The following is a 72,089-nucleotide window of genomic DNA, read 5'->3' as shown; positions in this document are numbered from 1 at the left end:
CAATAACTTCATATATACTTTTTTCTACTATTAGTTAGATATAAAATATTGCGAGCAGATGCAGAAGAACAATATTATTCTAAATTCACTATGTTCATGCTTCGTAGATGTCATTTGTATAATCATTTCATGAAAATGGAGATGGAGTCTTCGTAAACATATCCAGACGAAAATTCTTCTTTCTTCTTTTTTTTTCATATTATACGTATTGTGTATCTTGCAAGAACGGTGATAGAAGAGTGAGGCCATCATAGGGAGTCTGTATATCATTAAGAATTAAAATAAAACAAATCAATGGAGTGTACTAATTGTAAACCAATATTAACGAACAAATGAAAGTAGACTTAAGAAATGATGGATTCACATGAACTTGTGAGCATCGAATAAGTTGGATAAACTTTTTGTACCTTAAATATTAATAACTCAATTGTTATAAACATGATTAAATATAGTTCCTATTCTTTTTTTTGCAAAAATGAAAACCTTGTTTAAATAAATTAGCGACTATCCCATCAATTAGCGACACAGAAATATAGTTCCTAGGCAAATGACGACTATCCCATCAGAGTCGGCACAAGGTACATGGCAGTCTCTCGCTGTTTGAATAAATTAGTATTAAAAACTAATGTTCTCACGTATACGTAAATATGGATGATAATTATAAAATTTAAAAAACAATTAACTTACGTTTCATCTCTCATTTCGAAATCAAGCTTATTAGTTGTCTTGTTGTTAAGCTCAAATCAATCTCTCCAATGTTGAGGATTGCCCAATCACATCTACAACTTTTTAATGAGATTTAGACATTAGTGTTGAATGAGAATTCAACAAAATTTAAACACATATTAGAAATAAACTTACCAATCAAAGTGTTAACATTTAGATCACCACTCATTTTTTTCTGAAACTTAACCAAGGATAAGTAGTTTGAATCAGAGATAGGATCGTTGTGTGTATTGTCGCCATGAATAGAAAACTTTGACATGAACTTGCCAAGCTGTATGGATGTATGTGTCTTAGATAGGCAAATGAAGCGGCCATTTTCAATATATGTATTTAGTTTGGTGGCTTAGGTGGTCGTCGTGAATGACACATATATAGTGTTTGAGATGATGATAGGGTTTTGGTATTGTGAGTTGGTTCAATTCTTGAGTCGCAAGTTTAGAAAATATTATAAGATCCAAAGTGTTTTGATTTAGGTAAGATTAACAAGGTATATACTTAAAAATTGCTCGGCTGTAGTTATGAAATCTATATATGTGTATACGTGAGAACATTAGTTTTTTAAATGAGAGGAGGAGGAAACAATAACCATATGAAAGTTGATGTCCACGAAACAGTGACCATATGGCCACTTTGTTTGTGGCATCAACAACCATATGGCCAGTTTCTTTGTGATAATGACCCCTAAATGTTTGTTTTTTTCTTTTTTCTAATTGCTCTTCAATCTGGATAATTTTTTCTGGGTTCTTTCCAAATTTCAAGACTTTGATTTGATTTCTTGTATGATTTGTCTAAATCAAAGATCTTTTGTTTTGTTTATTTGGATCTTCTTATTGTTAATTAGGATTTTTAACTAAAACTCTAATTAAGATTCCAATAATAAAAAGGGAGAAAAAGGATCTTAAATTTAGAAACCTCAGATCATTTAAACACAAACCCACCACTGAATTGACTTTCAAAATGAGAGGAGGAAACAATCCCTTCCATGAGGATGAGATATCAAGCCCATGCCCTATAAGAAGAATCTCTTCTCTGTGCCCAAAATCAAAGATGCTAGATTGGTTAATCCTTTTTAAAAAAAAAAATCATAATCTTCAATTCCCAAAAATAGTAAAAAAATTTTACAGAGAATCGAGGTAGAAGGAGCGATGAAAGAGAAAGAAAGAGATAAAGAAGAAGCATGTGAATTTGGTAATGAGAGAGATATCTAATTTTGATGGCATTGTTGTTAATAGAGTTGTTAATAAAGTTGTTTTTAGAGGATAAGATAGTTAATAGACATAGAAAAAGTGTCCAGATAGTAAAAAGTGTGTTAAATGACAAATACTTTTTTTTTTAAAGTGTGCAAGAGTGGAAATATTCCGTAATGTAATTCAACCGACAATAAACCAACAACGAGCCAACAACATGCACAGCGGAAGCATATACAACTTAACAATATCTAATATATTATCAACACAATAACATTCCTAACCATTCGATCTAGCAACCTAGTATACTTCTATACAAAGTTCCAATATTATAAAAAAACAAGACTAACAATACATAATCGAGACCTTAGATGATCTTTCTCCTCATTGCAATGATTCCACTTCAATTATTATCTACACTACAAAGAACAATTGAGATGCGTCAGTATTATCACAAATACTTAGTGAGACAATCCTCCCATCTACTAGGCTATAAACAAAAGCAATTAAGAACATACACAAGAAACATCACAAAACAGCCAAAATAAACAATCATCACAAAACTGCGTCCACAGACACCTGGTGTCGATCGACACCACCACTAGACTACACCACTTCTGCAACGCAATCTCCCTCCGCGACATGAGATGGTGTCGATCGACACGCCAACTGTGCAACACCTCTCTTGATGATCTCCTCCATTAATCAACCATAAATCTCCACCATATCATCTCCCATGACAACACATCCAAGAACACCCACACAAGGCCACTCAAACACGACAAAAGCACACATAACAACTAGGAATCAATCACACTATCACCAAATCAAATCACACAAAACCCTAATTGCTCAGATAAGCTATGGTCATGCATTCACCTTGATTTAGATTGATCTCTAGACAAGAACAAGCAATCCCACGAAAATAGTGGCTCTTTCTCACACCCAAAAGCTATTGATCTCCTTCTCCTCCCCTTGAAAGCAACAAAACTCCAATCTCTTGCACCTCAAGTCTCACAGAAGCCTCTCCTTGTGCTCTGGAATGATAAGGAACTAACTCTCTCTTTCTCTTTCACCAAGGAACAACAATCACACACTAAAGGCAAGGAAAGAGGCTGTGTCGAGCTTTTAAGAAGAGTTAGGGTTTTTCCCAAAACCAAACCGAACTAAACCAATAATCTAAATCAAACCAATAACCACCCAAACCAATGGTGTTATCAACATTACCATGTGTCAATCGACACCCACCTAAAAATTGGGTTTGCAACGTTACAAAACTAATCGAATGTATATATTTGACTATAAATAAGACCATTTATAAAATTATATAGCATAAAATTCATTGGTGTTTAGCACTTATTCTTATTATTTTTATTATAACAAAACTTGATTTTTAGAATTGCTAACTCATGTTTGACAGAAAAAGAAAAGAAAACAAGAATTGCTAACACATATGCGTGTTCGTAATGCATGTATATAGCCGGCCCAAAGTATTTGGAAATCGAAAGCCCAAAAGAAAAAATTGGTTGCCCAATTGTGTGTACATATCGTTAAAAATTCGGGTAACTAAGAGCATTTGCATCGACGTATATATGCTCCGTCCTTCAGAATTATTTGATTTTATTTAAATCGAAATGAAACAATTATGTAAGGAACGTTCCTTCATAGGGGACGTTTATTTCTCCGTCCTTCGTTACACGTGGCAGCTTCATCGTCGAAGAAAGGAGCAGATGAAGACGATGCAGAGTCGAAACAGAGGAAGAGATTAAAAATCCTAGCTCTCGATAACCAACTGCTCTCTGATTCTCCGGCGAAATCTAATTCCTCTCTCAAACCTTCAAAGCAAGTTCTGAAACACCATGGCACCGACATCATCCGCAAGTCTCAGCGCAAAAATCGTTTCCTCTTCTCCTTCCCTGGTCTTCTCGCTCCTATCTCCGGCGCTACCATCGACGATCTCGATCGATTGTCTACTAAAAACCCTGTCCTTTACCTCAATTTCCCCCAGGTTAGGTTAGATCCCTAAATTGGGTCACTTGTGTTACTCAATGTTGAGGCGTTACTGCAAATTTGTTAGGTAATGCTATGGATTTTGAACGAATCTCTAGTTTCGAACAAATTAAGGGTTTAGCTAATAGAAGATACGAGAATCTTGTTTATGGAGAAAGAGGAAGACTTATTATTGCTAATGTAGTTTGATCTTTTTAAGTTTTGGTTTGACATTGGTTATGTTCATGTTAAGTTGTGATTGAGAGATGCATTGTTTTTGCAGAATCAAATCTACAAATGGAAGAAACAAGAATGGAACTATGATATCAATCTGGTGACTTGGTCTACAGGAGTGTTCTACGGATATGTCACGATTGTTCCTCTAGCATTATACGTCGTTCTCAAATACTTCTCTGCACCATCAGGATTAGTCCAACTCTTCTGTCTCTATGAGGTGTTCTTGTTCCTCCAGCATTATACGTTGTGAACTTTGAGGTGTTCCTTTGAAGTCATCTCAAGTGTTTGTTTTGTTTGACCTTCCCTGTAAAAGCTATTTTTTTCCCTGTCATGAGAGCTGAGTTCTCTTTTGCTTCGGCACTGGAGTGCTTTTCATTCAATGTTTTTTACAGCTTCTTATAACCGGCTGTTCTGTTGTTGTAGACATGGAGAAGACTATCACAAGCTTGTCTAGAAGATGGTCTCTCTTGATATCTGATTTTGAAGCTCAGTTTCGAAAGAGAGGCTTGTGCGTAGCTTGTGAAGAAGAGTTAGAGGGACCAAAATCTGAGGGACACCAATGTTAATAACAAACTTAAAAAACTCTGAAAATATAAATAAAATAATTGAAGAACCAAAAAATGTCCTTGACCGATGCAGATGCTCTAAGATACAAACTCACCACCCTCTAGCTCATAAATGAACCATAACCGTAGTGCCATAAGACTTTTTAAAGGTTTGAGGCCCCTTAAACTTAAAATATATATATTGCCTAAAGCACCACGTTCGGTGCAATTTACGTCTGGATGTATGACAAAGTACTATTTCTTTATGTTCTTTAAAAAATTGATTTTGTCTGATATTTTGTTGTTTCATAAAGATTAATTCTAAACATTCTTAATTAATTAATGTTAATATTTGCAAATTAAATAATGGTTTTAGTAAGAAAATATATTTGAAATAGTAATTGTTGTTGTTTTCAATCAATACAATATAACTTTCATGTTTTTCACCATAGCATGTCACTTAGCTTTTGTATTGAAGGTCATATCAGTTAAAATAAATTCCCAATCAAATTTAAAAATTTAATACAGATTATCTTTAATTTCACTTACCTGTCACCGTTCCAATATTGGTGTGTTTTATCAAACCCTAGAATATTTGGGCCTTTTTTTGGATGACTTGTCAAACATCCGATAGTCTTCGATTGCTCTCAATTGAAGGAAGGGGTTCTGATGAGATTTCAGATGTGAAAATTGTGAAATCAGATGAAGAAACGGCTCGAATGTTGCAGGTTTTGATTACTCCATAGGAGTTTTATGAACTGATTTGATGGTAATGATTGATATGATGAAACCTGTTTTGAATATGTGTTTCTTGGTTTACAGGCAGAAAAAGATGTGATGATGTTTCAGTAGTTTGTTACATCACGAGATAACAGTGGATTCGAAGGGAGAGTTAGGCCTTATGTCAGCCAAGTTCTCATGGTGATAGACTTAAGATTCTTTGATATATGATTTGCAGTATGGTTGTAATTTTTTGTTTTGTGTCCAGTATGAAAATCCAGTCCACCAAGAAGCTGCTCAAAAGACTATTCCTAAAGACGAGCTTGAGGAAAAAACATTGGTTTTTTTGGCCTAAGTTTGAGTTTATTATATTTTCTGATGTTGAAATGCTTGATGAACTTTAGAATTAAATGTTTGAGGTTGAGTTTTATGATCTTTTGTGAGGGATTTTGACTGATCCAAGCTTCTAACAAACATGTAGGAGGAGAATTTTGAGCCATCGAAAAAGGAAAAGGGCAATGCTTTCCTGCTTCAGCTACTTTTCTGGTTCGAAAAATCCTTCAGGTTTTCCTAAGCCTTTGCCTTCAGGTTTTCTCACATTGAAATTCAAATATTTTAAGTCAAAATCGAAATTATAAGTTAATATTATTGAGATCCTTGATGGGATTTAGAATTAAAGATAAAAGGAGTTCATATCATCTTCTCACTGGATTGTACTGTTATATGTTCTCTCTATGTAGCATGTTTACTATAAGAATATATATTGGCACAATAATTTCAATTCAAATAATTTATTTTCTTTGTTGTTGACTGGGTGATAATGCAGATGGGTCAATGAACGTTCTTGTAACTTTCGTGGTAACAAAACCATAGGTCAGGGGATGGATGACCCACATACCTCTGAGCTTGATTATGGAGCAAATCGAGTTGAAATATATCGGTACGTAAATTACTATGTAGTCATGTATAGTTTCTTTTCTAGAGGAAATGTAACATACGTAACATGTTTATTCTGAACTCAAGCCCTTTACAGTAGAAAACTTTAGGATTTTATAAGCTTAATTACTTGCATTTTATCGAGTGTATTTTATTCTTATAGTATTTTTTTTTAATCTATTTTGCTGTTATTAAACTTTAATTTGACTAGGCTATGATTTGTAACAGATGTTACTTTTGGCTTGTAGAGGCTTTGACTTTAAAATTTTAGCTGTAGAGAATTTGGTTTTAGTTTCTTTGACTGTAGAAACTTTAATAGTTAAAATATGATTGTTTATTAGCAACTTTTAAAGTTGTTGATGTAATATTTTATTATTATTATATATTAATAATAAATATAAATTATGTCAGAAATTAATTCATATAATAATTTATTAACAAAAATAATATTCTTTTTTTCTTTTATTTTTGTTGATTGATTATTGATTGATTATTGTGGCAAATAATAATAGTGTTTTTAATTATTATGAATTTTTTTAAAACACTAATCAATGCATTTTTTGAATGCTACTCTCTTATTAATGATGAATTTCATAAACTCTCTTACACCATTATTAATGATGATGATGATGAAAAAATAAAAATTAATGGATCTAAAAAGAAAGAAAATAAATAAAAATAACTAATTTTCAAAAAAAAAATATGTAATATATATATATATATATATACTTTTGGAGAGCTTTTAAATATAATGGGAGAGAAAAACAAATGTTTTTATAATTTATAACATCCATGAACCAGAAATTGGATTTCTGGTAGGGGTGTCAATCGACACTCCTTGTGGTGTTGGTCGACACCATTCGCGGTTGGTCAAATCGGTTTGATTTTAATTCTTCGGTTCGCGTGACTGGTTTAGGAAAGCCCTAGACTCGAGTTTAAAAGGGAGAACTCGACTTCCTTCGTCCCTTTAGCCGTTTCTGAGAGTTTTAGAGAGAAAAAAGAAGAAGAGAGTGTCCTATAGACTGTTCTTAAGGTTTTGGGGAGATTCCTTTGATCTGTGAGAGAGTTTTCTTCCTGGAGAGTGTGGATCCAAGGCTAGGGACGTGGTGGGAAGGTTGTTGTGGTGGTAGCTTCGTCGTTTGGGCATAGATCTCATTGTTTGGCTGAGGTGAGTGCATGACCATTGAAACTGACTTTCTTTGTGGTGTGGTGAATGAATGATGTATGGAATGATGATGTATGGAATGAATAGAAGTCAGGGTGTTTCAATTCCCCTTATGCAATTGTAGTATAAGAGGTGTCAATCCAATCTGAGTGTTTGTGAACAATCAAGATGTGCATATGAGTCTAAGTCAAGCCAATTGTAAAGATTGTTTGTCACTAACAATCCTATAATGAGATATGAAATGCAGAAAGTAAAAACAACTAGAACAAGATACTAAATGCAAATAGAACAGACAAATTAAAGCTATAATGAAACTAGAACAGAAGTAGACACTATGCTAATGAACTAATGCAAGACAAGTAATGAACAGAAAACTAAATGAATGCAATGGAAATGAAACAGGAATGAAACAAGACAATCACAAATCATAAACACAAGTTCTGGGGATGAACTCGAGCAGCACTCGACCGAGTGTAGGTCGAGTACAGGGTCGAGCTAGACTAAACGTGAAAACAGAGCAACACAAGAAAAATAGAGCAATGCAAAAACTAATCAAACAACAAGCAAGCAATGATATTTAGACTAAGATATTAATAAACAAAGAAGGCCTTGAGGAGGGATTCATGGGCTGAGCTAATCATTGTGGTTATCTAACTTGGTCAACAAATCTCAAGCAAACTTTGAGCTGATCTCTAGACATACTATTCTAAGACATGTTTAATCCACTCTCATGGCATGAAACAATCAAACCTATGCATTTCTAGACTTGTTCTCACAAAGTAAAGAATCTACACAAGCAGGCATTAAGCAATACATCTCAAACCAAACAAGACTTCTAATCTCTTAGCAAGCCTAATGGTAAGCTCTAGATCTAGCCTTATCTATGCTCCTTAGACATTGGTGTGATGCTAAGATGCTTGAAATCAAACCCTACCTTCTCAGATATAGGATCAGCATTAAGAAGATCTAGCCTAGAAGAGATCTACAACAATCAAGCTTGACCAAATCAAATAAACCACAAGATCAACCCAGCCTAACCCATCCTCAAGGTCCTAAGCAAACTACTCACAAGAATACATGGTGAAATATGTCAAAAACCCAGAAAATATTGAAACTTGCATCATTAGAAAGACGAAACAGAGATCTACAATATTGATGAAGAAATAAAACTCGAAATCTTAATATTTTGAAAGTTATGAAACAAACAAAATACAAGAATCTAGTCTTTCTTTTTTAAACAAGTACAAAATCTAAAATAAAAGAAAGTGCAAAAGGAATAAAATCTAAAAAAGGTAAAAACTAGGTTTTAGACTCTCTAAAAAGCTGGACTCTTTGGTGGCTGCAGGTACAAGGGCCTTATATAGGAGGTGAGGTGGAAGCCCTAAAAATACAAAAAGTCAAAGCAGTCAACGGCTCGGTCAACTCGACCAGTGCTCGGTCGAGTGGCTGGTCGAGCTGGCTTCTCTCGTGCATTCTCCACTCGGTCGAGTCCTTCTCAGCACACGGTCGAGTGGTGGTCGAGTGTGCGGTCGAGTTGGACTCCGGACCTTGATTCTACAGCCTTAACTCTCTTGTTTTCTCCTCAGTATTGCTTCACTTCTCCTCAGCATTGCTTCCATGCTCCTTAAGCTCCAAAATCACCTGTTTATGCATGAAAAGATGCAAATGCAATGCAACTATACTCTAATGCATGATTAGTCCTAAAGCTACACAATAATGGCCTAAATGGATAGCAAAAAATGCAAAAGTTGTGAATAAACTAAGGGAAAACAAGGTAAAATATATGAACATCAACACCCCCAAACTTAGTCTTTGCTTGCCCTCAAGCAAATAATCAAGACAAAAGAAGGTAGGTGAGGTTTGAAAGTGGGATCTCAGCTCCCAAAGCTTGCAAATAGACTATCTAGAATCAATGTCCAAGTTACTAGTACTATGATGCAAGTTGAATGAGCTATACTTAAAGACTTTAGACAAGCATATCACAACCTTTACTGATTTGAGCCTTAGACATCCACATGCATTCAAATCAACCATTTCCTATCAAGAACATTAATCAATTCTATGCAATGCTTAAACTCATTTGGCTTGGAAATAAAGGCTTTGAGACAATGATGATCTCTTTTTAGAGTAGGGCTTATCAAAATCAAGGTTCTCTCATGAAAATGGATTGAGCTTTAGAAGAATGCTAAAGGTAAAAACACCTAGACACATACAAGAATAAAACCTTGTCTACCCAAAGGCTCCCAAAGTGTTTTATCCTAGCAATCTAAACCCAAATGATCCTAGTTCTACCCTTTAACTTTTTCTCTTCTTTTTCACCCTTTTCTCTTTTGGTTTTCAAGTCTTAGGAGATGTTTCTTATTTGATCTTTCTAGTGGGATGGAGGATTCTTACTTATTTGCTATGATTCTCTTTTCTTCTTATTCTCAAGACATATAAGCATTTTGCTAGACTTTCCTTTTCTTTCTTTTTTTTTCTTTAATTAGAACCCTTCTCAACATTTTTTTTACTTCCCATCCTTTCACTAGACTTTTACTTAAACACATTCTCCTCTTAAAGACTCTACCCTCTTTTCTTTCTTTTTATTTTTCTCTTTTCTTTTCATAATAGCCAAGTCCCAAACCCAACAAGTGAACCACCTAGTCCTATCTAGTTTGAAAAATGCAAACTAGAACTACACAAGGCTTTACTCTTGTCAGTTCAAACCTAACACTTTCTACCAAGCTCAATCCCAAAAAGGCCTCACACACACAAGAATAAACATGGCTTGAAAGAAGGTTTGGTTTAGGGGTAGGAGTACTGATTCTTAATGAGGAAATCAGCTACTTGGATCAACAAGAGTGGTAAAAAGGAAGAAGATGATCCAAATATGTATATGGTATCCATGAGTTTAAGGCAATGCACACATTGATAATTTAAAGTCAATATTAGGTTCTTATAAATAGGAAATGGTTTCAAATCTCAACATGCTTCAATTTAGACCAAATGAAATGTAGGAATTCAAGGCTTGGTTCAATCTTATGCTTCTAACCACTCAACTAGCATCAAAGTACTATTAACTTGGGCATTGATCCTAGTCTAGTGAATAAACAAGCTAACAAGGGAATAATCATCATAGATCCCTAATGCAAATACTATACAATCCTACATGAAACATGCTAAACAAGATCCTAATGTGCAGTGCAAACTACATGAACACTCTTTTTTTTTAATAAAGATTTTTTCAAAAATTTTCAAATTTTTAGGGTTTTTCTATGCCTTAGATGCTATGCAAGTATTAACATGATGATGCTAAAAATTTGAAATAAGAAAACAAAACACAACATCAAATGCTATTTCAAACCCTCCCCCAAACTTAAATCACACAGTCTCTGTGTGAAAGAAATTTGATTGAGGATTCAAGAGTAAAAACAAATCACAAAACACAACATCAAATGCAATGATATCTACAAGTGAAGGTGATAGTGGTACCTTAGGGATTGTGGAAGTAGTTGTCCACATCCATCTGCATGATGTCATAGGAGTAGTTGGGGTCTTGCTGTTGACTTGGAGGTGGAGATTGGGGCAGCTCGACGATGGGAATCGACCGGGACTCGGTCGAGTACGTGCTCGAGTGGTGGGGTCGAGCTGGAGCACGAATCTTCTTTTCCTCTTCTATCTGGTCTCCCTTGCTTCCCTGATCGTGAAAATACCAAAACAAAATCAAAATACCAAAAACCTTAAACAATATGTACCTTGCTTCCCTCCACTTGATCGTTCTAGCGATTTGAAGATCAAATGGGCCTTAATTCCTTTCTAGCTCGGTCGAGTACCTCTCGTGGGCAGGTCGAGTGGGCCTGCGAGTCTCCTTCTCCAAGTCTAAATCTCTCCTTACCCAACTACATTTTCACCTAAAGGTCTGTCCAACACAAACATAAAAGAAAACACATCAAAACTACAAGGAAAATAAACCATATATACAAAGGATACCTTAGGGACTTCCTCCTTAGTGAGCTTGTTTAAAGTCACTAAGCTTGACTTTGGTGTCCTTTTTAGACTTGGTTTAGATACCAAGGAGGTGATGAAATCCTCTCTGGAACCTCTTGATCATTGTGAAGTTGATCCTTGATCTCCTCACCCTTAACACACAAACCATATTTCTTCTTGATTTTGAGCCTTGGTCTTGCTTTCCTTAAGGACCTCTTGTTCAGCTTAACTTGGAGATCCTCAACCATACTAGTCAACTCTTGAACTGACCTCTTAAGCTTTTCCATAGAATCATCTTGAGAGGAGAGCTTAGCCTTTGGATTTGCTTCACCACTTAAACCTTCTTGACCTCCTTTGTCCTTGATAGTAAAAGGTTGATCATCAATGGTAGGAAGGTTTGTTGGGTTATAGATGTTAAACTTCATGGCTTTATCTTCAGAAATGTTCAAGGTCACAAGACCCTCTTTGACATCAATAACTGCTCCAACAGTGGCTAGGAATGGCCTTCCAAGAATGATTGGATCTTCAGGTTCCTTGTCCATCTCCAACACCACAAAATCAGTGTGAACCCTTGCCTTCCCTATCTTGACTGGGACATTCTCCAACCTTCCAACTATCTCCTTGTTTGACCCATCAGCTAGACATATATGAAGGTTGGTGGATTTGAAATCAGTTCTCCCAAGCTTTTGTGCTATGGAGTATGGCATCACACTTGTTGAAGCTCCTAAATCACAAAGGCATTGGTTGTAGTGGAGATAGCTAAGTGTGCAAGGCAGATAGAATGGACCTGGATCCTTAAGCTTGATTGGAATGATAACTCCTCCAAGGTCCTCAAGATCCTTCTCATCTTGAGCTTCAGCCTTCTTCTTTGACAAATCAAGCAAAAAATCTTTGTAGAGAGGATATGGATCATACTGTTCCAAGGCAGGTCCTCTCTCTTCTTCTTGGTAAGCAATGGTGATCTCTTGTATGGCCAACACTTCCTCAACCACAGCTTCTTCCTTTAAAACTCTCTCTTCTTCTTGTTGCTTAGCCATCATCTCCTTTCTCTCAATGATTTCCCTAAGCTCCTTAATCTTTTGTGCTTTGAAACGTCCTGGGAATAGAAGAGGTGGCTTGTAAGCAGGAGGAATGTACTTAGCAGGCTTGACATCTTCTGAGTCTGCAACTCGATCGACCACTCGAGCATGCACTCGGTCGAGTGGCTGTTCGAGTACTTGGTCGAGTGCAATAGCGGACTCCAGTAGCTTTGCACAAACGTCACTTGGGGCTTCAGTAACTAATGAATTCCCCCAAACTTGGACTTCATTGTCCTCAGTGACTTCCTCATCAGAGATATGAATGGCTTTTGCAGTGAACTCCCTTGGATTTTGAACAGCTTTTCCAGGGAGTTGGTTGGGTTTAGGAGCTGAAGTAGAGGCAATGTTGCTCTCCATATACTTCACTCTGGAGTTGAGACCTTCAAACTTCATGTTCAGATCATTGTACTGTGATGTGAGCCTTTGATTCAATTCAGCAAACTGTTTGGCTTCCTTAATCTTGCCTTGTGTTTGCCCAATCAACAACTGTTGCATCATTGCTCTTAAGTCTTGTTCCTGGCCTTGGTTAGTCTGAAACCCTGGTGGGGGACACAATTGGGGCTGGAACACTTGATGTTGTTGCTTGGGGATGTAGTTTTGTTGCTGTTGAGGTTGTTGAGGTGGATAGACTTGGTCTTGAGGGTTGGCCACATTTGTGCTCATATAAGAGAGATTGTTGTTTTTGAAACCTCCTTGGTTGTAGCCTTTGAATCCTCCCTGGTTTTGCATGTAGCACAACTCAGCAAATTCAGGCTCCCCCTCTTGAACTGGAGCTTCTTCTTCACCAATGAAGTGAATGGACTTGGACTGGCTTAGGAGTATCTTGTCACGTTTCTCATTGACCATCTTCAAATCCTTCTTATACTTGTCCTCTTGATCAGTTGAGGAGCCCCTTATGGTCCTATCATAGTCCTCATTATAATTGCCATCAAATTGAGCAAGATTCTCAACTAATTCCCATCCTTCTTCCACATTCTTGTTGAGGAAGTTTCCATTAGAGGCTGTATCAAGAAGCATTCTTATCTTGGGAAGCACTCCTCTATACAAGGTGCTTAGAAGTGACTCATTGCTGAAGCCATGGTGAGGGCACTAAGTCTGGAATCCTTTAAACCTCTCCCAAGCTTCACAAAAGCTCTCATTATTCCTTTGAGCAAACCCAGAAATTTCATTCCTCAACCTAGCAGCCCTTGTATTGGAGAAGAACTTGGCCAGAAAAGCTTTCTTGCATGCATCCCATGTGGTGATAGCTCCAGTAGGAAGAGTCTTCTCCCAAAGGTGAGCTTTGTCTCCAAGAGAAAATGGGAAGTGCCTTAATTTGAATCCATCTTCACTCACTCCATTGATCTTTGTGAGTCCACATATTCTGTCAAACTCATCAAGGTGATCTAGTGGATCCTCCATTGGCAACCCATGAAATTTGTTGGCTTGTATCATTGAGATCAATCCACTCTTGATCTCAAAGTTATTGTTTGCTACTGAAGGTGGCACAATTCCAGCCCTTTGGTTGTGGGTATTGGGTGCATCTCCTGCACCAATGTGCCTTGGTCTCTGCTCATGGATAGCTGGTTGCTCCATGATGTCTTGACCTTGTTGTTGTTGAACTATTCTTCCCTGCTTATGTCTCAAACCCTTTTGTAGCCTGTGGATGTTGTCAATAGGCTGTTGAAGACTATCTTTGCCTTTTGACCTTGTGTGCATCAACAAACTCTACTACAGACTCGAACAGGTACACGGTCGAGCGCAGGCTCGAGTGGGTGGTCGAGTCGACTCGGAAGTAATGGCTATTTAGATCCGGCTTCTGGCTCGATCAAGTGCTTGATCACAGCTCGGTCGAGTGGTGGTCGAGTAGGTGGTCGAGTGGGTACCTGAAACACAAAACAGCCAAGCAAAGGAAGATTCGAGTTCAGTAACTTCACAAGTGTTTAAACGAACTTAATCTTAGACTAATAATGATCCTAAATGTCACAAAACACACTCAAATGGGCAACGACGCCAAATTGAAACTGACTTTCTTTGTGGTGTGGTGAATGAATGATGTATGGAATGATGATGTATGGAATGAATAGAAGTCAGGGTGTTTCAATTCCCCTTATGCAATTGTAGTATAAGAGGTTTCAATCCAATCTGAGTGTTTGTGAACAATCAAGATGTGCATATGAGTCTAAGTCAAGCCAATTGTAAAGATTGTTTGTCACTAACAATCCTATAATGAGATATGAAATGCAGAAAGTAAAAACAACTAGAACAAGATACTAAATGCAAACAGAACAGACAAATTAAAGCTATAATGAAACTAGAACAGAAGTAGACACTATGCTGATGAACTAATGCAAGACAAGTAATGAACAGAAAACTAAGTGAATGCAATGGAAATGAAACAGGAATGAAACAAGACAATCACAAATCATAAACACAAGTTCTGGGGATGAACTCAAGCAGCACTCGACCGAGTGTAGGTCGAGTACAGGGTCGAGCTAGACTAAACGTGAAAACAGAGCAACACAAGAAAAACAGAGCAATGCAAAAACATCTAGCCTAGAAGAGATCTACAACAATCAAGCTTGACCAATGCAAAAACATCTAGCCTAGAAGAGATCTACAACAATCTAGATCTAGCCTTATCTATGCTCCTTAGACATTGGTGTGATGCTAAGATGCTTGAAATCAAACCCTACCTTCTCAGATATAGGATCAGCATTAAGAACATCTAGCCTAGAAGAGATCTACAACAATCAAGCTTGACCAAATCAAATAAACCACAAGATCAACCCAGCCTAACCCATCCTCAAGGTCCTAAGCAAACTACTCACAAGAACACATGGTGAAATATGTCAAAAACCCAGAAAATATTGAAACTTGCATCATTAGAAAGATGAAACAGAGATCTACAATATTGATGAAGAAATAAAACTCGAAATCTTAATATTTTGAAAGTTATGAAACAAACAAAATACAAGAATCTAGTCTTTCTTTCTTAAACAAGTACAAAATCTAAAATAAAAGAAAGTGCAAAAGGAATAAAATCTAAAAAAGGTAAAAACTAGGTTTTAGACTCTCTAAAAAGCTGGACTCTTTGGTGGCTGCAGGTACAAGGGCCTTATATAGGAGGTGAGGTGGAAGCCCTAAAAATACAAAAAGTCAAAGCAGTCAACGGCTCGGTCAACTCGACCAGTGCTCGGTCGAGTGGCTGGTCGAGCTGGCTTCTCTCATGCATTCTCCACTCGGTCGAGTCCTTCTCAGCACACGGTCGAGTGGTGGTCGAGTGTGCGGTCGAGTTGGACTCCGGACCTTGATTCTACAGCCTTAACTCTCTTGTTTTCTCCTCAGGATTGCTTCACTTCTCCTCAGCATTGCTTCCATGCTCCTTAAGCTCCAAAATCACCTGTTTATTCATGAAAAGATGCAAATGCAATGCAACTATACTCTAATGCATGATTAGTCCTAAAGCTACACAATAATGGCCTAAATGGATAGCAAAAGATGCAAAAGTTGTGAATAAACTAAGGGAAAACAAGGTAAAATATATGAACATCAACCATGGCTTATCTAAACTAAGATCATTGTTTCTATGATTTTGTGTGTTGTGTGGTTGTTTCTTTTGGTTGGATGGTAGTTTTTCGTAGCTCCTAAGGCTTAGATTCGTTCTTGGATTCGTGTGGGACGAAAAGTAGAAGCTTGGAGGTGAGATTCGGAGGTTCTGTTCGAAGGAAATCTCAGCTCGACATCGGTGTTGGTCGACACCAACGCAAGGCAACTCGGGGACTTAGTGAGCATCGGTTGATACCATGTGGAGGTGGCTGTCGACACTGTCAGGGTTTTGGGATTGTCGAGCAGGTGTCGGTTGACACCAGTTGTGGTGTCAGTCGACACCAGATGACCAGTGTTGGTCGACACCGTTCTACAGTAACCGGTTTATGTTATGTTGCTTTGTGCATGTTCCTAGTTTGTTTATTTGTTGTTGTTTGTGGCATCAAAGATCTTGGTGACGCTTGTCAGTGGTAGTATGTCTTAGTGACGTTTTGTACATGACGGTGGTCTTGGTGACAGAGTTCTTGGTGACACCGGTCAGTGGTAGTGGTTTTAGTGACGCCGGATACCTTGGCGATGGTGTTAGTGACACCAGATACCATGGTGTCGGTCCCAGTAACGTTTGTGGCCTTAGTGGCGGTCCTTTTTGGACATTTTTGTGGCCTTAGTGGCGGTCTTGCGGGACGTTTGTGTGGTCTCTGTGACGTGTTTGGAGTCTTTGTTACGTCTTTAGGGTCTTTGTGACGTTTTGGTAGCCTTTGTGGTGAGTGTTGGCCGTAGGACATTGTGATGTTCCTACGAGAGCCATAGAGGTAGTTCTGGTCAGCGGGTTATTGGTCAGAATGAGTCCTCATAGTTGGTCGGAGGATGTGCGAGCCATAGTGTTGGTTGCACCGGAGATCCTTGGCTGTTGGATTAATGCTAGATTCGAGGCCGAATCTATGCTGGTGGGGGAGAATTGTAACATCCGTGGACAAGAAATTGGATTTCTGGTAGGGGTGTCGATCGATACTCCTTGTGGTGTCGGTCGACATCATTCGCGGTTGGTCAAATCGGTTCGATTTTAATTCTCCAGTCGCGTGGCTGGTTTAGGGAAGCCCTAGAAACGAGTTTAAAAGGGAGAACTCGACTACCTTCGTCTCTTTAGCCGTTTCTGAGAGTTTTAGAGAGAAAAAGAAAAGAAAAGAGTGTTCCATAGACTGTTCTTGAGGTTTTTGGGAGATTCCTTTGATCTGTGAGAGAATTTTCTTCCTGGAGAGTGTGGATCCAAGACTAGGGACGTGGTGGGAAGGTTGGTGTGGTGGTAGCTTCGTCATTTGGGCATTGATCTCATTGTTTGGCTAAGGTGAGTGCATGACCATGGCTTATCTAAGCTAAGATCTATGTTTCTGTGATTTTGTGTGTTGTGTGGTTGTTTCTTTTGGTTGATTGTGAGTTTTTCGTAGCTCCTGAGGCTTGGATTCATTCTTGGGTTCATGTGGGACAAAAAAGAGAAGCTTAGAGGCAAGATTCAGAGGTTCCGTTCGAAGGAAATCGGTGCTCGGCATCGGTGTCGGTCGACACTAACGTGAGGATTTCTCGGGGACTTAGCGAGCGTCGGTCGACACCATATGGAGGTGTTGGTTGACACCCTTCTGCAGTAACCGGTTTATGTCGTGTTGCTTTATGCATGTTCCTGGTTTGTTTATTTCTTGTTGTTTGTGGTATGAGAGATCTTATTGCTTGTGTGTATAGCCCAGTAGATGGAAGGATTGCCTCACTAAGTATTTCTTGTAATAGTTACGCCTCTCTTTTGTGCGGTGGCGCAGGTAAAAGCAAAGTGTAATTGTGGGATCAAGGCGATGCAGAGGAGGATGTTCTAGAGGCTCGGTTGTTTACTCTGTGTCTTGTTAGGATGCTAGAGTGGAACTTGTTGGTCTAGAATAGATGTTAGGAATGTTGATTTCATTATTGGTTATGTTCTGGATTATTGTTGGAATTGATGTTATGCTATTTCCTTGATGGTTATTGATTGGAGTTGATTTATTATTGTTATCCTTTGTTGTTGATGTTTGGGGGTATGTTGCTAGTGAGTATGAGATCAATAGATATTAGGTTATTAAGAAAAAAAGGGTCGGATTGTTTCATAATTATTTAGTTTTAAAGCATGAGTTTTGATACTTTAAAAAAGACGAGAAAACAAGAAAAATATGACAACAATCCGCTAAAGGTAACTAATCAGCTTGTACATTAGAAGCTATATGCTCTTGACTTCATTGACATGTTCCATTTTTCTTCCATGTTAGTGCAGCTTGTAGAAAAAAAGAGAGGTCGTTCTGGAGATTTGGCAATAAGAATGTAATTGCAGCAATAGTATACAAAAACTTCAAATGATGTGATGCCTTTGGACCTCATATACAAAGATCTATAGATTAATTTCCATAAAACCGATGTAAAACCAATAAAATGTAGTGCTTATTTTTAGTTTTATTTTCTCGTTTAGAAAATAATGTTATGTCAAAATAATTCTATGTATATAGAATTTCTTCATTTTTATATGAAGGTGTAAGTCTGGTTATGATTTAGAATTGTATTTGTGTATGTTCTATGAATTCTTATTTTTAAAACTTATCCATTAACATTTTACAATACTAATAATCACACAAATAAAAAATGCAGGTGAAGATAGCCAAGACAAAAAAAACCTAATGCAGAGATAAAAATAATGTGTAATATTTTATTTTAAAACCATTTACCGTAAATCTTATTTTCTACAAGAATAAACATTTAAGGGCAAACAAGAGATCTATTTAAGCGCATTTATGTATTGAAATTTAATTTACATTTGCTATAAAAATAAGAATTTGCATTAAAAATTTATCAAACCTTTAATTTTGATATTGCATTTCAAACGACATATATAAAATTATGATCTCGAAAAAAATTAGGGAAATTCTCATAAATACCACTAAAATGAGTTTTTTTCCCAAAAAACCTCCTTTAGTTTTCTTTTCCAAAAATAACACTAAAATGTTTTTTTTTCCAAAAATACCACAAAATATAACTAAATTTTTTATATTAAAAACTAATCCCTAAATCCTAAATACTAAACCTTACACCTAAAAACTAGAGATTTTTGTCAATTGTACCACATTCGCTATAGAAGTTTTCAGTTAAACAACATTTCTAAACCTCTTGTGCGGTATACCACAAGTGATAGGTAAAATAAAGATGCTGCCCTCCTGTCCAATGTTAGGGAAAATCTCAAAAATCTATTTAAGATAAAAAAAGATGCCATTTTGCGTTTTATGGGACATATAATTATGCGGCGTGGTTGTACGGTGAGTCTAACTTAGCATTTAATGTTCGACACTGTAGCTGTGTGGCATTAATTGTGGACAAAAGGAAGTAGCAAGTTTTGTGAATTAAAAATAAAAAATGTGTTTGGTGAAGGACAAAAGGAATCAGAGGGAAGTAATTTTGAGAGAGAGAGGGAGTTAATGGTGGGCGAAAGCAGCTGATCATTTTGGTGGTGTGGATATGATTTTTGGCTGCGGTTTTTTTCCGGAGGTATTGTTGGAATGCATTTATTGTCCTTATTTGTAATGTATAAAAGGGCAAAGTTTTCAAATTTTTAGCTGAAAGTACCTTGTGTTGTCATTTGTGTATGAAGGCATGGAAGAAAGTGTGTGTGTTATAGTTGGGGAGTGGGAGCGTGCAGCTAGCAGGATCTGGAAATTTATGCCACGCATGGGAGAATTGGCAAGGTGCGTGTCCTATGACAGAGGGACAACAATAAAGGAGTTAGAAAGAAGAGTCGCACAAATTTTCAGTTTTTGTGCAGAAGAAACGAGGATAAGCATGAGTTTTTGTTATAAAGGGAGGCGTGGGTTATGAGTCAAGGTAAAATGCCTCCGGTGGGAATAAAATCTCAAAGTGAGTGGCAGTAGTTCAAGGAATTGAAGTAAGAAATCGGTGTGCTATAGCTTTATTTAAGAGCAAGGTGGGTGGTATTGGGGAAGAATCTAGCGAAGGAGATGATTTCCTTGATGATTCAGTTTTGGCGGCTTATGTCGAACAAGTAGAAGCAGTATATAAGTCAAAGGTGGGGAAGAAGGTTGGAAACATTGAAAGTGGAGTGGTTTCCATGGAGAGTACGAGTAAAAAGAAGAATGTGGTAGACACAATAAGTGAAGTGGTGGTAAAGAAGAGTAAGCCAGATGGTGAGGACAAGGAAGTGGGTGCGTGGTCCACTAGAACAACGATTGGGGACAATGTCAACAGAGTGGACAACAACAATGGAGTGGAAAACAACAGAGGAGTGTGTAATGAAGTACATATAGAGGACAATCTAGTGGGTGTGGACAACAACGATGGAGTGGAAAACTACAGAGGAGTGTGCAATGAACTTCATTTTGAGGAAAATGTAGTGGACAACAACAATGGAGTAGACACCAACAGAGTACTGGACAACAATACTGGAGTGGACAACAACACTGGAGTGGACGAAAGTCAAGAAGAAAGCGATTGCCAGTTAACGTTGTCGAGAATATTAGAAGTTGGGGACAAAAATATAAGCAATGGACATGATCCCATGCGATTGTCCATAACGAGGACAATGGAAGATGTAATGGAAGTATACGATAGTCTAAATTATAATTTAGATAAGTGGACAGATCGAATTAACAAAGACTACCCTCATGAATGGGATCCTTTTGTTGTTGACGAGGCAATGAAGGGTGTGACAGCAAATGAGGTCGGAGAGACTTCTCGGGCCAACAATTTGGAAAGGGTGGAAGGAGAAAATGGTAATGCGACTGAAAGTAATGCGCTAGTTGCAGTTGGAGGACCTGAGCAAGATGAAACTGATCATTTGGTTGGAAATGGGGATGACGATTTCGTTGATTTTGTTGGAGGACATGTGATAGATGAATATGATCCTTTGTTGTGGAATGATGCACCACCATGTCATGATAATATGAGAGGCTTCAAGCCATGAGAGGCATATGGTTGAAAAGAGCGGTAGATGGAATTCAATTTGGTCCACTGGTGAGAAATTCAATTTGGTCATCACACTCCTCAAGCTTCCATTGTAGGTCATGGACTTTCTAGACAACGCAGCGGTCCCACAACTTATTGAGATGCAAACCACCATCCTTGATTTAAAGAAAATAACAAATAAGAGTGAATATAGGGATCGTAAAATGATAGAAATAATAACTTCAGATCCCGGTTTACATCAGATCTAACACAATTGTAGAGCAGGCGGTCCTGGTTTTCACCAGCCCGATGTGTGATCATTTCCAGGTTCCCACCACACCAGCATTTGAGTGGAATCCCATAGTGTTGTCCATTGCTGTCACGTGACTTAACAGATTTAACTAAGGAAGACGATGGTTGATTGTAGCTGTATTGGCCCATATTCCTATTTAACTTACTTTCCGGTAAAAAAAGTGTAGAAGACGAAGGTTTGATGGTGGAAACGAGTTAGTATATGTATATGGATGGCTTTGGTTTAGGGCTCTCCTTCTTTATTTTGGGATATTTTGGAGAAAATAATTAAAAAATTAAATACAATGTTAGATTCTCTTTTTTGCTTGATAAAGGTTGTCACCTTTATGTATGTGTAAACTAACACGCAACGTCAAAGCTGATTGATGGACAAAAAACTTCTCGAGTGGAGCATAAACTCGAGTAAAGAAAAAATCAAATGCAGTTAGTCTAACTAGACTTGGACGATTTAGTTTGGTTACAAAAAAGGCTAGACAATATGATGGACCAAGGCGGTCATTTGAAATGTCCATCAAAGCATATAAACATTGTCCATAATGGCATAAACTACATAAGAGGTTTGTTAACAGGAGCTTTGTGGATAGTAGATGCGAAAATTTGTCTACAACAGCATGATTACTTTGAAAACACAACTAATGCATAGAATTTTACATGCAGAGCTTAAAATGACAAACTGATAGAAAATTAGAACATACAAATGAACTGAATAGTCGTCCACCATACAAAGCAAGCTTCACAATGGGAACCTATGGTGCATATAAAGCCATCACCAACACATTTTGGAACATTAAAAGCCTCCAGGTGGAGCTACAATTTTTGATTGGGCGTGGACCCAATTCTCCGAATGTTTTCGAACACAATTTCTGAAAAATATTCGACCATTCGATAGGACCCAACACGTTCCCTAAATGAAGCCATTATGGAGACACCCTCGTGGTAGTGACCAACACATATCAAGAACAAGCAAAGGGTAAACTGCATTTCCTCGGAAAATGGAATAGTATTGAAGAGTAGGTTTATGGCTTCGTCGATCATACCTTCCGTAGCTGTAAGGTGAAGACTATCCAAATAACATGCGTACGGGTTACCAGCCTTAACACACCTTATGAAGAAAGGGTGAAACTTGGAGGACTTGTTAACAAGAAAAAGTGCATTTAGAAAGGTATCTAGATTCACATTCTTGAGAACATGGTGGTGAATCACACGATCCATTCCAGTTTTACTAGTAGCGAGCAGTGGACCCCATATTTAGCTAATAAAAGTACTATTGATAACTGAATATGATCGGGTAGTGAAAAAAGAAGGTTAAGCTTTGTTTTGATTTCGTGTAGACATATTTGCTATGAATTCTTAGGATGTGTTGTGATACGACGACTTTAAAAAAGATGCTGGTATGGAGTTTTAGCTATCATTAAGGCACTCCAATAATAACCTGCTCTAGTAGTTTGAAGGTCTTTAATGATATAAGGTTATGTTATATTTTTTGTGGTTGGTAACAATTTAGTTAAGGGAATAAATGGAGATTGTAGAGAGTCAATTGAGTAAAATCCAATAAAATTACCTTGATCCTTGATAGAGTCAAGATACATGTCAAGTTTGTTATATCATGTGTTACAAGGATATGGAATGGAGAATTCATAGATGTAGATAAAGGAGGGAGTAAATGTTTAAATCTGTTTGAAAAAAAATAGTTGTCAAGTTTGTAGACGAGAAGGGTCAATTTTCGGTTTGACAATGGACAAAAGGTACAAAAAAATGTCTGCAAGTGATAACCTTGATGGACAGAACAAAGTTGTCAAATAGTATATGGTGGATATTATTCATATGGAGGACAAATGGCAAAGTTTTTGGTTAGAAAATGGAGAAAAGGTAGTCAATATTGTAGAGGACATAGCGTATTAGTTGTTTAAAAAGAGAGATTAAACGTTTCAATTAGATTCCATTGAAGAATAGCATGTGCAACAATCTAGAGGAGAAGTTCCTAGTAGGTAGACAAAAAAAAGATAACATAGACAAGTTATAACCAAACTGAAACGACCTGACCCGTTTTTTTTTAATAATAAATAATTATATTAATAATAATATTAATAATAATAATAAATAATAATCTACAACTAGTGGTCCCATACCCACTAGCCACCTAACCACAATCACAACCAACAGCGGAAATAAACAATACCGATATCCAATAATAATCCAACAATAAAATAAATAATAATCAATATATAACAATAATCCAATAACCAATCATCTAGAGAACATAGAATCAACAACCTAGCAATGTTTCTAATGACCCAACTCTAGCAACCTAGCAATGCCAGACAACATCCAATCGAGTCCCTAGAACATCCTCCTCTTCATTGCCTTGAGTCCACGATCACACTTTGCCTTTACTTGCACCACAAACACATATTGAGATGCATGAGTATTTGATAAACACTCAGTGAGGCAATCCTCCCATCTATTGGGCTATACACACAAGCAACAATGATTCCAATGTTCCATACAAACAACAAACAAAACATACAAACCAGGAAAACAAACATTGTCTCGCTGGAAGGGAGGTGTCGACCGACACCAGTCAAGTGTCAACCGACACAGGCATTGGTGTCGACCGACACTACCCCACAGTGTCGATCGATGCCGTCCTGCTGGGGTCGACCGACACCAAGTGGTGTCAATCGACACTACCTCTGCAACTGCGATCCGCACAAAGCCGAGAGTCGAATCTCGTTCCCAAAACTCCACCAAATCATCGAATACTCAGAACCCAAGCCAAAAACGTCCATAGGAACCTGTAGCAACCAATCCCAGCAAGAAAAACACACAAAACAACATCAAACAAGCAAGAACAAGGAAATCAAAGGCTTAGATTAGCCATGGTCATGCACTCACCTCTCTGCAGGAAAATTCTGACCAACAATGAATGAATCCACACTCCCACCAAGCTTCCCACACGTTACTAGCCTTGAATCCTCACTCCCACAGCAAGATCTCATCCAGAAAGACTTGAAATCTCACAAAAACTCCCAAAAACTGAAGAACAATATTTTCTCCTCTTTCTCTTTGTTTTCAGCGGCTAGACAACAACAAAACACGACCTAGATCGTTCCCCCACTTAAATATCACGGTTTAATGGTTCTCCCAAACCAAACTGACCAAAAATCTATAATTAAATCGAACTAGTCGAACCAGCAAAACATTGGTGTCGACCGACACCACCCTGGTGTCGATCGACACCCATCCCAGAAACCAATAATTGGTTCGCGGATGTTACAATTCTCCCCCACCAACATAGATTCGTCCTCGAATCTCAAACAACCATCAGCCAAGGACTCCCGTGCAACCGTCTCCACGACCCGCACTCCTCCGACCGATCTACAGAAGATCACCTCTTGGCGATAGGCTCACGCTCCTGGCAATATTTGCTCTCGACTTTTGGACTTTTATTTACTCACAGGCCTAAGCCTTGTGTTTTTAGTGGCTCCTCATCAGACCTAAGTCTACATGCCATAATGTTGGCTCCTCATCGGGCCTAAGCCTACATGCCATAATATAAAAGGAAGTCCAATATTCGTCTCTCGGGTTACCACCCTACAGCGCACCCTCGGATTATCATCCGAAGTCGATATACCAACCATACTTCCGAGCCACAAAGTCTCAGAATATGACGATACTAGGAGAACCTAAGTCCTCTAAGAGTCGCGAGCAAACAATTCTGAACACGTCTGAGTCCTATCCCTATCCAGGTATCCTTCCCGTGGCTTGCGTAAAACATCACAATGTCCTACAAACCACATATTTCTCTCACTGGAATACCTCATGACCACACATGGATCATCTCACTGCCACTAGGGCCAAACAAATGTCCTAAACAGGACCGCCACAAATGCCAAACAAATGTCCTAAACAAGACCGCCACCTAGGCCAAACAATCTGTCCTAAACAAGACCGCCACAATGGCCAAACAGATGTCCTCAACAGGACCGCCACCAAGGGCACTAGTCCTGAAGGACCATCACAAAGACCATCTGTCCTGAAGGACCATCACAAAGACCATCTGTCCCAAAGGACCGTCACAAAGACCATCTGTCCCGAAGGACAGTCACAAAGACCATCTGTCCCGAAGGACCGCCTAAACAGGCACTGTGGCTAAACAGCCTGTCACAAAGGCCACACAATTGGCTAAACAGCCCGCCACAAAGGCCACAAAATTGGCTAAACAGCCTGCCACAAAGGCCACACAATGGCTAAACAACCCACCACAAAGGCCACACAATGTCTCAAAAGACCGCCACACCCGGGCACAATGACTCAAAAGTCCGCCACGAAGGCCACACTAGCCCCTTCAAGGCTCACAACCAATAAGAATGGACAATTCTAACTCCAATAAAACTTTCTATTTTTAGAACTTTCCACTCTTGAAATCTTTCCTCTTTCAGAAACTTTTATTTCAGGAAACTTTCCCTCAACACCACCACAGTCCCAAAGGACTCTCATCAAAGGAATCTTCTTCTTCCGAAGTTCCTTGATCCTCCTTCCGAGAACCCTCATTGGTCTCGCCTCCAAAGTCATGTCAGGCTGGAGATCTTCAGGAATCTTAGCCAACAACTGATTATCCTCACGGAGACACTTCCGCAACATAGACACATGGAAAACCTTATGGAATGCTCGCATAACCTCAGGTAACTCCAGTCTATATGCCACTGGTCCAACTCGCTCAATCACTCTGAACGGACCCATATACCTCAGACTCAACTTAGTCCCAGTCAATGACCTGTTCGGACCCGCAACATGGCCATCATGAGGTACACTCTATCTCCCACCTGAAACTCAAGATCTCTCCTCCTCCTTTTGGCATAACTCCTCTACCGATCCTGACCTTCCTTCATGTTCAGCTTGAGAACCCGAATCTTCTCTGAGGTCTCCTGAACAAAATCTGTCTCGTACATGCTCCTCTCCCCCACCTGAGACCAGCATAACGGTGTATGACACGGCCTCCCATACAAAGCCTCATAAGGAGCCATGCCAATACTCGCTTGGTAACTGTGTTGTAAGCAAACTCTACCAAGCTCAAGTGATCTGCCCAAAGGCCACCCCAATCCAACACACACATCTTCAGCAAATCCTCCAACGTCTGGATCGTCCTATCTGACTGTCCATCTGTCTGGGGATGATAAGCTGTACTCATATGTACCTTAGTGCCCATCTCTGCCTGAAATGCTCTCTAGAACACCGAAGTGAACTTAGAATCCCTATCAGACACAATACTCGCTGGCACCCCATGCAATCTGACCGCTGCTCCATCAGTCTTCTTAATGGCCAGAAAATGTGCTGACTTGGTCAACCGGTCCACAATGACCCAAATAGCATCAAAACTCCGATCCTGACCTTCTTTCATGTTCAGCTTGAGAACCCGAATCTTCTCTGAGGTCTCCTGAACAAAATCTGCCTCGTACATGCTCCTCTCCACCACCTGAGACCAGCATAACGGTGTATGACACGGCCTCCCATACAAAGCCTCATAAGGAGCCATGCCAATACTCGCTTGGTAACTGTGTTGTAAGCAAACTCTACCAAGCTCAAGTGATCTGCCGAAAGGCCACCCCAATCCAACACACATATCTTCAGCAAATCCTCCAACGTCTGGATCATCCTATCTGACTGTCCATCTGTCTGGGGATGATAAGTTGTACTCATATGTACCTTAGTGCCCATCTCTGCCTGAAATGCTCTCTAGAACACCGAAGTGAACTTAGAATTCCTATCAGACACAATACTCGCTGGTACCCCATGCAATCTGACCGCTGCTCCATCAGTCTTCTTAATGGCCAGAAAATGTGCTGATTTGGTCAACCGGTCCACAATGACCCAAATAGCATCAAAACTCCGAGGCACTTGTAACCCTACCACGAAATCCATCGTGATCATATCCCACCTCCACTCTGGAATGGGTAAATCCTCAGTAACCCGCCTGTAACTTGATGCTCAGCCTTCACTAGCTGACACACATCACACCTCGTGACCCAACTAGCAACATCCTTCTTCATCCCGACCCAATGATAGTACCTCTTGAGATCACGGTACATCTTAGTCGCTCCTGGACGAATAGAAAACGTGCTCGCATGAGCCTCTCTCGGGATCTCTTGCCTCAACTCCTCATCCTTGGGCACACAAATCCGACCGTGCGCAAAGATAGTACCATTATCTGAGACCTGATACTCTGAATCCACATCCTTTGAGGCATTCACCAGCCCCAAATCCCTCTCCTGAGCCAAACGCACCCTGGTCAGAAGATCTGCTCTATCAACCACCTCCAAACCCAATGGTTCCTGAGACACAGCACACAAACTCAACGCACCGATCTCTCCTACCAGAGACTTTATCTCCTGCTCCTGAGTCGAAGTTACCCTCTTCCGACTCAGAGCATTCGCAACCAAGTTAGCCTTACCACGATGATAGGCTATCTCCAAATCATATTCTGCCACCAGCTCCATCCACCGCGTCTGCCTCAAATTCAGCTCGGGCTGAGTGAATAAATACTTCAAGCTCTCATGAGCTGTATACACCTGTACCTTTGCACCATAAAGATAAGATCTCCAAATCTTCAGGGCAAAAGCTACAACAATCATGTCCAAGTCATGAGTAGGATAGTTGTCCTCATGCTTCTGCAACTACCGTGAAGCACAGGCAATCACCTTCCCATGCTGCATCAACACACGCCCCAAACCAACTCTGGATGCATCTGTATAAACCACATAGGGTTCTCCCTGCTCAGGCAAAGCCAACACTGGCGCAGTAGTCAACATCTCCTTCAGGCTTGCAAAGCCTTCCTCACACTCCTCTGACCACACAAAAGGAACATCCTTACCTGTCAACTTAGTCATAGGACGTGCTCTGCTCGCAAACCCCTGCACAAACCTCCTGTAGTAACCTGCCAGACTAAGGAAACTCCTGATCTCTGTGGCACTCTGCTGTCTAGGCCAATCTCTGATAGTCTGAATCTTCTTCGGATCTACAGAAACCCCCTCTGCAGAAACAATGTGACCAAAAAACCCATCACAGGCTGCCATAAACTACACTTGCTCAACTTAACAAACAACTTCTGCTCCAACAGCTTTTCCATAACTGCTCTCAAATGCACTGCATGCTCCTCATACTATTCTGATAAACCAGGATATCGTCTAGAAAACTCCTGAAACACGTTGTTCATTAATCTCATCAACGCTGCTGGCGCGTTAGTCAACCCGAAAGGCATTACCACGAACTCATAAACCCCCTACCTTGTCCTTCTACTTGACGAACAACACCGACGCTCCCCACGGTGAAGTGATAAGACGAACGAATCCTCACCATCTGAAAATCGACCCCTCTTGCCTTTCCAAGAGCCTCTAGTAACTTGTCTCTTAGGGAAACTTCCATAAGATAGCTTAATCCAAATTAGCTTTCTGCTTAGCAATTCTCCACAGCAAATCATCAATACGAGCGTAATAAAATAAACAAGTACCATACGTTCGCATATTCTGAATCACCGTGTCAAATGCTTTGCAGGCTGCCAACTCAAACCACTTGACTTATTCCCTCCAACAAGCTTGCCAAAACCTTGAATCTAGCAACCCTGTCCATCTCTAAAGAACTTCATCCAGCATCGTCGCAACGATTAATTTTCCTGCCATGAAGGCTTCTCGAGAACTTACGTATCTGGTAAACATGCTTTTCCTGGCTCAAACCTGCTGCAACTCCCTTTCGCGGGACTCCAGCACCACCGGCCGCACAATCCTGGCGCAACAGCCACACATTCATGACCGCTCCGGTCATAAAACCCTGACCCACTAGTCAACACATCCAAAACCCGAGATTAAACCACCATCACTCTCTCGAGGTCTACATTCAGTCGTTATGTTTATACCCACGTCCTAGGCATTGCTTGCTCCCAACTATTGCACCCTTAGGTTGCAACCTTCGACCCATACCGATCTCACTCTTAGACCACCGTCTTCGAGTTATACCGTCTCACTATTAGACCATAATCCTCAAGATCTCGGTATCAGAGGAACTAATCATCCCGTCAGGAGAACATCATCCTCTCTGCCACTCTTGGAGCCCACAGCCCCTCGAGCTATCGGTATTCTGGGAAACCACCATACCCTCAAGAGCAACAATCCTTAAAGACTATAAACATCTTTCGACCAAAGGTACTTCCCGTGGTACGAGTATAACATTACAATGTTACACCTACCCACTCAACTTCTAATATCCAACTGGATTACCCACCAAACAGAGAAATATCTGCTCCAACTACATATGTCCACCTATCTGCCTCTCTAGGCTCCATACCTTCCGCGAAGAACCTCGCACCGGTCATCTACCACTGCTCCATACTCCTAACATAAGATGGAAAAAAAATCCCCAACATCTGCAGCCCTCGGCTGCACCCCGCCACATGCGGCACAACTGGAGCCTGCACTGGTACCCCTCTCGGTTACCGCTCCAACAGTATGCCAACAGATCCACCAAGCGAACATCTCGACCCTGGGCTTCACTTGCTGCAACCCCACACATGCGTTCCCAGCACCCCGGCATGCTCACCGGCTAACCCCCTCTGGTCCCTCCTGATACGCTTGCGACCCTCTAACGTACCTCCTCGTGGAACTTTGGACCTCAGACTCGCTGGCCTCGGGACTCGCCCGACCATGACCACGACCCCATCCCCGTCCCCGATGAAAAACTCAAACACCTTTAGCCACTGCACTTCCAAGCCACTGCACTTCCAAGAACAGAGGCTAACAAGCAATCCTAACATAATACATAAACACAAAAACCACAACTCACAGTGGAATCACACTGTAGGCTCGAAGAGGTTGTTCTAGGTCTCCATACCACACACAATTGACTAACTCACATAATCAATCAAGACATGTAATCCCAAACATCTACAGCACAAAGCCTATTAAACCCAAACCTAGAACTGTAAGGGCTCTGATACCAAACTGAAACGACCTGACCCGTTTTTTTTAATAATAAATAATAATGATAATAATAATAATAATAAATAATAATCTACAACTAGTGGTCCCATATCCACTAGCCACCTAACCACAATCACAACCAACAACGGAAATAAACAATACCGATATCCAACAATAAAATAACCAATAATCAATATATAACAATAATCCAATAACCAATCATCTAGAGAACATAGAACCAACAACCTAGCAACCTGACCAACAATGAATGAATCCACACTACCAGCAAGCATCCCACACGTTCCTAGCCTTGAATCTTCACTCCCACAGCAAGATCTTACCCACAAAGCCTTGAAATCTCACAAAAAATCCCAAAAATTCAAGAACAATATTTTCTCCTCTTTCTCTTTGTTTTCAGCGGCTAGACAACAACAAAACTCGACCTACGTCGTTCCCCCACTTAAATAGCACGGTTTAATGGTTCTCCCAAACCACATCGACCAAAAATTGATAATTAAATCGAACTGGTCAAACCAGAAAACATTAAATCGAACCTGGTGTCGGTCGACACCCATCCCATAAACCAATAATTGGTTCGTGGATGTTACACAAACAACAAACTCTTGGTAGACATCAACTGCATAGGATATCTGTATGTCGTCCACTATCTTCTCAGAGAGTGAATTCAAACCCAAGCCTTGTGCGTGCAGTTCGATGAACTTAGCATTAAGTGGAAAACAATCTCCACTCCGATCATTCTGGTAGACGTCCACCAACCTTTCATAGTTGAATGATTTTGGAAGAGGGCAATCAGTGAGGTCAGGGTTTACTAAGTCCTTGATGATAATAGGTAACATGTCAACGAGCGGTTTCATGAGCCGGGGCAGTTTTTTTTCTTCGTGGCTTGAAATGAGAGGATCTAAAATATGGATTAGGTCTCCTTTAGCTTGATTGCTAGTGCGACCCAATGACACTTACCCCAGTTAATTGGGATGTAAATGGTATCTACATCGATGAACCAAGCAATGTTTGTCTGGCAGTTGGGAACCGACCAATGGACGTAATTTTTTGAGGTTGTTCCATTGAAATGTTGACTTCTTCTTACTCTTATGATACTTTACATACCGTGCGTAGTCAGTGGTGAGAATGTGAGTAAACCAAGTATCCAACACAGAAATCCTTGATTCTTTAAGGAACAGCTCCATTGTTTTCCACAACCAACTGAGCATTGCTTCCATATGCTATATTAAAACAGAAGAGAAAGATATAAGACTAGAACTAAAGATATTACGATAGAGAAAAGGGATAACTATTGGACAATTAATCTGGAAAGTCAACAGAGAAGGTAGGTGTGTAGAATTCTTCAAAGCATGTATGCTTGACGCTATGACGTTCAAGTATATACTCTCTGCAAATTGAACTATAGTTAGGGATTTGGATGGACAACAAGAAAGTTGTAAGTGGGCTAAAATTTAAAATTTAGTCCACCGACTTACTTATGCGGATATTCATCTAGGGTGGACAGGAATTTCTTTCGAAGTGCAGGCTTAACAAATTGGAAAGAGGAGTAGACATAAGCTGGATCCTCAACTGGTTGCGGAGGCTTCTTCTTAGATGAAGAACACTGGCCGAATCTTCTAGGCATTTTCCTTGTTTTTTCGAAGGGAGGGCAACAATTTGTTGGTCCAAATATATGCAAGCCCTTTTTTGGGAGGGCTTTGAACGTGTGGCTGAGGAAAAGTGGTATAACCTCTATCGGAATTGTTACATTAAAAAAAAATTTATTGCAGCTTTCCGTTTCAACATTCCCATCTGCGTTGTCGTTGACATCGTCATCGTTAGCGCTAATGTGGTTGGTATCAACATCATCTTGAGAATTGTTATCAGACGCTTCATGCCCTGACTCAGATGTCGCACCAGAGATATTCTAATAAGGAATTAATTAGCAGTAATGTTAAGATTATGGTACTTTAAGTGTGAATTAGAAAACGAAAGGGAAAAGTACAATACAAACCTTATCGAGCATAGTGTCTTCAGAAGAGAGGTCGCCAATGTTTTTAAGAATTTCTGGCATATTTGAACAGTAACGGGTCCACAGAGAGCTGTTAAACTGGTCCACAATAGCCTAAATATGCCTGAGTATATTTGCAAAAAGAATTGACAAGAGAGGGAATAAAAGCGAATTTCAAATTTGTCCTTCTAGCAATGATACCTGGTCTAGGACAGTGGAGTTCATATTTTGTGGAGTTTGTTACCCTCACTCTCAAACGGATAATCGTTGGGATGTTCTACATTAGCCTAAAAATAGAATAATTTTATAGACCAAAGAATAAGTAGTGGACAATAACAAAGCAGTGGACAACAATAATGTAGTGGACAACAATAATGTAGTGGACAACAACAATGTAATTGACAAACAACGAATGATTGTCCACTACTAAATATAATACCTCTCCTCGGACAGTTGAGTCCATATGAGTTTTAGCAGTCGAGTCCTGATGCCAGTAAGCATTGTTATGCATCTGTGCCAAAAAGGTCTGAGTGATTCCTAGAACAAGAATTTGTGAGGGGAACACCTTTCTCGGTCAAAAACCGAATAACTTCATCAAATATTTCAGTGGACAATATTGCGCTTTTTCAGTGGACAATATCTCCTTCATCTTAGAAGTGTGCTCTTTGTTTCTCCTATCCACCTGTAGAAGTAACTCCTCAGCTATAACGAAATCTATGTGGCGAGATGACTGAGCTTCAGTTGTTGTGGTCCCCTTGCAGTTCGTCTTGGTAGGTTCCTTCACAATTGGAGCTCTGGTTTTAGTTGGTTTCAGAACTGTTTTTTTTCTTATTTGTCCTTTGACAAAGCAGTTGCAATTAGGGGGAACTGACGACGTCCGATATGCCAGTCTTCTTTCTTAAAAATATTACCATCTTTCAACTTTCTAGTAAGGAAATCAGCACAAGGGTCATCAGCCTTTATACCATGTGTCAATCGACACCCACCTAAAAATTGGGTTCGAAACATTACAAAATTAATCTAATGTATATATTTGACTATAAATAAGACTATTTATAAAATTATATAGCATAAATATAGCCGGTCGAAAGTATTTGGAAATCGAAAGCCCAAAAGGAAAAATTGGTTGCCCAATTGTGTGTATCTATCGTTAAAAATTCGGGTAACTAAGATACAAACTCACCACCCTCTAGCTCGTAAATGAGTCATAACCGTAGTGCCATAAGACTTTTTAAAGGTTTGATGCCCCTTAAACTTAAAATATATATATTGCCTAAAGCACCACGTTTGGTGCAATTTATGTCTAGATGTATGACAAAGTACTATTTCTTTATGTTCTTTAAAAAATTGATTTTGTCTGATATTTTGTTGTTTCATAAAGCTTAATTCTAAACATTCTTAAATAATTAATGTTAATATTTGCAAATTTCAGAAAAAAACCATTGAGAATATTTGTGAAATATCATAGGGCCACAGATAAATAATGGTTTTAGTAAGAAAATATATTTGAAAATAGTAATCGTTGTTGTTTTTAATCAATACAATAGAACTTTCATGTTTTTCACCATAGCATGCCACTTAGCTTTTGTATTGAAGGACATATCAGTTAAAATGAATACCCAATCAGATTTAAAAATTTAATACAGATCATCTTTAATTTCGCTTACCTGTCACCGTTCCAATATTGGTGTGTTTTATCAAACCCTAGAATATTTGGGTCTTTTTTTGATGACTTGTCAAACATCCGATAGACTTCGATTGCTCTGAATTGGAGGAAGAGGTTCTGATGAGATTTCAGATGTGAAAATTGTGAAATCAGATGAAGAAACGGCTCGAATGTTGCAGGTTTTGATTTCTCCATAGGAGTTTTTATGAACTGATTTGATGGTAATGATTGATATGATGAAACCTGTTTTGAATATGTTTTTCTTGGTTTACAGGCAGAAAAGGATGTGATGATGTTTCAGCAGTTTGTTACATCACAAGATAACAGTGGATTCGAAGGGAGAGTTAGGGCTTATGTCAGCCAAGTTCTCATGGTGATAGACTTAAGCTTCTTTGATATATGATTTGCAGTATGGTTGTAATTTTTTGTTTTGTGTCCAGTATGAAAATCCACTCCACCAAGAAGCTGCTCAAAAGACTGTTCCTAAAGACGAGCTTGAGGAAAAAACATTGTTTTTTTTGGCCTAGGTTTGAGTTAATTATATTTCCTGATGTTGAAATGCTTGATGAACTTTAGAATTAAATGTTTGAGGTTGAGTTTTATGATCTTTTGTGAGGGATTTTGACTGATCCAGGCTTCTAACAAACATGTAGGAGGAGAATTTTGAGCCATCGAAAAAGGAAAAGGGCAATGCTTTCCTGCTTCAGCTACTTTTATTGTGCCATTTAGGATTTCTCACATTGAAATTCAAATATTTTAAGTCAAAATCGAAATTATAAGTTAATATTATTGAGATCCTTGATGGGATTTAGAATTAAAGATAAAAGGAGTTCATATCATCTTCTCACTGGATTGTACTATTATATGTTCTCTCTATGTAGCATGTTTAATATAAGAATATATATTGGCACAATAATTTCAATTCAAATAATTTATTTTCTTTGTTGTTGACTGGGTGATAATGCAGATGGGTCAATGAACGTTCTTGTAACTTTCGTGGTAACAAAACCATAGGTCAGGGGATGGATGACCCACATACCTCTGAGCTTGCTTATGGAGCAAATCGAGTTGAAATATATCGGTACGTAAATTACTATGTAGTCATGTATAGTTTCTTTTCTAGAGGAAATGTAACATATGTAACATGTTTATTCTGAACTCAAGCCCTTTACAGTAGAAAACTTTAGGATTTTATAAGCTTAATTACATGCATTTTATCGAGTGTATCTTATTCTTATAGTATTTTTTTTAATCTATTTTGCTGTTATTAAACTTTAATTTGACTAGGCTATGATTTGTAACAAATGTTACTTTTGGCTTGTAGAGGCTTTGACTTTAAAATTTTAGCTGTAGAGAATTTCGTTTTAGTTTCTTTGACTGTAGATACTTTAATAGTTAAAATATGATTGTTTATTAGCAACTTTTAAAGCTGTTGATGTAATATTTTATTATTATTATATATTAATAATAAATATAAATTATGTCAGAAATTAATTCATATAATAATTTATTAACAAAAATAATATTCTTTTTCTCTTTTATTTTCGTTGATTGATTTTTGATTGATTATTGTGGCAAATAATAATAGTGTTTTTAGTTATTATGATTTTTTTTTAAAACACTAATCAATGCATTTTTTGAATGCTACTATCTTATTAATGATGAATTTCATAAACTCTCTTACACCATTATTAATGATGATGATGATGAAAAAATAAAAATTAATGGATCTAAAACAAAATATGTAATATATATAAATATATATATATACTTTTGGAGAGCTTTTAAATATAATGGGAGAGAAAAACAAATGTTTTTATAATTTGTAACATCCATGAACCAGAAATTGGATTTCTGGTAGGGGTGTCAATCGATACTCCTTGTGGTGTTGGTCGACACCATTCGCGGTTGGTCAAATCGGTTCAATTTTAATTCTCCAGTTCGCGTGACTGGTTTAGGGAAGCCCTAGACTCGAGTTTAAAAGGGAGAACTCGACTTCCTTCGTCCCTTTAGCCGTTTCTGAGAGTTTTAGAGAGAAAAGAAGAAAAGAGTGTTCCATAGACTGGTCTTGAGGGTTTTGGGAGATTCCTTTGATCTGTGAGAGAATTTTCTTCCTGGAGAGTGTGGATCCAAGGCTAAAGACGTGGTGGGAAGGTTGGTGTGGTGGTAGCTTCGTCTTTTGGGCATAGATCTCATTGTTTGGCTAAGGTGAGTGCATGACCATGTCTTATCTAAGCTAAGATCTATGTTTCTGTGATTTTGTGTGTTGTGTGGTTGTTGCTTTTGGTTGATTGTGAGTTATTCGTAGCTCCCGAGGCTTGGATTCATTCCTGGGTTCGTGTGGGACAAAAAGGAGAAGCTTGGAGGCGAGATTCAGAGGTTACGTTCGAAGGAAATCGCTGCTCGGCATCGGTGTCGGTCGACCCCAACGTGAGGACATCTCGGGGACTTAGCGAGCGTCGGTCGACACCATGTGGAGGTGTTGGTTGACAGCCTTCTGCAGTAACCGGTTTATGTCGTGTTGCTTTGTGCATGTTCCTGATTTGTTTATTTTTTGTTGTTTGTGGTATGAGAGATCTTATTGCTTGTGTGTATAGCCCAGTAGATGGAAGGATTGCCTCACTAAGTATTTCTTATAATAGTTACGCCTCTCTTTTGTGTTGTGACGCAGGTAAAAGCAAAGTGTGATCGTGGGATCAAGGCGATGAAGAGGAGGATGTTCTAGAGGCTCGGTTGTTTACTCTGTGTCTTGTTAGGATGCTAAAGTGGAACTTGTTGGTCTAGAATGGATGTTAGGGATGTTGATTTCATTATTGTTTATGTTCTGGATTATTGTTGGAATTGATGTTATGCTATTTCCTTGATGGTTATTGTTTGGAGTTGATTTATTATTGTTATCCGCTATTGTTGATGTGTGGGGGTATGTTGCTAGTGTGTATGAGATTAATAGATATTAGGTTATTAAGAAAAAAGGGTCGGATTGTTTCATAATTATTTAGTTTTAAAGCATGAGTTTTGATACTTTAAAAAAGACGAGAAAACAAGAAAAATTTGACTTTAAAAGCTTTAGAAAAAATAAAAGCAAAAAAAGTGTGATTGACAAAAAAAAAATGCTGTCAAGACTTTAAACATGTCTGTTACCAATCAATGCCTTAATATTTCACTATAACTTATAAAGTTGTACCATACTACCATGGGTCCAACAATTACTCTTTTCCCCCGGTACAACAATCCGCTAAAGGTAACTAATCAGCTTGTACATTAGAAGCTATATGCTCTTGACTTCATTGACATGTTCCATTTTTCTTCCATGTTAGTGCAGCTTGTAGAAAAAAAGAGAGGTCGTTCTGGAGAGTTGGCAATAAGAATGTAATTGCAGCAATAGTATACAGAAACTTCAAATGATGTGATGCCTTTGGACCTCATATACAAAGATCTATAGATTAATTTTCATAAAACCGATGTAAAACCAATAAAATGTAATGCTTATTTTTAGTTTTATTTTCTCGTTTAGAAAATAATGTTATGTCAAAATAATTCCATGTATATAGAATTTCTTCATTTTTATATGAAGGTGTAAGTCTGGTTATGATTTAGAATTGTATTTGTGTATGTTCTATGAATTCTTATTTTTAAAACTTATCCATTAACATTTTACAATACTAATAATCACACAAATACAAAATGCAGGTGAAGATAGCCAAGAAAAAGAAAAACTAATGCGGAGATAAAAATAATGTGTAATATTTTATTTTAAAACCACTTACCGTAAATCTTATTTTCTACAAGAATAAACATCTGAGGGAAAACAAGAGATCTATTTAAGCGCATTTATGTATTGAAATTTAATTTACATTTGCTATAAAAATAAGAATTTGCATTAAAAATTTATCAAACCTTTAATTTTAATACTGCATTTCAAACGACTTATATAAAATTATGATCTCGAAAAAAATTAGGGAAATTCTCATAAATACCACTAAAATGAGTTTTTTCCCCAAAAAAACCTCCTTTAGTTTTCTTTTCTAAAAATAACACAAAAATTTTTTTTTCCAAAAATACCACAAAATTTAACTAAATTTTTTATATTAAAAACTAATCCCTAAATCCTAAATACTAAACCTTACACCTAAAAACTATAGATTTTTGTCAATTGTACCACATTCGCTATAGAAGTTTTCAGTTAAACAACATTTCTAAACCTCTTGTGCGGTATACCACAAGTGATAGGTAAAATAAAGATGCTGCCCTCCTGTCCAATGTTAGGGAAAATCTCAAAAATCTATTTAAGAAAAAAAAAGATGCCATTTTGCGTTTTATGGGACATATAATTATGCGGCGTGGTTGTACGGTGAGTCTAACTTAGCATTTAATGTTCGACACTGTAGCTGTGTGGCATTAATTGTGGACAAAAGGAAGTAGCAAGTTTTGTGAATTAAAAATAAAAAATGTGTTTGGTGAAGGACAAAAGGAATCAGAGGGAAGTAATTTTGAGAGAGAGGGAGAGTTAATGGTGGGCGAAAGCAGCTGATCATTTTGGTGGTGTGGATATGATTTTTGGCTGCGGTTTTTTTCCGGAGGTATGTTTGGAATGCATTTATTGTCCTTCTTTGTAATGTAAAAAGGGGCAAAGTTTTCAAATTTTTAGCTGAAAGTAACTTGTGTTGTCATTTGTGTATGAAGGCATTGAAGAAAGTGTGTGTGTTATAGTTGGGGAGTGGGAGCGTGCAGCTAGCAGGATCTGGAAATTTATGCCACGTGTGGGAGAATTGGCAAGGTGCGTGTCCTATGACAGAGGGACAACAGTAAAGGAGTTAGAAAGAAGAGTCGCACAAATTTTCAGTGTTTGTGCAGAAGAAACGAGGATAAGCATGAGTTTTTGTTATAGAGGAGAGGTGGGGGTTATGAGTCAAGGTAAAATGCCTCCGGTGGGTATAAAATCTCAAAGTGAGTGGCAGTAGTTCAAGGAGTTGAAGTAATGAATCGGTGTGCTATAGCTTTATTTAAGAGCAAGGTGGGTGGTATTGGGGAAGAATCTAGCGAAGGAGATGATTTCCTTGATGATTCAGTTTTGGCGGCTTATGTCGAACAAGTAGAAGCAGTATATAAGTCAAAGGTGGGGAAGAAGGTTGGAAACATTGAAAGCGGAGTGGTTTCCTTGGAGAGTACGAGTAAAAAGAAGAATGTGGTAGACACAATAAGTGAAGTGGTGGTAAAGAAGAGTAAGCCAGACGGTGAGGACAAGGAAGTGGGTGCGTGGTCCACTAGAACAACGATTGGGGACAATGTCAACAGAGTGGACAATAACAATGGAGTGGAAACAACAGAGGAGTGTGTAATGAAGTACATATAGAGGACAATCTAGTGGGTGTGGACAACAACAATGGAGTGGAAAACTACAAAGGAATGTGCAATGAATTTCATTTTGAGAAAATGTAGTGGACAACAACAATGGAGTAAACACCAACAGAGTACTGGACAACAATACTGGAGTGGACAACAACACTGGAGTGGACGAAAGTCAAGAAGAAAGCGATTGCCAGTTAACGTTGTCGAGAATATTAGAAGTTGGGGACAAAAATATAAGCAATGGACATGATCCCATGCGATTGTCCATAACGAGGGCAGTGGAAGATGTAATGGAAGTATGCGATAGTCTAAATTATAATTTAGATAAGTGGACAGATCGAATTAACAAAGACTACCCTCATGAATGGGATCCTTTTGTTGTTGACGAGGCAATGAAGGGTGTGACAGCAAATGAGGTCGGAGAGACTTCTCGGGCCAACAATTTGGAAAGGGTAGAAGGAGAAAATGGTAATGCGACTGAAAGTAATGCGCTAGTTGCAGTTGGAGGACCTGAGCTAGATGAAACTGATCATTTGGTTGGAAATGGGGATGACGATTTCGTTGATTTTGTTGGAGGACATGTGATAGATGAATATGATCCTTTGTTGTGGAATGATGCACCACCATGTCATGATAATATGAGAGGCTTCAAGCCATGAGAGGCATATGGATTTGAAAAGAGCGGTAGATGGAATTCAATTTGGTCATCACACTCCTCAAGCTTCCATTGTAGGTCATGGACTTTCTAGACAACGCAGCGGTCCCACAACTTATTGAGATGCAAACCACCATCCTTGATTTAAAGAAAATAACAAATAAGAGTGAATATAGGGATCGTAAAATGATAGAAATAATAACTTCAAATCCCAGTTTACATCAGATCTAACACAATTGTAGAACAGGCGGTCCTCGTTTTCACCAGCCCGATGCGTGATCATTTCCAGGTTCCCGCCACACCAGCATTTGAATGGAATCCCATAGTGTTGTCCATTGCGGTCACGTGACTTAACAGATTTAACTAAGGAAGACGATGGTAAACTGTAGTTGTATTGGCCCATATTGCCTATTTAACTTACTTTCCGGTAAAAAAAGTGTAGAAGACGAAGGTTTGATGGTGGAAATGAGTTAGTATATGTATATGGATGGCTTTGGTTTAGGGCTCCCCTTCTTTATTTTGGGATATTTTGGAGAAAATATTTAAAAAATTAAATACAATGTCAGATTCTCTTTTTTGCTTGATAAAGGTTGTCACCTTTTTGTATGTGTAAACTAACACGCAACGTCAAAGCTGATTGATGGACAAAAAACTTCTCGAGTGGAGCATAAACTCGAGTAAAGAAAAAATCAAATGCAGTTAGTCTAACTAGACTTGGACGATTTAGTTTGGTTACAAAAAAGGCTAGACAATATGATGGACCAAGGCGGTCATTTGAAATGTCCATCAAAGCATATAAACATTGTCCATAATGGCATAAACTACATAAGAGGTTTATTAACAGGAGCTTTGTGGATAGTAGATGCGAAAATTTGTCTACAACAGCATGATTACTTTGAAAACACAACTAATGCATAGAATTTTACATGCAGAGCTTAAAATGACAAAGTGATAGAAAATTAGAACATACAAATGAACTGAATAGTCGTCCACCATACAAAGCAAGCTTCACAACGGGAACCTATGGTGCATATAAAGCCATCACCAACACATTTTGCAACATTAAAAGCCTCCAAGTGGAGCTACAATTTTTGATTGGGCGTGGACCAATTCTCCAAATGTTTTCGAACACAATTTCTGAAAAATATTCGACCATTCGATAGGATCCAACACGTTCCCTAAATGAAGCCATTGTGGAGACACCCTCGTGGTAGTGACCAGCACATATCAAGAACAAGCAAAGGGTAAACTGCATTTCCTCGGAAAATGGAATAGTATTGAAGAGTAGGTTTATGGTTTCGTCGATCATACCTTCCGTAGCTGTAAGGTGAAGACTCTCCAAATAACATGCGTACGGGTTACCAGCCTTAACACACCTTATGAAGAAAGGGTGAAACTTGGAGGACTTGTTAACAAGAAAAAGTGCATTTAGAAAGGTAACTAGATTCACATTCCTGAGAACATGGTGGTGAATCACAAGATCCATTCCAGTTTTACTAGTAGCGAGCAGTGGACCCCAGATTTAGCTAATAAAAGTACTATTGATAACTGAATATGATCGGGTAGTGAAAAAAGAAGGTTAAGCTTTGTTTTGATTTCGTGTAGACATATTTGCTATGAATTCTTAGGATGTGTTGTGATACGACGACTTTAAAAAAGATGCTGGTATGGAGTTTTAGCTATCATTAAGGCACTCCAATAATAACCTGCTCTAGTAGTTTGAAGGTCTTTAATGATATAAGGTTATGTTACATTTTTTGTGGTTGGTAACAATTTAGTTAAGGGAATAAATGGTGATTGTAGAGAGTCAATTGAGTAAAATCCAATAAAATTACCTTGATCCTTGATAGAGTCAAGATACATGTCAAGTTTGTTATATCATGTGTTACAAGGATATGGAATGGAGAATTCATAGATGTAGATAAAGGAGGGAGTAAATGTTTAAATCTGTTTGAAAAAAAAATGGTTGTCAAGTTTGTAGACGAGAAGGGTCAATTTTCGGTTTGACAATGGACAAAAGGTACAAAAAAATGTCTGCAAGTGATGGACAGAACAAAGTTGTCAAATAGTATATGGTGGATATTATTCATATGGAGGACAAATGGCAAAGTTTTTGGTTAGAAAATGGAGAAAAGGTAGTCAATATTGTAGAGGACATAGCGTATTAGTTGTTTAAAAAGAGAGATTAAACGTTTCAATTAGATTCCATTGAAGAATAGCGTGTGCAACAATCTAGAGGAGAAGTTCCTAGTAGGTAGACAATAAAAAGATAACATAGACAAGTTATAACCAAACTGAAACGATCTGACCCGTTTTTTTTTAATAATAAATAATAATATTAATAATAATAATAAATAATAATCTACAACTAGTGGTCCCATACCCACTAGCCACCTAACCACAATCACAACCAACAGCGGAAATAAACAATACCGATATCCAATAATAATCCAACAATAAAATAAATAATAATAATCCAATAACCAATCATCAGAGAACATGGAACCAACAACCTAGCAATGTTTCTAATGACCCAACTCTTGCAACCTATCAATGCCAGACAACATCCAATCGAGTCCCTAGAACATCCTCCTCTTCATTGCCTTGATTCCACGATCACACTTTGCCTTTACCTGCACCACAAACACATATTGAGATGCATGAGTGTTTGATAAACACTCAGTGAGGCAATCCTCCCATCTACTGGGCTATAAACACAAGCAACAATGATTCCAATGTTCCAAACAAACAACAAACAAAACATACAAACCAGGAAAACAAACATCGTCTCGCTGGAAGGGAGGTGTCGACCGACACCAGTCAAGTGTCGACCGACACTACCCCACAGAGTCGATCGATGCCGTCCTGCTGGTGTCGACCGACACCAAGTGGTGTCGATCAACACTACCTCTGCAACTGCGATCCGCACGAAACCGAGAGTCGAATCTCGTTCCCAAAACTCCACCAAATCGTCCAGTACTCAGAACCCAAGCCGAAAACATCCATAGGAACCTGTAGCAACCAATCCCAGCAAGAAAAACACAGAAAACAACAACAAACAAGCAAGAACAAGGAAATAAAAGGCTTAGATTAGCCATGGTCATGCACTCACCTCTTTGTAGGAAGATTCTGACCATCAATGAACGAATCCATACTCCCAGCAAGCTTCCCACACGTTCCTAGCCTTGAATCCTCACTCCCACAGTAAGATCTCACCCACAAAGCCTTGAAATCTCACAAAAACTCCCAAAAATTCAAGAACAATATTTTCTCCTCTTTCTCTTTGTTTTCAGCGGCTAGACAACAACAAAACACGACCTAGGTCGTTTCCCACGTAAACATCACGGTTTAATGGTTCTCCCAAACCAAACCGACCAAAAATCGATAATTAAATCGAACTGGTCGAACCAGAAAACATTGGTGTGGACCGACACCCATCCCAGAAACCAATAATTGGTTCGCGGATGTTACACAAACAAAAAACTCTTGGTAGACATCAACTGCATAGGATATCTGTATGTCGTCCACTATCTTCTCAGAGAGTGAATTCAAACCCAAGACTTGTGCGAGGAGATTGATGAACTTAGCATTAAGTGGACCACAATCTCCACTCCGATCATTCTGGTAGACGTCCACAAACCTGTCATAGTTGAATGATTTTGGAAGAGGGCAATCAGTGAGGTCAGGGTTTACTAAGTCCTTGATGATAATAGGTAACATGACAACAAGCGGTTTCATGAGCCGGGGCAGTTTTTTTTCTTCGTGGCTTGAAATGAGAGGATCTAAAATATGGATTAGGTCTCCTTTAGCTTGATTGCTAGTGCGACCCAATGACACTTACCCCATTTCATTGGGATGTAAACGGTATCTACATCGATGAACCAAGCAATGTTTGACTGGCAGTTGGGAACCGACCAATGGACGTAATTTTTTGATGAGGTTGTTCCATTGAAATGTTGACTTCTTCTTACTCATATGATACTTTACATACCGTGCGTAGTCAGTGGTGAGAATGTGAGTAAACCAAGTATCCAACACAGCAATCCTTGATTCTTTAAGGAACGGCTCCATTGTTTTCCACAACCAACTGAGCATTGCTTCCATATGCTATATTAAAACAGAAGAGAAAGATATAAGACTAGAACTAAAGATAGTACGATAGGCAAAAGGGATAAATATTGGACAATTAATACAGGAGAGTCGACAGAGAAGGTAGGTGTGTAGAATTCTTCAAAGAATGTATGCTTGACGCTATGACCTTCAAGTATATACTCTCTGCAAATTGAACTATAGTTAGGGATTTGGATGGACAACAAGAAAGTTGTAAGTGGACTAAAATTTAAAATTTAGTCCACCGACTTACTTATGCGGATATGCATCTAGGGTGGACAGGAATTTCTTTCGAAGTGCAGGTTAACAAATTGGAAAGGGGAGTAGACATAAATTGGATCCTCAACTGGTTGCGGAGGCTTCTTCTTAGATGAAGAACACTGGCCGAATCTTCTAGGCATTGTCCTTGGTTTTTCGAAGGGAGGGCAACAATTTGTTGGTCCAAATATTTGCAAGCCCTTTTTTTGGGAGGGCTTTGAACGTGTGGCTGAGCAAAAGTGGTATAACCTCTATCAGAATTGTTACATTTTAAAAAAAAATTATTGCAGCTTTCCGTTTCAACATTCCCATCTGCGTTGTCGTTGACATCATCATCGTTAGCGCTAATGTGGTTGGTATCACCATCATCTTGAGAATTGTTATCAGACGCTTCATGCCCTGACTCAGACGTCGCACCAGAGATATTCTAATAAGAAATTAATTAGAAGTAATGTTAAGATGATGGTACTTTAAGTACGAATTAGAAAACGAAAGGGAAAAGTACAATACAAACCTTCTCGAGAACAGGGTCTTCAGAAAAAAGGTCGCCAATGTTGTTGGTATCACAATCGTCTTGACATTTGTTATCAGACGCTTCCTCCCCTGACTCCGCCGTCAAACCAGAGTTATTCTTATAACGAATTTTTAGGAAATAATGTTCAGATTATAGTATTAAAGTGTGAATTAGAAAACGAAAGGGAAAAGTACAATACAAACCTTATCGAGCATAGTGTCTTCAGAAGAGAGGTCGCCAATGTTTTTAAGAATTTTTGGCATATTTGAATAGTAATGGTCCACAGAGAGCTGTTAAACTGGTCCGCAATAGCCTAAATATGCATGAGTATATTTGCAAAAAGAATTGACAAGAGAGGGAATAAAAGCGAATTTCAAATTTGTCCTTCTAGCAATGATACCTGGTCTAGGACAGTGGAGTTCATATTTTGTGGAGTTTGTTACCCTCATTCTCAAACGGATAATCGTTGGGATGTTCTACATTAGCCTAAAAATAGAATAATTTTATAGACCAAAGAATAAGTAGTGGACAACAATAATGTAGTGGACAACAACAATGTAATTGACAAACAACGAATGATTGTCCACTACTAAATATAATACCACTCCTCGGACAGTTGAGTTCATATGAGTTTTAGCAGTCGAGTCCTGATGCCAGTAAGCATTGTTATGCATCTGTGCCAAAAAGTTCTGAGTGATTCCTAGAACGAGAATTTGTGAGGGGAACACCTTTCTCGGTCAAAAACCGAATAACTTCATCAAATATTTCAAATTTCCATTACGCTTTTTTAGTGGACAATATCTCCTTCATCTTAGAAGTTTGCTCTTTGTTTCTCCTATCCACCTGTAGAAGTAACTCCTCAGCTATAACGAAATATATGTGGCGAGACGACTGAGCTTCAGCTGTTGTGGTCCCCTTGCAGTTCGTCCTGGTAGGTTCCTTCACAGTTGGAGCTCTGGTTTTAGTTGGTTTCAGAACTGCTTTTTTTTTATTTGTCCTTTGACAAAGCAGTTGCAATCAGGAGGAACTGACGACGTCCGACATGCCAGTCTTCTTTCTTAAAAATGTGACCATCTTTCAGCTTTCTAGTAAGGAAATCAGCACGAGGATCATGCTATAAAGTTAATTATTTTGTCATGATTCAATCTAGTTATGCTTAAATATTTAAGATGTTAATTATGCCTTTGTCTTCTATAAAGTTAATTATTTTGTCATGATTCAATCTAGATTTATACAATTATTGATTTGTTTATGTGATTGTATTGCTTTGAATTTATCTATCATAATTTTATTGCTCTGTAATACCATCACCATACCTCCGTAGTAATTATATATCGATATGTATAGTAGAGAAATACGTGTTCGTTATATAATTCATACACATTATTTTATTTGCTTCAAATTCTATTGCTTTAAACCATAAAATTGGTTTCGTAAGGTTAATTCTCGTACTAAACGCACTACAAAAAAAACTTTGTATTAATAGCATATTGTTATAGCACGGTTTGCTCAACTGTTATTGAAGGTAAGTTACAATTTTGGTTATTATATAATAGCTTTTTAGTAATATTATAATCGGATTTCAATAAGCAGGAAATTAAAATCTCTAATTCTGCCAAACACTTAGCCAAAAGTTAGAGTTTTTGCCTTCATTTCTTCTCCTTATTTCTCGATATACCCTATATGAGATAAAAAACGATATCTCAGCATAATTCTTTCAAACTCTAAAATTGGTTCTCTGTCACCTCTGTCGCCTCCATCGTAGAAGGTAAGTAGCCGCGACATCACCAGAACTATGGGCGGCCCAAATTCCACCAATATCTGTTATCGTTGAGCTCAAATCGAAGGCAAATCTCTATCTACTCTGTTAATTTTTTTCGTTAATCTGATTTAATATCTTGGGTGTCGAGAATCTCTTCTTGTTGCATGTATGTTCTTTGTGTATTTTTCTGAAAATCGGATTTGTCTGAACTTTGATTTTTTTGCGTATGTGTTGGATCTGTTCTGAAAATCAGATTTGGTTTGCCAGATGCGTCTGTGTTGGGTGTCGAGAATCTCCTCTTATTGCATGTCTGTTCTTGAAATGACCGCACCCGGATTCCTATTCCTCACACAGGATCTACGGGAAACGATCTCACTGGATCCCCATAATTCTGACGAGACAACCGGCGTAGAAATCGCTCCTTACAAAAACTCCCACAAACACACCAAACCCCACCTCATCTAGTTACTGAGTCGCACAACCAACCATCCCTAGCGACCGAGTAACAAGAGAGGTGAGCTGGAATATTTGATTTCGTCCAGCCACGGACAACACTTCCTTACAAATAATCCAATTCACTATCAACTCCATTAGTGACCCAGAGGCCCACGACATCACTTCCGTCGAGCTCTCCTTATCCAATCTTAACTCCAACTGCCTTCCTATGACCCAAACACACAACAACATGCTGGTGTCGACCGACACCACCTTAGTGACGCTCGATACCCCAACCTTACCACAAAACCTTCTATCCCAGACCACAATACCAACACTTGATTAAATCACAAACCAACCGTTAATTTGACCCTCCCAACGTTGCCCCAAAGTAGGCATCTCGGACCAGTTTGTGATGTTCATCCGCAAGTGTTGGTGTCGGCCGACACCACCAAGGTGTCGAACGACACCAAGCCTGGAACACGACCCGAAGTCGATTTCAAGCGCCTCTCAGCCACCAAATCCTAACTCGATGACCAATGCTCTTTTCCCCACAATTAAACACATACCCAACATATTCACAAAGATAACAACCATAAAAAAAAACCATGGATTCTTCTTAATCCATCTTCCCCATCACGAATCTACCACAATCGTCCCAAAACCCTAGATAAGCTTCACATCAATCACTTACCTTGGATTAGGGACGAAATCTAATGAAGGAGCAACACCTCATCACCAGCAGTGCTTCACCCTCCTCATCCACGCCACAACATCACCACTCCACTTCATTCTCATTCCCAAAACCATCTCCTCACCTTTCTAATATCAAGAGATACCCAAATCTCTCTTATCTTCTTTAGGGCAGGAAAACGACTTGGGAAAGGAACCCCCAACACGAAGTGGGCATTCTTCCTTTTATTGGAAACTTTAGGGTTTCTCCAAAACCACTAAACCGCACAAAATCGGAGAACAAACCAAACGGACAACCTTTAAACAATACGGTGTCGATCGACACCCCCTTGATGTCGGTTGACACCTACCTCCAAAAACCGAAATCGGTTCACGGGAGTTACAATTCTCCCCCACCAACAAGGATTCGTCCTCGAATCCCGCAACATTGTCCATCCGCCAAGGACCTACGTGGAACCGTCCCCACGGTCCGCACATCCTCCGACTAGACTGAACACCGTCAGCCAAGAATTTCCGTGCAACTTTCACAATAGCCCGCACATCTACGTGGCCCAAAGGTCCACATAACCCTGACCCAACTAGTCAGCATAACCCAAAATATGAGATCGATCCTGACCCCCGAGGTCTCCATCCAGTCACTATGCTCATATCCACGTCCTAGACATTGTTTGCTCTCTCACTCATACATTCTCAGGTTGCAACCTTCGAACTACACCGCCTGCACTCTCAGACCGTCGTCCTTAAGCCATACAGTCTCACTCTCGGATCGTCACCCTCGAGATCTTGGTACCAGGGGAACTACTCATCCCCTCCGGGGAACTAATCATCCCCTAGGAGAACTAATCATCCCCTAGGAGAACTAATCATCTCCGCTGCCGCTCTCAGGGTCGCAACCCGTCAAGCCTGTGGTGCACTGGGGGAACTAATCATCCCCTCAGGAGAACTAATTATCTCCCCAGGAGAACTAATCATCTCCTCATGAGCGAACAAGTTCTAACGTCTATAAGCATCTATTTATGTCTTAGCTTGGTATACTTAATGCTAATTTCAGACCGAGAGGTTGAGATTAGATCTTGGGTGTTTTTCCATCGAGAGATGTTGTTAAAATGCTTGAAACAACCAATGCTAGAGATTTACTCACTTAGCCTAAGAGATTAGATGTGTAAGAAGTTTATTGACAATAATGAATCGGAACTTAATGCCTGCTTAGTTATGTTTCTCCAATGAGAGTTGGGTAGGGGAGTGATTAAGGTTGATTGTTTCTATCACGAGAGTATTTTTGCAAGGTTTAGAGATTCATTGTCTAGGAAATATTTGCTTGAGGCATGTGAGATAACCCAAATTGATCAGGAGCACTTATGAGTCGATTACCCCATCCTTAGGAGCTTTCGTACTTGATTGTTTAGCCTTTTTACCTATAACTCGACCCATTACCCAAACTGGTACTCGATCACCAGCCTCATGTATCCCTTCAAGTTGTTCATATTTGTGTTCTTGATTTCTTTTGTCATTCGATTGCCCACTCGATCCAGTACCCAAATACTTGCATCAAGTGCTTAGGTCGTGTGGTTCTTGTTTTTAATTACTTTTGCTTACTCTAGGTTGTTAGATAAAACCCATATTATTGCTTGGCTTGACTTGCATTGTTCTGATCACATCTTATTTGCTAGCACCACAACCATTTGGATTGATAACCCTTTGTACTACAACTGCATAGGGAATTGATACCTTGGATGAAAATCCTGTTATCAGCTATCTAGCAATATTAACCCTAAAGAAGATATGAAAGACATAAATAAAGCCCTAGACATCATAGGTCAACCATCTATCTCCCTAATCTATCTACCCCAAAGTTCTATAGATCTACTCACTCATCATCATAATCACATAAAGGAAAGGGTTTGATCTTTGTGAAATCATAATAAGAGAATATAGATTAGGAGAAAAAAGAAAAAATTGCTATTAAAAATGTAGAAGAACTCAATCTTTCAACAAACCAAGAGTAAGAAAGCTTAAGAACCATAAAAAAACTGCTAAACAAAAGATAAAACAAAATAAAAGTCTCCCCTTAATAGGGTTAATGTATTTATAGGAAAATATAAGGGAACCCAGGTCAACCCAAAACAGACCGGGTCAAACCCAGGTCAAAACTAAAACAAGTGTGGACTTAGGCGGCTACGGGGTGGTCTTGGCCGATTGGTGAGGTCGTGTGGCTCCATCGGCCATCACTTTGCCGATTGAATTGGCCGCGTGTGGCTCCTGTCCGTCGTCTAAGTGGGTTCAATCTGCCAGACTTGGACTGATTGAGTGTGGCCAATGGCTTCACGTGGGCAAGGTTTTGCCTATTGGATTGGCCGCGTGTGGCTCCTGATCTTGACATCGACGAGTGGCATCGGGCAGGGTTTGGCCAATTGGAGGTGGCCGATGGGGTCAACCGGGGAGGCTTTGACCGATGGGCTAGGCCGGTGATGCTCCCTGATCTTGTGTCATTTCTCCACTTCACTCTTTTTTGCTTCTTTGCACCAAAACAAGTCCAAGAACCTGAAAGATAACACACTAGATGCATATGCTCCTAAAACAACCTAGAATGACAAGATTATGCAACAACAAGGCTTAAAACCCAACAAAAACACAAGATATCAACTTCCCCAAACTTATCTTTTGCTAGTCCTCAAGCAAGAACTAAACAAAAAGTGAGAGAGAAAGGTCTGGAAAAAAGAACTCAGAACCAAAAAGTATCGTCAAAGGATTCAAACCACAGTCCTTAAATGTAATGCAATGGTGCTAAGATCAATCAAAGTGCTTACAAATATTTTTCTATGCTTATCATAATGTACCACTCTAGTTCACCTTCTATCTATTGGTAAAGACTTGCAATACTATTGAACATCTCTTTCACATTCATTAAAGTGTTTGGTGTAATCTTGCAAATGGAAAATGGATCAAGCTCAACTGGTTTAAGGACAAGATCTTTCAAAGGTGGTTGGCACAAGTATTTTTGGGTGGTTTACTTTCAAACAAAAGGAATACTAGATAGTTGTGAAACCAATCTTAGATTGAAAACAATGTGGGCATACAAAGCTTAGCTCTTGATGTTCTACTCACCTAGAAGCATATCTACCCTTTTTCTCATCCTTCGTTTCTTTAATTCTAACCCAAAAACTCAACTTGTTTCAACTTAAATCCCTTATCTTCTTTACTTATGGCCTTATTCACTTCTCTTTTTTTTTATATAAATCTCTAAGGTTACTCTTTACTATAAACACTAGCTCTTTTTATTCATTCTAGTCTAGCCTCCAAATCTTATTAGACTTTGCTTTAACTCTTCCTTTTCTTTCTTTGAAGCTTTTCTTGGAGACAATAACAAAACTTTTCTCTTTCTTTTTACTTAGAGACTTAGAGCTTTTAATCATTCTTAACCTTATAGACTCTTTTTTTTTTATGACCATGTAAACCTTCCTTTTCTTTTCTTTTTTTTCTTTTTCCCAAACCTGAACCCAAATCAACATTATAACCACCTATTCCTTTCCAAAAAAGTCCTATTAGCTAGTTCTAATGATTCCAAACCTAGCTAAAACAAGAGGCAGTTCTTTGTCGTTCTCAATACTCTCAAGGTTTCACACCCTATAGCATTATCAAAAAAGAGGCTTCACTGAACAAATCAACACAAGGCTTGAAAGAAAAGGTTGGCGTTCAAGAATATGGCAAGAGATTGGGTTAATCAAAACAGAGTGGCAAATAGAGATTGTTAACCCAAATGAAAGTTCTATGAGCTAGCATTCATAATCCATGTGCAAGATAATTTAAAGATCAAATTAAAGTCCAAATAATATAGAGATGCAGCAATGTTCATGCAAGCTTTACACTAAAAGAAAGTGCTTTCAAGTGCCACAATGCTTTAAGCTTAGACTCTTCATTTTTTCCAAAGACTAAACAAGCACCAATGAACTATGAATGAGGGTTGTGGGTTCAATCCTCTACAATGGCAACTAAGGAAGAGGACAAAGACTTGAATGATCAACATGTTGATCTATCATTCAAGCTTTTCATCTTCTTCACTAGTGATTGTTCCACAAAATATTGTAGAGGAAGGTTTGATAGGATAGGATGTGTTGGGATATACTTGAAGAAGAGTTACTCCCTTGTTTTGGAAATCAATGCTTGCCCCCACAGTGTTGAGAAAGGGAGTTCCTAGTATGAGAGAGAACTTGTTGGTTTCTTTCATCTCAACTAACATGAAGTCTGTTGGAACTGTGCAATCACCAACCTTGAGTGGATAGTTCTCAATCAAAGCAAGTGGAGATTTTGAGGAAGCATCTCCAAACATGATGGAAGAAGAGGGTTGCTTCATGTCTTTGATCCCAAGACTCTTTACTATATCAAGTGACATCACATTAACACTTGCTCCTAAATCACATAATGCATCATCAAGTTGTAAGGCACCAAGTTAGCAAGGTATAGTGAATCTGCCAAGATCTTCAAGCTTGGAAAGTGATTTTGGTCCAGGCTGTTGTTCACTTGGTTAATCAAAGATTCCCATGATTTCTTCCACCTTCTCTTTGTTTGCTATAATATTTTTGATGAACTCTATATGGAGAGAAACTTGAGACAATGTATCCACATAAGGAAAAGGTGCTCCAACTCTATTCATATTCGCTTTGAAACTTGAGAGCACTTTCTTTTTAGCTTTTATAAGAACTCTTTGGGGAAATGGATTATAAAGAGGAAGAGCAACACTTGACACATCTTTGTTTTCAACATCCTTGGCAACTATATCATCTCCTTTAGAGCATTTCTCAGTCTTCTCCACTTTATCAACCACTAAGCTCTCAACACTAGAACAATATAGAAGAGTAGAGATCTCTTCAATTGATCGTTCATTCTCATCCGTAGTGTGATCAACTTTTGATTTTTCAAAATGCATACCCTAAACCGTGTTCACTTCTTTCTTGAAGATAGCATTGCAAAACTCCTTGGGATTGGTCTCTGGTTTACCCGGAAGAGTACCCATTTGTCTCGTTGTAGAAGAGGCAGCTTTTCCATGGACTTATGTTTGCAACCTCTCAATCTTAGCATTTAACTCACCATATACATTATCAACCTTGGTTTGCATAGCTTTCATTTAAGTGGCAAGCTCAATAGCACCTCTCCCTGTCCTTCTAGTAGTTGGCGAAGTAGAGCATTAATATCATCTTCTTGGCCTTGAGGGTGTGGTAAATTCAGTTGGGGCTGAGGTTGAGGATAGGCTTGAGGCTTGGCTTTCTAGTTCCCTTGAGGTTGAGGCTGATAATTGGGTTAGGAAGGAAAACCGGGATGCCTTTATGGCGGATAAGTCTGATCTTGCGGGTTCTCTACATTAGTACTGCGGTAAGAGAGATTTGGATGGTTGCGGTAATTGGGATTAAACTTGTTATACCCCTGGCCACCAACATAATTGACCTCTTCTTGTCTCTCAACACAAGCTTCCATACCTTCTTGATAACCTTGATAAAGTTCACACTCATTGACAAAGTGAATTGGCTTTTGATTTGCAAGAATCATCTTATCCATCTTATCATTCAATGCTTTGATCTCCTTGTCGTGCTGCTCATTCATATCAGATTGATCCCTTGGAGTTCTATCATAATCCTCTCCATAGCTTCCATCACTTTGAACAAGATTCTCCACCAAAGTCATACCAGCATCAACATCTTTGCCAAGAAAATTACCAATACTTGCTGTGTCAAGCAACATTCTTATCTTTGGTAGTACCCCTCTGTATAATGTGCTGAGAAGAGACTCCTTAGAGAAACCATGATGAGGACATTGCATAGTATAGCCCTTGAATCTTTCCCATGCTTCACAAAAACTCTCATTTCCTTTTTAAGCAAAGCTTGATATTTCATTCTTTAGCTTTGCTGTTCTTGTAGTAGAGAAAAACTTGGATAGGAAAGCTCTCTTACATTGATCCCAAGAGGTAACTGATCCCACTGGTAGATTCTTCTCCAAAATCCTAGCTCTATCTCTAAGAGAAAACGGAAAGAGGCGGAGCTTGAATGCATCTTCAGAGAAACAATTGATTTTCACTGTCCCACATATCATATCAAACTGATCCAAGTGGTCAAGAGGGTCTTCCATAGGCAAACCATGAAACTTTGAGCTTTGCACCATGTTGATAAGACTTGACTTGATCTCATAGTTATTGTACTTAACAGGAGGTGCTCTAATCCCCATGTTGTTCCCATGAATGTTTGGTTGACCAAAAGTTCCAATGACTCTTTTCTGTCTTGGAGGGTGGATAGGAGCTTGTTCAACATTGGGCTGGTCATTTCCATTATGACCAGCAGCAGGAGGATGGTTGTTGTCTATAGCTTGTCGTGCTAACCGGAGATTCTCTCGCTCAAAACGGTAGATGTCGTCAACACGGTCTATCAAGTCTGCTTGGCCTTGAGTTCTCAAGTTCATACACCCTGCAAAAGAGAGAATTCAAAGCAAACCAAGAAAGTAACAATGTAAAGTAAATACTCAAGCAAAGTTGAAATCCTAATGGTCAAATGTAATACAAACGGGCAATGACGCCAAATTGATGTAATACTTTTACTTCAATTAAATTATCAATTTACAATCTGCATTAATCAGCTCACTAAGAATGCACAAAGATACTCAATCTAAACTTAAGCAGGAATAGGTTCTTTTGTAATAATCTTAAATAACAAACTGATTCAAAGAAAGAAAACTAACAACTCAAAGCAATGCAAACTCAAAGTAACAATGACACAACTACAACAGACTTTAAATCAAGATTAAAAAAATGAACCTTGGACAAGGTAAGTGACTTGGGAGATAGCTAATCAATCATAGATGTCTAAGCAACAATCAAGAACAATCCTATGGCTAAGAACACTTATTCAAATCAATCCATTTCCATGATAGAGATCTTATGCTAATCAAGTGATACTCAACAATTTCCAAAGGCAATCACAAGGTAAGCATGCATTATAAACAAGTTTAAATACCACTAAGCACCCTAATCATCGATTTCTATTGGCTATGAATGCAAAACTCTTGAATAGTTTGGTTCAGGAATTTCATCAAACACCTTATGGGCATGGAAATCCTAATGTCTAGATTTAAGCTTGATCAAGGCTATCTAGCAATATTAATCCTAAACAAGATAGGAAACACATAAATAAAGCCCTAGACATCATAGATCAACCATCTATCTCCCTAATCTACCTAGCCCAAAGTTCTATAGATCTACTCACTCATCATCATGATCACACAAAAGAAAGGGTTTGATCTTTGTGAAATCATAATAAGAGATTATAGATTAGGAGAAATACAGAAGAAATTGCTATTAAAAACATAGAAGAACTCAATCCTTCAACAAACCAAGAGTAAGAAAGATTAAGAACCCAAAAAAGCTGCTAAACAAAAGATAAAACAAAAGATAATTCTCCCCTTAATAGCGTTAATGTATTTATAGGAAAATAAAAAGGAATCCGGGTCAATCCAAAACAGGTCGGGTCAAACCCGGGTCAAATCTAAAACAAGTGTTGACTTAGGCGGCTACGGGGTGGTCTTGGCTGATTGGTGAGGTCGCGTGTGGCTCCTATCCGTCGTCTAAGTTGGTTCAATCGCCAGACTTGGACCAATTGAGGGTGGCCGATGGCTTCACGCGGACAAGGTTTTGCCGATTGGATTGACCGCATGTGGCTTCTTATCTTGACGTCGAGGAGTGGCATCGGGCAGGGTTTGGCCGATTGGAGGTGGCCGATGAGGTTAACCAGGGAGGCTTTGACCGATGGTCTAGGCCGGTGATGCTCCCTTATCTTGTGACATTTCTCCACTTCACTCTTCTTTGCTTCTTTACACCAAAACAAGTCCAAATGCTCCACATGTGATGGGATTACTCCAAGAACCTGAAAGATAACACACTAGATGCATATGCACCTAAAACAACCTAGAATGACAAGATTATGCAACATAACTATGCAAAAACAACGCTTAAAACCCAACAAAAACACAAAATATCAACTCCCCCAAACTTATCTTTTGCTAGTCCTCAAGCAAGAACTAAACAAAAAGTGAGAGAGAAAGGTTTGGAAAAAAAGAATTCAGAACCAAAAAGTATCAGCAAAGGATTCAAACCACAGTCCTTAAATGTAATGCAATGGTGCTAAGATTAATCAAAGTGCTTACAAATATTTTTCTATGCTTATCAAAATGTACCACTCTAGTTCACCTTCTATCAATTGGTAAAGACTTGCAATACTATTGAACATCTCTTTCACATTCATTAAAGTGTTTGGTGTAATCTTGCAAATGGAAAATGGATCAAGCTCAATTGATTTAAGGTGGTTGGCAAAGGTGTTTTTGGGTGGTTTACTCTCAAACAAAAGGAATACTAGACAGTTTTGAAACAAATCTAAGATTGAGAACAATTTGGGCATACAAAACTTAGCTCTTGATGTTCTACTCACCTAGAAGCATATCTACCTTTTTCTCATCCTTTTTTTCTTTAATTCTAACCCAAAAACTCAACTTGATTCAACTTAAACCCCTTATGTTCTTTACTTATAGCCTTATTCACTTCTCTTTTTTTTTTTTTTTTTTTTATAAATCTCTAAGGTTACTCTTTACTATAACCATTAGCTCTTTTTATTCATTATATTCTAGCCTCCAAATCTTATTAGACTTTGCTTTTTTAGGATGAGGGCCGGAAGCAGGATATTCTTAGAGAGGCTCATTCGAGCAAATTCTATGTTCTTCCTAGAGCGACCAAGATGTACCGTTACCTCAAATGGTATTATCACTAGATTGGGATGAAGAGAGATGACGCTAGCTGGGTCTCGAGGTGTGACACGTGCCAGCTATCGAAGGATGATCATCAGGTGTCGGGTGGTCTATTGCAGAATTTACCCATTCCAGAGTGGAAGTAGGATATGATCACGATGGACTTCGTGGTTGGATTGCCTGTGTCGCGAACTATGGATGCTATATGGGTGATTGTGGATCGTCTGACCAAGTCTGCATATTTTCTGGCCATTAAGAAGACTGATGGAATAGCAGTTTTGGCTAAGACATATGTCAGGGAGATTGTGAGGTTGCATGGTGTGCCTGTGAGCATAGTGTCAGAAATGGATTTCAAGTTCACTTAAGCGTTCTGGAGGGCGTTTCAGGAAGAGTTGGGCACTAAGGTGCACATGAGTACAACTTACCATCCTCAGACAGATGGTCAGTCGGAGAGGACGATTCAGACTCTGGAGGACTTGTTGAGGATATGTATGCTAGAATGGGGTGGTCACTGGGCCGATCACCTGAACCTGGTATAGTTTGCTTACAACAACAGCTATTAGGCGAGTATTGGTATGACCCCTTATGAGGCGTTGTATGCGAGGCCATGTCGCACACCTTTATGCTGGACTCAGGTGGGGAAGAGGAGCATATTGGATGCGAGTTTTGTTCATGAGACCATAGAGAAGATCCATATGCTCAAGCTGAACATAAGAGAGGCTCAGGATCGGCAGAGGAGTTATTCTGATCATAGAAGGAAGGACATTGAGTTCCAGGTGGATGATAGGGTGTATCTCAAGATGGCCATGTTGCGGGTTCCCACAAGGTCTTCCATGTTTCGATGCTGAGGAAGTGTCTTCATAAAGATGACGAGGTGTTGGCTAAGATTCTTGCAGATCTTCAGTCCAACATGACTCTTGAGGTGAGACTAGTGAGGTTTGTCGAGAGGTGGAACAAGGAACTTCGGCGGAAGAAGATTCCTTTGATGAAAGTCTAGTGGGGCTGTGATGGAGTGTTAGAGAATACTTGGGAGCTAGAGGCGAGGATGAAGGCAAGGTTCAAGAAGTGGTTCGAGAAGCAGGTCGACGCTTGAGCTTGCCTAACCTCGGTCCGAGTGTCGTGATGGTTAGAAGACCATGGCTGGAACGGATTGAGTATTCTAGCCCATCTCTCTTGATACTTGGTCGTTTAGGGGTGGTTGGTTGTGCTACTAAGTACCAAGATAAGGTGGTGCTCGGGATGCAAGATGTTGGCTTAGTGCCGTTGTATCTTATTTTTCATTATGTATTTTTGTTGAGGTTGTAACAATTATGATCTTATATGATTAAAAAGATGAGTATTTTTTTATTTTACTGGTGTTGTCATGGGAAAAAGAAATAGCTCGGGGTTTCTATAATTACAAAGTTTCAATAAATAGAAATTTTCCATAAAAAGGAGGTTTCCATAATTAGAAAGATTCTAAAAATTGAAAGTTTTGTGGAAAATGTGGTGATCTTTGTGATTTTCCTGTGGGATGCGTGCATGGGTGGCGGTCTTTGTGAAGTTTAGTATTATGGCATTGAGTGGTTTTAATGACGTTTTTGCCCTGATAGGGGTCTTTGTGGCGTTTTGTAACCTGATAGTAGTCCTGGTGACAAATTTCTGGGTGACGCTTGTTAGCGGTAGCATTCTTAGTGATGTTGTTGTACCCTGACAGTGGTCTTGGTGACACTTGTCAGGGGTAGTGTTTCTTTATGATGTTTGTGCCCTGACGGTGGTCTTTGTGACAGAGTTCTTGGTGACGCTGGTTAGTGGTAGTGATTTTGGCGACGCTAGATACCTTGGTGGTGGTCTTAGTGATGCATGATACCATGGTGGCGGATCCGGTGACGTTTGTGGCCTTTGTGGTGGTCGTTTTTGGACATTTTTGTGGCCTTGGTGGCGGTACTGCGGGACGTTTGTTTGGTCTTTGTGACGTGTTTAGGGTCTCTGTGACGTCTTGGTAGCCTTAGTGGTGAGTGTTGGCCGTAGGACATTGTGATGTTTCTACGAGAGCCATAAAGGTAGTTCTGGTCAGCGTGGTACTCGGTCGAGCATAGAATTATTGCTCTAGAGATATGAGATCTCAAACAACTCATGAGGGGACGGTTAGGTTCATGTGTACCATTATCTCGAAGGACTTTGTGTCCTAAGGGTATAATTGGTATATCGACTTCGTGTGATGATCTGAAGGAGCGTTGTAGGGTGATAGCCCGAGAGAAAATTAGACTTCCTGCATACCGTAGCTTGAGGGCTGAGGGCCGATAGCGAGCCGGTAAGATTCGAATGTTGAGACCTGAGAGCGGGGGAGATGCTTGAGTTGAGAGCGAATAATATCAGAGACGCGGGTTATTGGCCAAACTGAGTCATCATGTTTAGTCGGAGGAGTGTGGGCCATGGTGTTGGTTGCACGGGAGATCTTTGACTGTTGGTCTTGGTGCTAGATTCGAGGAGGAATCTAGAACCCTAAAACCCAATTAGAAGAACTACTCTGAAACTCGGTTTCTATGGGTGATGATGATGGATGATATGATATGATGATGAATATAGAGATGGATGCAAGGTGTTTCAATTACCCTTATGTAGTTGTAGCATAAAGGATGTCAAACCATAATGAGTGTGATGCAAGCAATCAGGATATGAATACTCATCTAAGTTAAGCCAAAAATGAAGGATGTTTGTCACTAACAACCTAATGATGAATATGAAATGCAGAATGTAAACCTACTAAAACAGGATACTAAATGCAAAGTAAACAAAATGATTAAAACAATAATGAAATGAAACATGAACAGGAATTATAGTAAACAAACTAAGTAATGCCATAGGATTAAACAAAAACTAAATGAATGCAACAGGAAATGCAACTAGAATGAGACAGGAAATGAAACAGAAAGATGTAGAACATAAAACAGGAACTCCGGAATGAGCTCGAGCAAGCACTCGATCGGATGCTCGATCGAGTGGATGGTCAAGTTGATGAGCGAATGCCAGAAACAGAGCACATATTGAAACAGAGCAAGCAGCAATCAATTAACAATACTTAAAAAGGAAATCAATAAACAAAGAAAGGTCTTAAGGATGGATTCATGGGATGGACTCAAGCTATGGTTATCTAAATTGGTCAACAAACCTCAATCAACAATGAGATATCTCTAGACAATGATCTTCTAATACATGTTAATCCATTCTCATGACAATAATAATCAAGCTAAGATATTCCCAGTCTAGCTCTCACTAGCAAAGATCATATAAAAGCAGGCATTAAACAACAAATCATTAAAATCAAAAATCAACAAAACATCTAATCTCTTAGCATGCTTCATGATAATCTCTAGATCTAGCCTTATCTAACAACTTAGACATTGGTGTGATGCTAAGAAGCTTAAGATCTAACCTTACCCTCTCAGATATAAGATTAGCATAGAGCATATCTAGCCTAGAAGAGATCTATAACAAACAAGTTTGACCAATCTAAACAACCACAACCATCATCCAGCCTAACCCATCCTTAAGATCCTAAACCACTACTCACAATCACAAAACATGATGAACAAAGTCATAAATCCAGAAATCAATGAAACTTTCATATTTAGAAAGATGAGATGAAGATCTACAATATTGAAGAAGAAATCAAACTCAAATTTTTAATACTTTGATAGTTATGAAACCAACAAGTATCAAAGATTTCTTATAAAATAAACAAAAGTGGCTAAAGATCTAAGCAATAAAAAGCAAAAAGGAATAGTTCCCCAAAAGGGTAAATACTAGGTCTAGAATTGTACTCTAAAAAGTCTCCCCCCTTTGTGGCTGCAGAGTACAAGGCCTTTTATAGGAAAAGGAAGGGAAGCCCTAAAAATGCTAAAAGACAAAATAAGTGGGCGGCTCGGTCAACTCGACCAGGTGCTCGGTCGAGTGCTGGTCGAGTGGCTTTTTCTTTTGCTTCTCCCATCCGGTCGAGTCCTTCTCCGCACACGGCCGGGTACTTGGTCGAGTGGGTGGTCGAGTGGACTTCCGGACTTTGATTCTTCAGCTCTAAATCCCTTGTTTCCTTCTCTTGACAGCTCCAATCTGCTTCAGCATCACTTCCATGCTCCTTAGGATCCAAAATCACCTGTTTATGCAAGAAACTATGCAAATGCAATGCAAATCTACTCTAATGCATAAACAGTTCTAAAACTATTCAATAATGGACAAATGAGATAGAAATTCATGCAAAAGATGTGAATATACTAAGGGAAAACAGGGCAAAATATATGAATATCAACACCCCCAAACTTAGTCTTTGCTTGCCCTCAAGCAAATGAAAGACACAAGAAGGTAGGTGAGGGTTGAAAGTGGGATCTCAGCTCCTAAAGCTTGCTAACAAACTAGCTAGAATCAATGTCCAAGTTACTAGTACTATGATGCAAGTTGAATGAGCTGTACTTAAAGATTTTAGACAAGCATATCACAACCTTTACCGATTTGAGCCTTAGATATCCACATGCATTCAAATCAACCATTTCCTTTAACATTTATTAAGCAAGAACATGAATCAACTTATGCAATGCTTAAACTCATTTGGCTTGGTAATAAAGGTTTAGAGACAATGATGATCTCTCTTTAGAGTGGGGCTTATCAATATAGTGGTTCTCTCATAATAAAAAATGGATTGAGCTTTAGAAGAATGCTAAAGGTAAGAACACTTAAACACATACAAGAACAAAACCTTGTCTACCCAAAAGTAACCAAAGTGTTTGATCCTATCATTCTAAACCCAAATGATCCTAGTTCTACCCTTTGTCTTCTTTTCTTCTCAAATACCCTTTTCTTTTTTGTTTTTAAGCCTTACGAGAGGTTTCTTATTTGAATCAACTATTGGAATGAGGATTTCTTTCTTATTGCTATGGTTCCCTTTTTCTTTTCATTTCTTAAGACATAAAAGCTTTTTGCTAGACTCTTCCTTTCTTTCTTTCTTCTCTTTGATTAGAACTATCTATAACAATCTCATACTTCCCATTCTTTCACTAGAGTTTACATTTTCTTAAACACATTCCCCTCCTAAAGACTATAACATTTTATTTCTTTCTTTCTCTTTTCTTTTTCTTTTTCAAAACAACCAAGTCCCAAACCCAACAATTAAACCACCTAGTCCTATCTAGTTTGAAAATTGCAAACTAGAACTACACAAGGCAATATTCTTGTCAGCTCAAACCTAACACTTTCTACCAAACTCAATCCCAAAAAAGGCCTCACACACACAAGAATAAACATGGCTTGAAAGAAGGGTAGGTTAAGGGTAGGGGAAACTGATTTTAATGGTGCAATCAGCTACTTGGATCAACAAGAGTGGTAGAAAAGAAAAAGATGATCCAAATATGTATATGGTATCCATGAGTTTAAAGCAATGCACAAATTGATAATTAAAAGTCAATATTAGGTTCTTATAAATAGGAAATTGTATCAAATCACAACATGCTTCAATTTAGACCAAATGCAATGCAGGAATTCAAGAGTTGGTTCAACCTTATGCTTCTAACCACTCAACTAGCATCAAAGTACTATTAACTTGGGCATTGATCCTAGTTTAGTAAATTTAAGCAAGCTAACAAGGCAAACTCATCATAGATCCCTAATGCAGTTATGAAACAGTCCTATATGAAACAAGCTAAACAAGATGCTAATATGCAATGCAAACTACATGAACACTCTGTTTTTGTAAAGATTTTTGCAAAAAAATTCAAATTTTTAGGTTTTTTCTATGCCATAGATGAAATGCAAGTACTAACATGATTATGCTAAAAAATTGAAATAAGAAAACAAAACACAGCATCAAATACTATCTCAAACTCTCCCCCAAACTTAAATTACACAGTCCCTTGTGTAAGAGAAATTTGAGAGAAGATTCAAGACTTAAAACAAAACAAAAGTAGAGATTCAATGGTATTTACAAAGGTTAGGTGATGATGTTACCTCATGGATTGTGGTAGAAGCTGTCCACATCCTCATTCATGCTTTCATATGTGTAGTGGGGGTCTTGTGGTGGACTTGGAGGTGGGGAAGGAGGCAACTCGACTATGGCCATCGATTGGTACTCGGTCGAATGGGGTGGTCGAGTTGGTTTTCGAGTCTTCTTTTCTTCTTCTGTTTAGACTCCCTTGCTTCCCTGATCATGAAAACACCAAAACAAAGATCAAAATACCAAAACCCTAAACAATATGTACAGAGATACCTTAGAGATTTCCTCCCAAGTGAGCTTGTTTAAAGTCACTAAGCTTGACTTTTAATGCCTTTTCAGGCTTGGTTTAGAGACCAAGGAGGTGATGAAATCCCCCCTGGTTCTACTTGATAAACTTGGTGTTGTTTCTTGATCACTACCTCATTAACATTTGAACTTTGTTTCTTCTTAAACTTGAGTCTTGGTCTTGCCTTCTTCAAAGACCTTTTGTTGAGATGAACTTGAAGATCCTTCACTAAACCAGCTAACACTTGAACTGAACCCTTTAGTTCTTGGACAGTCTTGGCTTGGGCTGAACCTTTAATCATAGGGTCCTCTCCATCCTCAAAAACTTCACAACTAGCTTTTTTCTTTACCACAAAGTGCTGACCTTCAATAGTAGGGTGATGTGTTGAATTATTGATGTCAAACTTCATAGTGAAGTCTTTAGCAAAGTGGAGCTTGATGATTCCCATCTTAACATCAATTATAGCCCCAGGTGTGGCTAAGAATGGTCTCCCCAAGATGAGAGGATCTTCTGGCTCTTGATCCATATTCATGATTACAAAATCAGTTGGAATCCTAGCCTCCCCTATCTTTTTTTTTTGTCATGACCTAGCCTCCCCTATCTTGACTGGAAAATTTTCAATTACTCCAACCACATCCCTCTTGGATCCATCTGCTAGGCCAATATAGAGATTGCAGGGTTTAAAATGTTCATATCCCAACTTCTCAGCCACTGAGTATGGCATTAAGCTCATTGAAGCTCCTAGGTCACATAGACACTTGTTGAAGTGCATATAGCTGATGGAGCAAGGTAGGTTAAATGAACCTGGATCTTCAAGTTTTGTTGGGATAATAGCTTTCCCAATCTCTTTCAAATCCTTCATGTCTTGATCTTGAGCCTTCTGCTTGGATAATTCAAGAAGCATGTCTTTGAGGACAGGATGTTATGCATATTTTTCCAAGAGAGGTCCTCTCTCTTCCTCTTTCTTCTCAATGACAACCTCTTGTTGTATGGCCATCACTTCCTTCTTTTCAATCACTTCCTCTTGTTGCAAAGCCATCATTTCTCTTTTATCAATAATTTCTCTTAGTTCCTTCAGCTTTTGTGCCTTGAAACGTCCTGGGAATGGTAGAGGTGGTTTGTAAGCAGGAGGAATGTATCGAGCAGGCTTAACAGCTTCTGTGTCTTCAACTCGATCGGTCACTCGGTCATATACTCGATCGTGTGTGTGGTCGAGCACCTGATCGAGTGGGTTCTCTGCTTCAGTCTGCTGAGTAAAACCTTCACTTTGGGCTTCAATTAGTGACGAATCTTCCCCACCTTGAACCTCACTGTTCTCAGTGACAACTTCTTCATAGAAGTGAATCGCTTTAGCTGTAAACTCTCTTTGGTTTTGAATAGCTGGTCCAGGAAGATGGTTTGGCTTAGGAGCTGAAGTGGAATCAATGTTTCTCTCCATGTTCTTGACCTTAGAGGTCAGACTCTCAAGCTTGATACTTAGGTCATTAGAATAAGAATTCAACTTTTGGGTCAGCTCAGCAAACGGCCTTGCTTCCTCAATCTGCTTATTGGCTTGCCCAAGCAACATTTGTTGCATCATAGCTCTTAAGGCAGGTTTTTGGCCTTGGTAGGTCTGAAACCCTAGAGAGGGACACAATTGAGCCTGGAATCCTGGTTGCTGGTGCATGGGTACATAATGGAACATACTGCTTTTAAACATGATTACTAACTCGGACAGACACTCGGTCGAGCATAAGCTCGAGTTGAAGGTCGAGTCGTCTAAGATGAGAAGTCTATTTGAATCCGGGTTGTGGCTCTATCAAGTACTCGAACAGCAGACGGTCGAGTGGTAGCTCGAGTTGTATGTCGCGTTGGTACCTGAGACTCAAAACAACCGAGCAGATGAAGAATTCGAATCAGTAATGGTTAAAGGAGCAATAGAACTTAATCTTAGACTTGTATAAATCCTAAATGTCACAAACAAACACTCAAACCGGCAACAGCGCCAAATTGAAACTCGGTTTCTATGGGTGATGATGATGGATGATATGATATGATGATGAATATAGAGATGGATGCAAGGTGTTTCAATTACCCTTATGTAGTTGTAGCATAAAGGATGTCAAACCATAATGAGTGTGATGCAAGCAATCAGGATATGAATACTCATCTAAGTTAAGCCAAATATGAAGGATGTTTGTCACTAACAACCTAATGATGATTATGAAATGCAAAATGTAAACCTACTAAAACAGAATACTAAATGCAAAGTAAACAGAATGATTAAAGCAATAATGAAATGAAACAGGAACAAGAGTTATAGTAAACAAACTAAGTAATGCCACAGGATTAAACAAAAACTAAATGAATGCAACAGGAAATGCAACTAGAATGAGACAGGAAATGAAACAGAAAGATGTAGAACATAAAACAGGAACTCCGGAATGAGCTCGAGCAAGCACTCGATCGGATGCTCGATCGAGTGGATGGTCGAGTTGATGAGTGAATGCCAGAAACAGAGCAAATATTGAAACAGAGCAAGCAGCAATCAATTAACAATACTTAAAAAGGAAATCAATAAACAAAGAAATGTCTTAAAGATGGATTCATGGGATGGACTAAAGCTATGGCTATCTAAATTGGTCAACAAACCTCAATCAACAATGAGCTATCTCTAGAGAATGATCTTCTAATACATGTTAATCCATTCTCATGACAATAACAATCAAGCTAAGATATTCCCAGTCTAGCTCTCACTAGCAAAGATCATATAAAAGCAGGCATTAAACAACAGATCATTAAAGTCAAAAATCAACAAAACAACTAATCTCTTAGCATGCTTCGTGATAATCTCTATATCTAGCCTTATCTAACATCTTAGACATTGGTGTGATGCTAAGAAGCTTAAAATCTAACCTTACCCTCTCAGATATAAGATTAGCATAGAGCATATCTAGCCTAGAAGAGATCTATAACAAACAAGCTTGACCAATCTAAACAACCACTACCATCATCCAGCCTAACCCATCCTTAAGATCCTAAACCACTACTCACAATCACAAAACATGATGAACAAAGTCATAAATCCAGAAATCAATGAAACTTTCATATTTAGAAAGATGAGATGAAGATCTACAATATTGAAGAAGAAATCAAACTCAAATTTTTAATACTTTGAAACTTATGAAACCAACAAGTATCAAAGATTTCTTAGAAATTAAACAAAAGTGGCTAAAGATCTAAGCAATAAAAAGCAAAAAAGAATAATTCCCCAAAAGGGTAAATACTAGGTCTAGAATTGTACTCTAAAAAGTCTCCCCTTTTGTGATTGCAGAGTACAAGGCTTTTTATAGGAAAAGGAAGGGAAGCCCTAAAAATGCTAAAAGACAAAATAAGTGGGCGGCTCGGTCAACTCGACCAGGTCGAGTGGCTTCTTCTTTTGCTTCTCCCATCCGGTCGAGTCCTTCTCCGCACACGTCCGGGTACTTGGTCGAGTGGGTGGTCGAGTGGACTTCCGGACTTTGATTCTTCAGCTTTAAATCCCTTGTTTCCTTCTCTTGACAGCTCCAATCTGCTTCAGCATCACTTCCATGCTCCTTAGGATCCAAAATCACCTGTTTATGCAAGAAACTATACAAGTGCAATGCAAATCTACTCTAATGCATAAACAGTTCTAAAACTATGCAATAATGGACAAATGAGATAGAAAATCATGCAAAAGATGTGAATATACTAAGGGAAAACAGGGCAAAATATATGAACATCATACTCACACATATTGAAATTAGCAACACAAAGAAATAAAGAGAACATAATTAGATTGATGAAATAAAAAGCAAAGAGTTTGAAATTCTTTTCCAAATTGTCAAAGAGGATGAATGAATCTCTAATCTCCAAAGCTTACAAAGTAAGTTTTTTAGAAAAACTCAAAAATGACGTCTTTTCTAATCAGGTTTAGAGTATTTAGAAGGATATAAAATGTGACACACCGGCTTGCGGAGAGGTTTAAAAGAATTGATTTGGCTACCTATGTCACAAAGTGCACTTATCTTTTCGGTCAAGGGTCCTGATAGAACTCCAGAGTTAAGTGTGCTTGAGCTGGAGTAGTCTTAGGATGGGTGAACTTCTGGAAAGTGATTGTTGGAACTGTGCAAATGAGGACAAAACACTGGGAAAGATCATGTGGTGATTCGTAGGGACGATAAAGAAGTCTTTAAAACCTCTCCACGCAGCAAACCGACCGTCGGATATGGATGGGCTCACATGCCTAGTCAAAGGACGTAAGACCCATTAAGAAAGGTGGACCCATGGACTGAGAGTGGACATGAGACCCGTTAAAAAGTGGTTGCTGGGGCGTTACAAAAAATAAACTAGATCAACCTAGGAAAAACCAGATCAAACCGGATTAAGTAGCCAAAAATCGGAGGTCCAGCAACATGGAAAGGTAGACAAATGGTAATAGACCACTAAAATCCTCGGAAAACCGGCGGTCAAGCCACTTGGGGAGGTAGACTGCTGGTTGTAGACCACCATAATCCTCTGTATAGCCAGTGGTCAAGCAATTTGGAGAGGTAGACCGCTGGTATTAGACCACCAGAATCCTCGATAAAGCCAGCGGTCAAGAAACACGGAGGAGGTAGACCGCTGTTAGTGGACCACCAAAATCCTCCAAAGTGTACTAAAACATATAAAGACTTGATAAAGAATAAAAAACACTAAAAACACACTTTGACTCAATAAAATATATAAAATAAGAGAGAAAACAAAGACCCAAAACTGATAAAACACTAGTACTTTGTAGAAAGGTCATGAGGAGATTGAGACAAAAATTAAAGTACATGTTTCTAAATATTTGTGATTAAAATTTAATGTTGAAATTGTTTAAACAATATGTAACTATAGTAATAGGACAATTAGTTACATCAAAGTCAATTAAATTTGGTTTTTTCATTAAATAGTTAAAATAAATTATATTTATTTATATTTTTGCTTTTTTGGAAAATAAGAGACTGATAAGTAGTCTAGAAAGAAAAGTGTAAGATTTTATTTAATTACTTATAACTTATAAGTGATAGATAGTGTTATGTTTACCTATATATTAATTTTACTTTCATCATCTAAAAAAATAGTTAACATAAAATAATTATATATATGATAAGTCAGATTTTAAAATATTTTATTAAAACGATATCATATAACAAATATCTTATACTGTAAATTTAACTAACTATTTATAAAAACTCATGAAAAAAAGGGTGTCAAAAAAATTTTATCTCTATTTCTAATCATTTTAAATAAATAGTATAGTTAACAATAAATTAATTTTTGAAACTAGTTGATAAAGCAAAATTAATTAATTATCTCTATTTTATGTTATTTCATTAATTAATAAGGCAATTATGTTATGATATCATTATATTTATTTATTTATAGTACATATACTAAAAGATAATTTGAGCATTCTGAGAGTGTGAACATTGTGAACATTTCTCTTTTTTTTAGTGACTTTGTAAGAATTAGATATATCACATTGCATATTTTCCGGTTAATATCACACATCGAATTATATTTTCAGATGAGATGTTCTATATTTCTTGGAGATTTGTTAGAAATACTCTTTTTGATATACCCCTCTAAAAAAATACCCTATTTTTTGGCCATTTTCATTTATGCCCTCCTTTAATTTTTAATAACCATTTTACCCTTACATAAAATATATTTTAATCAATAAAATGAAAAACAAAATTTTTCTGCCAAAAACATTTCCGACATATTTTCCCGCCAAAATTTTTTGAAAAAAAATCCCCCCACAATTTTTTGTCAAAAAAAATTTGACAACAAAATTTCCCGCCAATAATTTTCCCTGCCAAAAAATTTACAAGGCTTTTATAAGGTTTTTAAAAGATTTTAAACGATATAAAAGCCTTATAAAACCTTTTTAAGACTATGTAAATGCCTTATAAAAACTTTATAAACAAACAATTTAAAAACCTTATAACAGCGTTTACAAGGTTTTTAAAAGCGTTTACAATATTTTTAAAAAGTTTTTAAAAGCGTTTAAAAGATTTTTATAAGGTGTAAATTTTCAAAAAAATTGGCGGGAATTTTTTTCATTTTTGGGTGAATTTTTTTTTTTATTTTGGCGGGAAAAAAATTTTGGCGGGAAATTTTTTCATTATTGTCAGAATTTTTTTTTCGATTTTGGTTACTGTACATTCTTGTTGTCACTCAAAGAAAGAGTAATCTGATCATTTTGTAAATAAAGAAGGGTAGTTTTAAAAATAGTCAACATGAAAGGATATTTAAAAAAAATGCATACAAAAAATGGTATTTTTAAGAGTGCCCGTATTTCTTTCGAGATAAGTTTTTGGATGCTTTACAGATATATCAGCTTACACATTAAAAAATTTTAGCAGGCATATAATTTCGTCAACTATAATTGCATAAACTGTATTTAGTAAATCTGAAATTATAAAAATATACAAACAGTCAAATACTAAAAACACAAATGACAAATAAGATTTAGATCAGCATGTTTAACAATTTGGCACGCATATAGGTTCGTGAACTTTATTTTTTAAATCTTAAACTACAAAATAGTGAAATACTAAAAACACATTTAACACATAAATTCTTATACAAGATCATGAGTAGCGCGGAATAACCTTTAGTACAAATTAAAATTTATTTGAGTTGTGTTTTTAATATAGTATATACAATTATTGAATATAATGTGAGTTTTTTATATATTAAAAAACTTCTATATTTTAAATTAATTAGTTTATCATAAATTAATATGGCTTCAGTTTTAGTGTTATAGGAATTGAGCACCAAACTGTTTCATTGTTAGGCAAACTTAGAAAAAAAATATTGTCATTTATGTAAAATTAGTTGGTTATTTTGTGTATATATATATATTTTGTGTCATTTTATCTATCCTTTCACATTTCATCACATCCCCACTAGAGAAAGAAAGAGATATTTCTCTCTCTTCTCTTTCGTTTTCGCTTTCAGATTGAGTTTGACTCTTCGCCAGCCACCGCCTCTCTCCATCAATGGCGACACCATACCTCTCCCTTCAACCTCTTTAAGTAAAAACCTTTTTTGCTATCTCTTCTTCTTTCTCTTTTTCCTCTCCAATACGCATCATTTATCAAAACCCTAGATTCACCTCTCATCTTCTTCTCCTTTTTATGTTCTTGTTTCTTTCTTCCATGTCCACATGGATTCTTGTAACAGTGGAAGCTTGCAATCTTCAAGCGACGACCACGAGTCTTCATCAACTGGTGCTCCACCAGCTCACTCCTCTTTCTTCCTTCCTCCTTTCCAACCACCGCCTTCTTCCTCTGCCTTCTACGGCTCTTCCTCCTCCTCTTCTGCTACCTATCTAAACTTTGTAAACAATTTCATCTCCGATGACATTCTCAACCAAACCCATCTCCTCCCTCCTCCTCCACCACCACCGCCGCCTCCCCCTCCTCCTCCCTCTTCTTCCCGAAACCCTAGAAAACGAACAAGAGCTTCAAGGAGAGCTCCCACCACCGTTCTCACCACCGACACTTCTAACTTCAGAGCTATGGTTCAAGAATTCACCGGCGTCCCTGCCTCTCCTTTCTCCCACCCTTTCTCCTCCACTACTCGCCGTTTCGATATTTTCCGATCTCCCTCGGATCCACTTACTTACAACCCTTTTCGTCCAATGCCTCAAAAACCTCATCATCAACCTTTGAATCCTTCATCTTCTTCTTTACTCAACAATCATCACTACTCCACTACTTCCATGACCTTCCCAGATCTACCTCTCCCTCAGAATCAGACTCACCAAGTTTCTACATTTCAGTCTCTTTTGTCTCATCAACATCATCATCATAACCATCAAACAACACTTTCTCCTCTCCACGAGCTTGACTCAATGAATCTCGGATCATTACAGCAAAATCACCATCAAACTGCTGATGATCATAACCATCTGGTAATGATGAGGCAGTTCTCGGAGTTTGACCGTCGGACGGAAAAGAGACCGGAGATCAATAACAATGTCTCATCTTCTTCTTCAGCTCCGACCAAAGGCTCTTCAGGTACTACTACTACTACAACCACAACAACAGTTGATCCCTGGATTTTCCCTACAGATTCCAATAATTAATTATATTTCAATATACATTATTATTTTTCATAATTATAAAACCATATTTTATAAATTTTAATTCTAGTATCTTAAAATCAGATTGTAGTCACTGAGATTGAATTATCAGATTTTTTTTTTCTTCTTATGAATGATATATTCCATCAAAATATTTATTCTTATTTCTTGCTAGTGATTATACTCTGTCTAACACGTTACGATGACCCATAATGGGGTATATGATTCTCCACATGTTGTAAGTACTGTATGTAAAATAATGTAAGTATCTATAATGTATAAGTTTATACGTTATAAATTTGGTTCTTAGGTCTTGAAGAGAATCTAATTCGGATTTGGTTCGTTGGTCTATAACGACAGTTCACACGTGTGATGTGTTTTGTTCCATCGTTACTTTGACATATCTTCCCCTCTATATATAGGTTTTTTTGTAGTCAATTAATGTTCCGGCAACTTTTATTAACTGCTCTCCATCCTTGTCTGTACGAGATAGAAAAACTAGGTCTTACTATTTTGTCCTTTTTCAACCGAGTTAAAGTAAACAAAATACAAGGTGTTTTCGTGATAATCCAATAATCATCATTCATCAAGTCATCTTAATTTATTTCTTCATGTGATTCATTTCAACGTTGAAAGTAGTGTCTCACATTACTGTTACAATAATCACATAGGTGTTCAATATTGATTTCGCCTGATCATATTTCTGGATTTTTGATATATATATATATCAGTAGGTAAATTAAAATCTAAGTCTAATATATATAGATGGTGTGGTATAGTTTCGGTTCGAAAAGAATAACATGCTTTAAATTGTTCCGCTTTGTTTTCGACTTCGGCATCACAATTTCGGATATTGAAAAATTGAATTTATGTAAATCATATAATATTCATGAAAAATTGATCTGCATGTAAATTATAATGTTTTGTAAGAATTGTGATGGCTTTTTCCATAAACATTGAATATATTCAATAGGTCTTTAGAATGGAATTAAAAGCGTTACATCAGATCGATTATGTTGTAGTATAATGTGAATGATTTGAGTCATAAGTTTTCGGCAAACTGTTCTTCAATCATTGGATTAAGAACTACTAATATTTGTTTCGGTGAAAATAAAACTAATATTCTTTTAACTATGTAAATCAGAATATTCTGAAATAGACAAATAGTAGTATTAT

At 38.3% G+C, this 72,089-nt stretch overlaps 1 protein-coding gene and 2 non-coding genes across 3 annotated transcripts in view; all 3 read left to right on the top strand.

Moving 5' to 3' along the window:
* Nucleotides 1-13,622: 13,622 nt before the first annotated feature.
* LOC147928407 (small nucleolar RNA R71) lies at nucleotides 13,623-13,729 on the top strand. The gene has a single exon (XR_015581056.1). It is a non-coding gene; the product is annotated as a small nucleolar RNA R71 (small nucleolar RNA).
* A 39,830-nt stretch (nucleotides 13,730-53,559) lies between these two features.
* Nucleotides 53,560-53,666, top strand: LOC147928406 (small nucleolar RNA R71). Its single transcript, XR_015581021.1, has one exon. It is a non-coding gene; the product is annotated as a small nucleolar RNA R71 (small nucleolar RNA).
* Nucleotides 53,667-69,711: 16,045 nt separating this feature from the next.
* LOC104742076 (uncharacterized) overlaps nucleotides 69,712-72,089 on the top strand; it is an 8,356-nt gene continuing 5,978 nt past the window's right edge. Inside the window, exon 1 of the mRNA XM_010463038.3 lies at nucleotides 69,712-70,848. Coding sequence (XP_010461340.1) covers nucleotides 69,993-70,848 — 856 coding nt within the window. The 5' untranslated portion in view covers nucleotides 69,712-69,992. The remainder of the gene's footprint in view (nucleotides 70,849-72,089) is intronic.

Source organism: Camelina sativa, chromosome 14 (assembly GCF_030686135.1).
Source record: "Camelina sativa cultivar CO46 ecotype springtype chromosome 14, ASM3068613v1".
Lineage (NCBI taxonomy): Eukaryota > Viridiplantae > Streptophyta > Magnoliopsida > Brassicales > Brassicaceae > Camelina > Camelina sativa.
This window is presented reverse-complemented; position numbering and strand designations above follow the sequence as displayed.